Source organism: Balaenoptera physalus, assembly GCF_965194825.1.
Source record: "Balaenoptera physalus genome assembly, contig: SUPER_2_unloc_15, whole genome shotgun sequence".
Lineage (NCBI taxonomy): Eukaryota > Metazoa > Chordata > Mammalia > Artiodactyla > Balaenopteridae > Balaenoptera > Balaenoptera physalus.
In genome coordinates, this window is record NW_028126559.1 from 604,458 (window position 1) to 676,546 (window position 72,089).

Here is a 72,089-nt window from a genome sequence, read left to right on the forward strand (position 1 = left end):
CAAACCCTTGGGTTTTTTTAAATTCTTTTCCCGTATAGGACAGTACAGACCATTGAAAAGAGTTCCCTGTGCTATAAAGCAGGTCCTTATCAATACTTATCTATTTTATATATAGTAGTGTGTATATGTCAGTCCCAATCTCCCAATTTATCCCTTCCCCACTTATCCCATGGTAACCATAAGTTTTTGTTCTATATCCATGACTCTATTTCTGTTGTGTAAATAAGTTCATTTGTACCTTTTATTTTTTTTTAGATTCCGCATATAAGCACTATCATATGATATCTGTCTTTCTGTGTCTGACTTGCTTCACTCAGTATAACAATCTCTAGGTCCATCCATATTGCTACAAAACCCTTAATTATGAAGGATAACTCTCAACTTTTTTCCAGTATCATCAGCAATTCTTTCTGGCAGACAAGTGATAACACTTTTTAAACAGGGATATTGAGACCAAGGCTCCTGACCTGCAAACAAACAAAACATCATTCATATAGTGAAAACGTTGCACATCAAAGGATGAAAGCACTTGGTCTAAATCCCTTTACACCCACTGCTGACAGAGGGCAGAGGAGTTTGACTCACTAATCTTCCTTACGTGCACTTCTTCCTAATGGGGTATTCCACCTAAAACTTAAAAGAAGCAGGAATTCATCATGGAACACATCAATCTCTACCACAGATTCTGAAGCAGCAAAAAAACAAAACAAAACAAAAACATGATGAATCCATCCAAAGGGTTCTGTCCACATTGTTACAATAGTTTCCCTCGCTCTGTGAACCCTTTTCAAACCTTATCACTTGAACCTACTTTTATTTTTTCAACAAAAATAATGTTAATCTGCAGTCGCATGCTCCAGTAATATTACACTATCCCTTGTGCAAGTATGTAGGGATTTGAGGAGCTATGGCAGGCTATCATGAGTGGTTGCCTAGAGTAATTAGGACATTTCATTTAATGTTAGCTCTTCTCCCTAAGATGTCTGTTGCCTTCTTCTTTTTATAGCTACTAGCACTGAGAAAGTGACCAAGATAAGGTCCTTCTCATTTACTGTCCATGAATGCAGCTGTGATTAACCCCACAGACCTTGGTGTTTCCAGAATCCCCTGAAACTACTGACCTTCCATGCATGGCATCACATAGATAAGGACAGTGACGTGTATACTTGTATAAAGCATGCTATAAAATTTTCGACTCTTCCCTTCCTCATAATTCCAAAGAATAGATTTCTTTGGATTTCTGCTTAATGCTGCTGGTGTTGGTACATAAGTTGAGGGAGGTATCAAGGCACACCAAAAGAGAGGGTAACTGCTCAGAAAATACAAGCAGGTACATTTCTGTGTAGTTTCAAGCAGCTTATTTGCTATATCAACCATGGTGACATGTTGACCCTTCCTCTTTCTAGAAGTAGTACAACAAACAAACATAAAGGATATATAGGCTGCTTCTTTTATCCCCACCGCTCACAATTGATCTGCATTCACATATAAGACAATGACAGGCCCTTACTACCATCTTAACCAATACTGAAGAACTAGAGAATGTCCAGATTTTTCCAGGGATTATTTTCATATTCCCCAATCAGGCCTATGAAGGAATCTTACCTATTGTGTTTAATGAAGTCATATCTCTGACTGCATCCCATCATCACCAAAACTGGAAAGAAATTTGAATGGTCTTAGATTTTACCATATTTGAAATTCCAATATTTTAGCCTGACATATTTTTGGATTTTAGAAAAAAATATTTTAAATGAGACAAAAAATCAATTTTATGACACAAAAAGACAGCAATAGTTTTATATTTTTATTTGCTCTACTTGCACACAAAAGTCTCATGGGGTTATGTAAAGCAGTCCTGTTGGGTGCTGTGCATGGTGCAAGTATGGATTAAAGCTTAGGAATCTTAAGCTTCAGTCACCTGAAACTTTTAAATTGGGATGCAAGCAATCCTGTCCAACATTTGAACAGAACAAGACACTGTCTTTATTTTATTTGTCAGGTAATTAATCTGTCTTTTGCCCCAAGGAGAGAACCAACTGACATCTTCCATCAATGTGTTGTACAAAAATCTTTGAACAGAGAGTGCAAGCAGAGGCTGATACAAGATGTGAAAAAAAAAGAGAGACCCTTGTGGCATTTTCTCCTAACTTATTACATTCTCCTATTTAAAATGTGGGAATAATCAATCTTCTGAGAAAAAAGGCTCAAGGAAGGTTTTTGCTTCTGTGGAATAATGGGATTGCTAAAGATTTCAGGAGGCAAGACGAATTAGTGACAATGACCATGAGAAATCAGAGAAAAGTCAGATCCATGGATGAAGTGATGTTTACCTCTGTGAATCAATGAGAAGTAGGAGCAAATGAAAAGAAAGCTGAATACAACATTTTCTGAATAGATGTAACATTTCAGCTGTCATAGAAAAATTAATACTCACTATGATACAACATATTTAGTACAATTTAAAGCTTAATAATTAGATTTATTGAAGAAAGGAAAACATATTTGTGGTTTAGAATAAATAATGTGCTCTGCTACAGATAAGAAGACTACATAAATAAATAGAAATAAAACTAAATAAATAAATAAAGAGGAAAATAACTAATTAGATGTTATTAACATTAAAAACTGACACTCATCTAAAGAAAGAGAAGGAGAGACAGAAAGAGAGAAGAACTCATATCAAGCATATATAAAAAGCTCCTAAATAAGAAGTCTTCCGATGTTAAAAAAAAAGTCTTCAAAAAGAAGATAATATATTAGCAAAAATGGGGTAAATATAACAAAAGATATTTCAAAAAAGAGTGTACAGAACGTTAAGTAAACATATCAAAAGATGCTGGGCTTCTTAGTAGTCAGTTAAAGCAAAAAAGTGATATCTGGAATTATCACTCACCAACCGGAAAGTTCAAATGAAAATGACAGGCATTATCAAGTTTGACAAGAATGTGTATAATCCTTGAATCTCATTCACTGCTGCCGAGGATGAAAAGTCATACAAATGTTTTGAAAATATTTAGAAATATCTAAAAAGATAAACACATGAAAGCTATGACTCAAATATTTTACTACTACATGTATACTGAACAATAATTTATACACACACCACCAAAACTCAAGTTCTTGAATTTACATACCAGTGCTATTCTCAATAGACACAAACTGAAAATCACTCATATTGTAATACACATTGGAATAAATTAATTAATAGTTAAATATTTACACTATGGAATACTATGCAACAGTGGCAATGCCTGATCACAACAACAGGCAACCATATAGGCATATTCACAAACAACATAAAATAAAAAAGCCCAATCCAAAAGTGACTTTACTGTGTCATAACATTTATATAAAATACAAAATACAGGTAAAGTGATCTTTTTGTGAGATATCAGAACAATATTCATCCTTAAGGAGAGTCACTAGAATGGGACCAAGGGGCCTCTGAGTATCCGGCAATTTTCTGTGTCTTTATCTAGAAGCTATGTATACAGTGTATTCAGATTCTGAATTTTCTGAAATTTGTCATTTCCTTACAAACCATGCATGTTTTTAGTTGTTTTTTATACATAACCAAAAGTAAAAAAGATAGACTAGGGAAGGTAATTATATTAGCACTTTAATATCCATGCTTTTTAAGGTGGAAGTGAAAGGTATTAAATACTTGACATTGTGATTACTTCCTAAATGTAAAGTGAAAATTTGAGATTAATAAATAAGATATACTTCTTCACATATAATCCTTAAAGAGGAGAGGTAGAAAGGAGTATTATTTCTTTTTATTTAACACAGAATCATTAAGATAGAAAATAATGAAAAGAGACTAAGTTTAAAAAAGAGCACACTGAACTTCCCTGGTGGAAGAGTGGGTAAGAATTTGCCTGCCAATGCAGGGGACAGGGGTTCAATCCCTGGTCTGTGAAGATCCCACATGCCACAGAACAACTAAGCCCGTGTACCACAACTACTGAGCCTGCACTCTAGAGCCTGCAAGCAACAACAATTGAGCCTGCATGACACAACTACTGAAGCCCATGCACCTAGAGCCCATACTCCACAACAAGAGAAACCACAGCAAGGAGAAGCCTGTGCACTACAACAATAAGTACCCCTGCTTGACACAACTAGAGAAACACTGTGCAGCAACAAAGACCCAATGCAACCAAAAATAAATAAAATTAAATCTTTTGACTTCTGAGATGACTCACTCACGTGGCTGTAGGTAAGAGGTCTCAGTTTCTTGCCACATGGATCTCTCCTTAAGGCTGCTTGAGTGTCCTCATGACATGGTAGCAGGCTTACCCCAGGATGAGTGATCTAGCAGAAACCAAAGCAGAAGCTGCAATGTCTTTTATACCTTTGGAAGCTGCACTTTGTCATTTCTGCAATTTCTTATTAGTTAAACAGTCAGACCTTTTCAAGGGCGAGGAGCCACACAGGTGCATGAAGACTGGGAGATAATTAGGGGTTAATTAGGGCCATCTTGGAGGCTGGCTACCAAAGTGGCTGTCTCGCTGAAGACTGCATTTTGTTTTCTTCACTTCTGGAGAGAAAATGGTCAGTGAATCCCATTGGTGGTCGTTGAGATGTACCAAAGCTACCTCTTGCTCTCACCCCCAGCTGTGCAGCTGACAGGGTCTTGGTGCTCCAGCTGGGTGTCAAGACTGTGCCTCTGAGGTGGGAGAGCCAAGATCAGGACATTGGTCTACCAGAGACCTCTGGCACCTTGTAATATCAAATGGTGAAATCTCTGCCAGAGACATCCGTCTCAATGCTAAGACCCAGCTCCACTCAAAGACCAGTAAGATCCAGTGCTGGACACGCCATGCCAAACAACTAGCAAGAGAGGAATGCACGCCCACCCATTAGCAGAGAGGCTGCCTAAAATCATAATAAGGTCACAGACACCCCAAAACACACCACCAGATGCGAACCTGCCCACCAGAAAGACAAGATACAGACACACCCACCAGAACACAGGCACCAGTTCCCTACACCAGAAAGCCTACACAACCCACTGAACCAACCTTAGCCACTGGGGGCGGACACCAAAAACAACAGGAACTACGAATCTGCAGCCTGCGAAAAGGAGACCCCAAACACAGTCCCCAAAGCCAAATGAGAAGACAGAGAAACACACAGCAGATGAAGGAGCAAGGTAAAAACCCACCAGACCAAAAATATGTAGAGGAAATAGGAAGTCTACCTGAAAAAGAATTCAAAGTAATGATAGTAAAGATGATCCCAAATCTTGGAACTGGAATGGAGAATATAAAAGAAACGTTTAACAAGGACCTTGAAGAACTAAAGAGCAAACAAGCAATGATGAACAACACAATAAATGGAATTAAAAATTCTCTAGAAGGAAACAATAACAGAATAACTAAGGCAGAAGAATGGATGAATGACCTGGAAGATAAAATAGTGGAAATAACTACCACAGAGCAGAATAAAGAAAAAAGAATGAAAAGAATTGTGGACAATCTGAGACACCTCTGGGACAACATTAAAGGCACAACATTCGAATATAGGGGTCCCAGAAGTAGAAGAGAAAAAGAAAGAGACTGAGAAAATATTTGAAGAGATTATAGTTGAAAACTTCCCTAATATGGGAAAGGAAATGGTTAATCAAGTCCAAGAATCACAGAGAGTCCCATACAAGATAAACCCAAGGAGAAACATGCAAAAACATATATTAATCAAACTATCAAATATTAAATACAAAGAAAAAATATTAAAAACAGCAAGGGAAAAACAACAAATAACATACAATGGAATCCCCATAAGGTTAACAGCTGATCTTTCAACAGAAACTCTGCAAGCCATAAGGGACTGGCAGGACATATTTACAGTGATGAAAGGGAAAAAGCTAAAACCAAGATTACTCGACCCACCAAGGATCTCATTCAGATTCAACAGAGAAATTAAAAGCTTTACAGACAAGCAAAAGCTAAGAGAATTCAGCACCACCAAACCAGCTTTACAACAAATGCTAAAGGAACTTCTCTAGGCAGGAAACACAAGAGAAGGAAAAGACATACAATAACAAACTCAAAACAATTAAGAAAATGGTAATACGAACATATATATCAATATTACCTTAAATGTAAATGGATTAAATGCTCCAACCAAAAGTCATACACTGGCTGAATGGATCCGAAAACACGATTGGTATATATGCAGTCTACAAGAGACCCACTTCAGACCTAGGGACACATACAGACTGAAAGTGAGGGGATGGAATAAGATATTCCATGCAAATGGAAATCAAAAGAAAGCTAGAGTAGCAATACTCATATAACATAAAATGACTTTAAAATAAACAATGTTACAAGAGACAAGGAAGGACACTATATAATGATCAAGGGATCAATCCAAGAAGAAGATATAACAATTGCACATATTTATGCACCCAACATAGGCGCACCTCAATACATAAGGCAAATGCTAACAGCCATAGAAGGGGAAATCGACAGTGACACAATCATACTAGGGGACTATAGCACCCCTCTTTCACCAATGAACATACCATCCAAAATGAAAATAAAAAAGGAAACACAAGTTTTAAATGATACATTAAACAAGATGGACTTAACTGATATTTATAGGATATTCCATCCAAAAACAACAGAATACACTTTTTCTTAGTGCTCGTGGAACATCTTCCAGGATAGATCATATCTTGGGTCACAAATCAAGCCTTGGTAAATTTAAGAAAATTGAAATCGTATCAAGTATTTTTTCCAACCACAATGCTATCAGACTACATATCAATTACAGGAAAAAATCTGTAAAAAATACAAACACATGGACGCTAAACAATACACTACTTAATAACCAAGACATCACTGAAGAAATCAAAAAGGAAATTAAAAAATACCTAGAAACAAATGACAAAGAAAACATGACGACCCAAAACCTATGGGATGCAGCAAAAGCAGTTCTCAGAGGAAAGTTTATAGCAGTACAATCCTACCTCAAGAAACAAGAAACATCTCAAATAAACAAGCTAACCTTACACCTAAAGCAATTAGAGAAAAAAAAAGAAAAACAAAGTCAGCAGAGGAAAGAAATCATAAAGATCAGATCAGAAATAAATGAAAACGAAATGAAGGAAACAACAGCAAAGATCAAAAAAACTAAAAGCTGGTTCTTTGAGAGGATAAACAAAATTGATAAACCATTAGCCAGACTCTTCAAGAAAAAAAGGGAGATGACTCAAATCAATAGAATTACAAATGAAAAAGGAGAAGTAACAACTGACACTGCAGACATACAAAGGATCATGAGAGATTACTGCAAGCAACTATATGCCAATAAAATGGAAAACCTGTAAGAAATGGACAAATTCTTAGAAAAGCACAACCTTCCAAGACTGAACCAGGAAGAAATAGAAATTATAAACAAACCAATCCCAAGCACTGAAATTGAGACTGTGATTAAAAATCTTCCAACAAACAAAAGCCCAGGAACAGATGGCTTCACAGGCAAATTCTATCAAACATTTAGAGAAGAGTTAACCCCTATCCTTCTCAAACTCTTCCAAAATATAGCAGAGGGAGGAACTCTCCCAAACTTATTCGATGAGACCACCATCTCCCTGACACCAACACTAAACAAAGATGTCACATAGAAAGAAAACTACAGGCCAATATCACTGATGAACATAGATGCAATAATCCTCAACAAAACACTAGCAAACAGAATCCAATAGCGCATTAAAAGGATCATACACCATGATCAAGTGGGGTTTATCCCAGGGATGCAGGAATTCTTCAATACATGCAAATCAATGTGGTACACCATATTAAAACACTGAAGGATAAAAAACATATGATCATCTCAATAGATGCAGAAAATGCTTTTGACAATATTAAACACCCATTTATGATAAGGACCCTCCAGAAAGTAGGCATAGAGGGAACTTTCCTCAACATAATAAAGGCCATATATGACAAACCCACAGCCAACATCATTCTCAATGGTGAAAAAGTGTAACCATTTCCACCAAGATCAGGAACAAGACAAGGTGGCCCACTCTCACCACTATTATTCAACACAGTTTTGGAATTTTTAGCTACAGCAATCAGAGAAGAAAAAGAAATAAAAGGAATCCAAATCGGAAAAGAAGACGATAAGCTCTCACTGTTTGCAGACGACATGATACTATACATAGAGAATCCTAAAGATGTTACCAGAAACCTACTAGGGTTAATCAACGAATTTGTAAGGTTGCAGGATACAAAATTAATGTACAGTTTTCTCTTTCATTCCTATACACTAAAGATGAAAAATCTGAAAGAGAAATTAAGGAAACACTCTCATTTACCACTGCAACAAAAAGAATAAAATACCTAGGAATAAACCCACCTAAGGAGACAAAAGACGTTTACTCAGAAAACTATAAGTCACTGATGAAAGAAATCAAAGATGACACAAAGAGATAGAGACAGATGCCATGTTCTTGGACTGGAAGAATCAACATTGTGAAAATGACTATAGTACCCAAAGCAATCTATAGATTAAATGCAATCCCTATCAAACTACCAATGTCATTTTTCAGAAAACAAGAACAAAAATTTCACAATTTGTATGGAAACACAAAAGACTCCAAACAGCCAAAGCAATCTTGAGAAGAAAAACAGAGCTGGAGGAATCAGGCTCCCTGACTTCAGACTATACTACAAAGCTATGGTAATCAGGACAGTATGGTACTGGCACAAAACCAGAAATATAGATCAGTGGAACAGGAGAGAAAGCCCAGAGATAAACCCATACACATGTGGTCAACTTATTTCTGATAGAGGAGGCAAGAATATACAATAGAGAAATCACAGCCTCTTCAATAAGTGGTGCTGGGAAAACTGGACAGCTACAGGTAGAAGAATGAAATTAGAAGACTCCCTAACACCATACACAAAAATAAACTCAAAATGGATTAAAGACCTAAATGTAAGGCCAGACACTATCAAACTCTTAGAAGAAAACATAGAGAGAACACTCTATGACATCAATCACAGCAAGATCCTTTTTGACCCACCTCCTAGAGAAATGGAAATAAAAACAAAAATAAACAAATACGACCTAATGAGACTTAAAAGTGTTTGCACAGCAAAGGAAAACATAAACAAGAAGAAAAGACAACCCTCAGAATGGGAGAAAATATTTACCAACGAAGCAACTGACAAAGGATTAATCTCCAAACTTTACAAGCAGCCCATGCAGCTCAATATGAAAAAAACAAACAACCCAATCCATAGATGGGCAGAAGACCTAAATAGACATTTCTCCAAAGAAGATATACAGATTGCCAACAAACACATGAAAGAATTTCAACATCACTCATCATTAGAGAAATGCAAATCAAAATTACAATGAGGTATCAACTCACACAGGTAAGAATGGCCATCATCAAAAAAATCTACAAACAATAAATGCTGCAGAGGTGTGGAGAAAAGGGAACCCTCTTGCACGGTTGGTGGGAATGTAAATTGATACAGCCACTATGGAGAACAGTACGGAGGTTCCTTAAAAAATTAAAAATAGAACTACCATATGACACAGCAATCCTACTACTGGGCATATTCCTGGGGAAAACCACAATTCAAAAAGAGTCATGTTCCACAATGTTCATTGCACCTCTATTTGCAATAGCCAGGACATGGAAGCCACCTAAGTGTCCATCCACTGATGAATGGATAAAGAAGATGTTGCACATCTGCAATATAAAATGGAATATTACTCAGCCATAAAAAGAAATGAAATTGAGTTATTTGTAGTGAGATGGATGGACCTAGAGTCTGTCATATAGAATGAAGTAAGTCAGAAAGGGAAAAACAAATACTGTATGCTAACACATATATATGGAATCTAAAAAGAAAGAAAAAAATGGGTGGGAAGAACCTAGGGGCAGGACAAGAATAAAGACACAGACGTAGAGAATGGACTTGAGGACATGGGGAGGGAGAAGGGTAAGCTGGGACAAAGTAAGAGAGTGGCATGGACTTATATATACTACCAAATGTAAAACAGATAGCTAGTAGAAAACAGCTGCATAGCACAGGGAGATCAACTCAGTGCTTTGTGACCACTTACAGGGGTGGGATAGGGAGGGTGGGAGGGAGACGCAAGAGAAAGGAGATATAGGGATATATGTATATGTATAGCTGATTCACTTTTTTATAAAGCAGAAATTAACACACCATTGTAAAGCAATTATAGTCCAATAAAGATGTTAAAAATAAATAAATAAATAATTTATGCCCCCCCCAAAATAAATCTTTTTAAAAATAAATAAATAAAAAACATCACTCAATAACATGGTATCTCTAAACCTAAATATTTTCAGTACTACAGTAAATGTAAATGGATTAATATCTCCTATTAAAGTGTAATTTTTTATATTATGTGCAACCAATTTTTTTCCCAATATACAGGTAAAATAAAAGAATTATATTAGAAAGGAGAAAACATTCCATGTATTTAAAAACAATAAAAGGATAAGCATATAATATGCATCTTATATAAAGTAGTCTTTAAGTTCAGAACAATTTGTCATTATTGTAATTAGTAATATTACCCCAATTTCTTAAAAATATTTCAATACTTTTTCTATTTGAAAAAATATTTTAATATTTTTTTCTTCGCTCTTTTGTGGTCTAATATATGGTAAGTATTTAGGTGCTAACATAACCTAAAAATATATGTTGTTATTTTACAGCTAAACAAAACTGAATCAAGAAGAAATAGATAACTTGAACAGACTGTTCACTAAAAGCAAAATACAATCTGTAATTTAAAATAACTCTCTACCAACAAAATCCAGGATCAGATGGTTTCACAGGCAAATTCTATCAAATATACAAAGCAGAAATTACACTGAATCTTCTCAAGCTCTTCGAAAATATTGAAGAGTAAGGGATATTTCCAAAGTCATTGTATGAAGCCACCATCACCCTGATATCAAAACCAGATGGGGGGGACTTCCCTGGTGGCACAGTGGTTAGGAATCCATCTGCCAATGCAGGGGACGTAGGTTCGAGACCTGGTCCGGGAAGATCCCACATGCCACGGAGCAACTAATCCTGTGTTCCACAACTACTGAGCCTTCACTCTACAGCCCACGAGACACAACTTCTGAACCTGATAGCCACAACTACTGAAGCCCTCACACCTAGAGCCCATGCTCTGCAACAAAAGAAGCCACCACAATGAACAGCCCGCACACCACAACAAAGAGTAGTCCCCGCTCGCCGCAACTAGAGACAGCCTGTGCACAGCAACGAACAACTAATGCATCCAAAAATAAAGAAAGAAAGAAATTTACTAAAAAAAACCCAAAAAAAACAGATGGGGACTTTTCTGGTGGTCTAGCAGTTAAGATTTCACCTTCCAGTGCAGTGTGTGCGGGTTCGATCCCTGGTCAGGGAGCTGAGATCCCACATGCCTCACAAAGAAGAAACCAAAACATAAAACAGAAGTAATATAGTAACAAATGCAATAAAGACTTAAAGAAAAAAAAAACACAGAGAAAGACACTACCAAAAAGGAAAATTGCAGGCCAATATCTTTGGTAAATATAGATGCAAAAATTCTTAACTGAAGATTAGGAAACCGAATCCAACAACACATAAGAGGATCATACACCATGACCAAATTTGATTCACCCCAGTGTCACAAAGTCGTTTCAACATATGCAAATCAATCAACATGATACACCGCATTAACAAAGGAAAAACACAAAACAACTGATCATCCCAATAGATGCCAAAAGAGCATTTGAAAAACTTCAACATCCATTCATGATAAAAACGCTTACCATAGTGGGTATAGAGAAAACATATCTCAACACAATAAAAGCTACTTATGACAAACCCACAGCCAATATAATACTCAATGTTCATAAGCTGAAAGCCTTCCCACTAAAATCTGGAACAAGACAAGGATGCCCACTCTTACTTCTTCTCTTCAACATAGTATTGGAAGTCCTAGCCACAGCAATCAGACAAGAAAAAGAAATAAAATCTAACCAAATTGGAAGGGAAGAGGTAAAGTTGTCATTATATGTGATGACATGATAATATATATAAAGTAAACCCTAAAAATTCCACACAAACACTACTAGAACTGATAAACAAATTCAGCAAAGTAGCAGGATACAAGATTAACATACATAAATTGGTTGCATTTCTTGTTTTTTCTATTTTTTTAAATTTATTTTGGTTGCATTGGGTCTTCCTTGCTGTGCACGGGCTTTCTCTAGTTGTGGCCAATTGGGGCTAGTCTTCGTGGTGGTGTGCAAGCTTCTCATTGCAGTGGCTTCCCTTGTTGTGGAGCATGTGCTGTAGGCATGCGGGCTTAAGTAGTTCTGGCACATGGGCTCAGTAGTTGTGGCTCACTGGCCCTAGAGTGCAGGCTAAGTAGTTGTGGAACACAGGTTTAGTTGCTCCATGGCATGTGAGGTCTTCCTGCACCAAGGCTCAAACCCATATCCCCTGTATTGGCAGGCGGATTCTCAACCACAGAACCACCAGGGAAGTCCCTGGTTGCATTTCTTTACACTAACAATGAATATCAGAAAGGGAATGTAAACAAGCAATCCTTTTTAAAATGGCATCAAAAAAATAAAATACTTAGGAATAAACCTCACCAAGGAGGTGAAAGACTTTTATGCTGAGAACTACAAAACATTAGTAAAGGAAACTGAAGATGATTCAAAGAAATGGAAAGACATCCCACACTCTTGGATGGGAATAATTAATAGTGTTAAAATGGCCATAATACCCAAAGCAATGTACAGATTTAATGTGATCCCTATCAAATTACCCATGACATTTTTCCAAGAACTAAAACAAATACTCCTAAAATGTATCTGGAACCATAAAAAGTCAGAACTGTCAACACAATCCCCAGGAAAAAGAACAAAGCAGGAGGCATAACCCTCCTAAACTTCAGACAATACTACAAAGTTACAGCAATCAAAACCGCATGGTATTGGCACAGAAAGAGATACAGGGAACAATGGAATGGAATAGAGACCCCAGAAATAAACCCACACACCTATGGTCAATTCACCTTCAACAAAGGAGGCAAGAATATACAATGGGGAAAAGATAGTCTCTTCAGCAAGTGGTGTTTTTAAAGTTAGACAGCTGTATGCAAATCTGTGAAGTCAGAACATACCCTCACACCATACACAAAAATAAACTCAAAACGGCTTATATGCTTAAATATAAGATATGACACCTTAAAACTCCTAGAAGAGAACATAAGCAAAACACTCTCTGACATAAGTCATAGCAAAGTCTTCCTAGGTAGTTCTCCCTAGGCAGTACAAATACAGTAAGTCACCTACATACGAACCTTCAAGTTGCAAACTTTCAAAGATGCAAACGTCCATTCACAGGTCCAATCATGTAAGTTAGTTCACGTGTCTGGCATACATAGTCACGTGCGTGATTCCTCTATAAGTGGTTGTGCTTCTGTGTACTTTACAGTACTGTATAGAGTACAGTATTACAGTACCTTTATTTCAAGCCCAAGATGTCTGGAAGCAAGTGTAAAAGCAGCAGTGATGTAGCTGGTACTGTTAAGAAGCGCCAAACGATAATGATGGAAAAAAAAGTGAAAATAATTGAGAGAGTGGAGTGAGGCAAAAAGATGTTAGACATCCCTCATTCTTATAACATGAATCATTCAATCATTGGCACGAATCTAAAGAACAAGGACAAGATCATGGAACATGTGAAGTCTGCTGTGCTGACGATGTTGACAAAATATCCAAGAAGCATGGAAAAGTGATGGAGGAGATGGAGAAACTTCTCAGTGTGCGGATGCAGGATCAACATCAGTGCTGAGTCCTGCTCAGCTTAATGCTGGATCAAGAGAAAGTTAAAAGCCTTTATGAAGACTTGAAGAAGAAACACGGCAAAGAATCAGAGGGCACATCTTTTAATACCAGCCATGGCTGGTTTCATCAGTTCAAGGCTAGAGCCAAACTTCACAATGTAAAAGTAAGTGGAGAGGCAGCAGGTGCAGATAGGGTAGCTGTCCAGGAACTTCCGGAAACACTTTGAGAAATTATTGATGATGGTGTATTTACCCAACCAGGTTTTTAATGTGGATGAGACACAACTGTACTGGAAGAGGATGCCGGACGGAAGTTACATCAGTAAGGAGGAAAAGTTGATACCGGGCTGTAAAGCAGTAAAGGATAGGCTAACTGTTGTTTGGTGGCAATGCTTCCGGTGATATGAAGCTGAAGTCTCTCTTAGTTTATCATTCAGAGAACCCAAGAACCCTTAAAAATATAGCCAAGAGCTCTCTTCCTGTTGTGTGGAAGCATAACCCCAAATCCTGGATTACATAGGCCACGTTCCAGGACTGGTTTTGCCACCGCTTTATCCAAGATGTAGAGAAATATTGCTTGGAGAAGGACGTCCCAGCAAAACGTTCTTTTGCTGCTCGACAATGCTCTGGACCACTCCCCATTCATAGATGACTTTCATTCCAATGTCAAAGTAGTGCATCTCTCACCTAATACTACGTTGCTCATGCAACCTATGAAACAGGGAGTTATAGCGACTTTCAAGAAATATCATTTTTGTGACACATTTTGTCAGGCAGTAAAGGTAAGTGACAAATCAGGAACAACCTAGGGACAATTTTGGAAGGACTATAACAACTACAAGACCATAAAAACATTGACTTTGCATAGTATGAGGGCATGGCGGTCACCATGAATGGGGATTGGAAGAACATTTGCCCACAGTTTGTTCATGATTTTTGTGGATTTGAGAAGGTAGATCAGAAGTCCGAAGAGGTCTTCAGCAACGTAGTGACACTCAGCGAGAAACTGGAGCTAGATCTGCAAGACAACAAGTTCATTGCACTCCTTGCTGTGCAACATGAGGACCTTACTGATGGAATTGGAGGCCCAGAGAAAGGATGAAGAGGTACAGGAGGAAAAACAAGTAACTGAAGAACTGAAGAGAGTCACGACACAGAAAATGGAAAGGGAATCTTCTTTATTTGAGGAAGCACTGTCAGTTTTTGAGGCACAGGTCCCGAACCTACAATGGGACCCAAAGGTGGCAGCAGCCATTCAGAATGCAATCCAGTGCTACCTTGTCATCTATGATGAGAAAAAAAGAGCTATGACCCAGACATCAATGGATCATTTTTTCAAGAGGGTAGATAGAATTAAATCCAGCAAGGAACCAGAACCTGTGCCATCAACGTCAGGTATGAGTGAAATTGAAGCTTGCCCTCTGTCTCCTACTGCTGATAATCTTTCGCCTCTACCATCTCCCACCTCCTCTCCCTCCTCCAATCAGTAACTCTTCTCGCCTGTTCCTTTGATGCCAGCCCGAGTATCCCAGCTGTTGTACTGTATTACTGTACTTGTCAAGTTACTGTACTGTAAGATTAAAAATGTTTTCTTTGTTTTTGTGTTTGTTTTTTATGTACTGTTTGTGTGAAAAGTATTATAAACCTATTATGGTACAATACCATATAGCCAACTGTGTAAGTTGGGTACCTAAGCTAACTTTGTTGGACTTACAAACAAATTGGACTTACAAACGCACTCTTGGAACAGAACTTGTTCATATGTAGGGGACTTACTGTAAAAGCAAAAAAGAAACAGGAACTAATCAAACTTATAAGCTTTTGCACAGCAAAGGAAACCATAATCAAAACGAAAATACAACCTATAGACTGGGAGAAAATATTAGTAAATGATGAGACTGACAAGGGCTTAATTTCCAAACTATATAAACAGCTCATACAACTCAATAAAAAAATAACAAATAACTCAATGAAAAAATGGGTAGAAGACCTAAATAAACATTTCTCCAAAGAAGACATACAGATAGCCAATAGGCACATGAAAAGATGCTCATCATCACTAATTATTAGAGAAATGTAAATCCAAATTACAATGAGGTATCACTTCACACTGATCAGAATGGCCATCATTTACAATATCTACAATTAACAAATGCTGGAGGGGGTATGGAGAAAAGGGAACCCTTCTACACTGTTGGTGGCCATATAAGTTGGTGCAGCCACTATGGAAAACAGTATGCAGGTTCCTCAAAAAAACTATAAAGAGAGTTACCATATGATCTAGCAATCCCACTTGTGGACATATATCTAGACAAAACTATAATTCAAAAAGGTACATGAAACCCTATCTTCATAGCAGCACTATTTATAATAGCCAAGACATGGAAACAACCTAAATGTTCATTGAAAAATGAATGTATAAAGAAGGTGTGTTATACGTATATAATAGATATTACTCAGACATAAAAAAGAATGAAATAATGCCATTTGCAGCAACATGGATGGACCTAGAGATAATGATACTAAGTGAAGTAAGTCAGAAAGAGAAAGACAAATACCATATAATATCACTTATATGTGGAATCAAAAACAGAACACAAATGAACATGTCAGTGACACAGAAACAAACACACAGATATAGAAAACAGAGTTGTGCTTGCCAAGGAGAGAGTGAAGGAAAGATTGGGAGTTTTGGAATAGCAGAAGCAAACTATTCTACATAGGATGGACAAACCACAAAGACCTACTGTATAGCAGAGGAAACTATATTCATTATCCTGTGATAAACCATAATGGAAAAGAATATATATATATATATATATATATATATATACACACACACATATATATAACTGAATCACTTTGCTGCACAGCAGAAATTAGTACAACAATGTATAAAGGCTGCAGAAGGTGTGGAGAAAAGGGAACCCTCCTGCACTGTTGGTGGGAATGTAAACTGATACAGCCACTATCGAGAACAGTATGGAAATTCCTTAAGAGCTAAAAATTAAACTACCATATGACCCAGCAATCCCACTACTGGGCATATACCTGGAGAAAACCATAATTTAAACAGAGACATGTACCACAATGTTCACTGTAGCACTATTTACAATAGCCAGGACATAGAAGCAACCTAAATGTCCATCGACAGATGAATATATAAAGAAGAAGTTGCACATATATACAGTGGAGTATTACTCAGCCATAAAAAGGAACAAAATTGAGTTATTTGCAGTGAGGTGGTTGGACCTAGAGTCTGTCATACAGAGTGAAGTAAGTCAGAAAGAGAAAAACAAATACCATATGCTAACACATATATATGGAATCTAGAAAAATGGTACTGACAAACCTAGTGGCAGGGCAGGAATAAAGACACAGATGCAGAGAACGGACATAAGGACACGGGGGAAGGGGAGACAGGGACGCGGTGAGAGAGTAGCACTGACATATATACACTACCAAATGTAAAATAGCTAGGGGTAAGCTGCCTCATAGCACAGGGAGATCATCTCGGTGCTTTATATCTCCCAGAGGGGTGGGATAGGGAGTGTGGGAGGGAGGCTCAAGAGGGGAGGATATGGGGAATATATGTATACATGTACCTGAGTCACTTTGTTGTAAAGCAGAAACTAATACAATGTTATAAAGCAATTATACTCCAATAAACGTGTATTTAAAAAATCCACAACATTGTAAATCGACTACACTTGAAAATATTTCTTAAGTGCAAAAAATTTTTTGAATGTAAGTTTTATCGCGTGTGTGTACCAGAGGTTCAATATATATGAATTATGTCAAATTGATTACATTGTTTTTCAAAATAAAGAATTTTTGATATTTTACATCAGCTTCATAATATAACTGCAGAAAACCTATAATATTTTTTTCTAAAGTTCAGAAATAGCCATTTTGCTCATTCGGTATACTATAAACCACTAACTTTATTAAAAAGGGATTCGTGACCTCTTCCTTCCAAAGAAATATTTCTCCACTCACACAAGTTTAATAGAATGTTCCACCATGAACTGACTTTCCACCGTATAGACACGAGATTTGCATCCTGACATCTCTTTCTTGCAAAAATGTCCAATTAGCATCGTAGCATTAAAGAAAAGAAATGCTTTTTTCCAGATCTCAAATTCCATACAACTTTACTCAAGACATCATGTATGTTTTTCTTTCACACACACACACACTGTATTTTATTTTTACAAGAGATAAATCAACTGACACCAAGCACTGTAAATGGATGACCACAACAAAAGCAACAATGATTGCAATTAGCAAACATGAAACACACTCATACTATGTGATAATATTTACATTCAGTCCAGTAATCCTCCGCTGTAACAGCTCCTTTACTTTGCAGTGAAAGACATTATGTATTTTTAAATTATCAGCACACACCTGAGGTCTTTAAAAATCAACATAAACATAATTTTGTGTTCTCTTTCATTTATTCTGGTTCTAAGTGGTCATTTCTAAACGAAAGTATTTAAGTATGTTAACGTCATCTTATAACATCATATTTCAAATGACTACTGTCTCTCCAAAGATGAAATATGAGGAACTCATAAATAGGCTCTCCAAAGTTTTACTCTCAGAATCTGTGTTACCCTTCTGCTGAACTCCACACTGTTCATTATTCTCTGAGAATATTCTTTTCCTTGTATGGCCATCTCACATGCTCTTTCATTTCATGAAGTTTTTTCCTACAATTTTATGCCTAGTTTATTTCTGAGAATATGCATTATTTCAGGTTGATATTTATAGACACAAAGACTTATCTATAATTCCCTGAGAGTTTCAAGAACTCCTTCTTCTTTTTTTTTAATACCTAGATTCTGAAGCTATCCACAAAGCATTACTAAAATTGCATTTACATAAGTATCTACACATTAATCACACATTAATGCATTTACAATTGTATTATGATTTATTGCTAATTTTGGAGCATAAATGTAGCTGTCTTATTTACCAGTGCTCTTGTAAATCACTTTAATATTTACACTTAGGACTTGAAAGAGAACGGATAAATGAAAACCTGAAGAATATGCAAATACAATTTTTATATTTCTCATAAAATTAGGTGATTAACCTTTATCCAGAAAAAAGAAGAGCCCAGATACTCTGCAAGCATGATACTCGAGAATGTATGGTCTTTTCGCAGGAAAACATGCAGTAATCCATGTGGCAGAGTTTACCTGTGACCAGCTGGGGTTAGTGACCTAGGCATTCCTTACATGCAACATATCAGGAGTGGAAAAAGGGAATTTGTCCGTTGTGGCAATAAGTATAATGAAGATTTGTAGCAGATCATGCTCATATATTCAACACAGGTACAATCAAAATTTTGCTCAATTCTGGTAGATCTAAGTCTGTATCTGTTACCATGTCTTTAACGAGGAAATGTCAGAACTGACTTATTTTAAAAAAAGTGTTTTGTTTGTTTGTTTGTTTTAATTACAGTTACGGTGAGCAAGACATAGCTCAGAACAGCTAATGTGACTTAGTGATTCTCTCACCAGGAAATCCACATCCTGTAGTAAGTAAAGTTTCAATGAAAGATAAATCTACAGGGCGAAAAGAAAACTTACATGTGTTGATAAGGTCATTTTGACAGGTTTTACCACGTATGTCAGTGTTTCTGGGGATGGACACAAGCCAGAGCTCCCTACGCTGACATTTTCACTGATGTCATTCCCCTTGATCCTCAATTTGAAAGTGGATAAAAATGTTTTCTATGTTCTCTTCTTTAAGAAATTAAAAAAAGGAATGCTTTCTAGACATGATCCTCTAATGATTTTCAGTCAGTGGTCATCAACAGAGGAAAAGCACAGAATCTCATCCCCACAGAAGGGTGACATTCAGTCAGGTAAGAAAATTCTCTCTGAAAAGAGAGCTTCATCTTTAACATGCAATCAAAGGCTTTCACAGGTTCTTCATCACTCTGCACTCAGCCCTACCATATGGGATTGGCTCTGAGAATCTCACATCAGATGACTGACAAACATGTCATAGTACACTCATCTGGTACCACATACTGCCTCTCTTAATGATCTCCTGCAGGGACATTGGAATATTCTAGGATATTTCCTAGAGCCCTCTACTCTAAAAAGGTACACTTCCACATAGAAACAGAAGCTTTGATTCTCACTGGGACCACTGCTCTGTCCAATCAACCTCTCTAGAAATATGATGTTCTAATCTCTCTTGATTAGAACATTTCAAGGTCTCTCCCTGTGCTAATTTAGTAAAGGTAAAAGAGAAACAAGAAAGAGCAAACTATGCAGGGAACAATATATAAGATTCCTTTACTTAATGTATTTACCTGATATACCCAAATACTGAGAAACATAGATTTATTTCATAATGGTCAAGAGAAGGAGGAACTTCCATGTCAAAAGTATATATAAAATGGAATCAATATTGCATAAGCTCCAGCTTAAACTTAGCTACGAGGTACTAACTCTTCTCATAAAGAAGCAATAGTTCTCCATCATTTGAAGCACACTGAAGACTCAGACAGCTGGACACTGAGGGTGTAGTCTCCTCACTCGAATTCTGTACCTGCATCACAGAGCAATGAAATATTCCCAAATAATTATTAAGGATGAGGTTGGGAGCCGAAATAAAAAAGATGAATCCATAGTCTGCCCTACCATCTGTTCTGCTGGATATTACCACCATCTTGGCCCAATATCACCTTCCCACTTTTCTCTGGGCCTCCCTACTTTCCACCTCCATCCTCTCATTATATCTTACCTACACTTGGAAACGACTCTAGTTTTTCCACTTATCTTTATCAACAAGTAATCCAAATAGCAACTGTATATATAACTCCTCAGAAAACTCAGGTCTGACTCAGTAATACATGACCTTCAAAGTCCAAAGTTTTCTTAATTCCCTTTATTATTTTTTTTCTAATTTCCCTGTACTTACACTCTCAGGACCTCCTCTGTTCTCAGGTTCATCTTCCCTGCAAAATCTGTCAACCTAGACATAGACTTAAGTACCACCCTCTAATTATCTCCTAGGGAATCCAGTTTTTTAAAAAAACCTCAGCAAGCCTTATGCACTTTATTAAAGACTCTTTAAGATAACCCATGGGAGATAGCAGCACACCCACAGATATCTATTTAATACACCCTCAGAGTAATTTTTTTTCTTTTTTATAAAGTCTCTTCTGGCCAATGAAGACTCTCAGCTCTTCTTCTTCAACATATGCAGCGTCTCACCCTTCTGATTACTCTCTGCTCTATCCAAGGTCCACTCCTTTTCCTGATATTACATTCTTTCCCAATTGTGTATGTTGGTAAAATCAAATAACATAAAATATAACATGTTAACTATTATAAAGTGCACCGTTCAGTGATATTAAATACATTCATATTATTGGGTGGTCAACATCACCATTTATCTAATTCTTTTCTAAGTTTTAAAACTGTAACTCTATATCCTTTAAACATAACTTACCTTTTTGTTCCATAACCACCTGAAAAGCATAATTACCCTCCCAATTTCTATGGTTTTGACTACACTAAGTACCCCATATAATTGAAATAAGTAGTTGTATTGTTAGGACTCACTAAAAGTCACAAAAATGGCATTTTTGGTAGCTAAATTTGCTCAAGATTCATCCATGTTGTAGCATATTCCTAGATCTTTTCCTTCTTAACAGTGAATAATATTGTATTATATGGGTATACCACACTTTCCTATCCAGGAACTAGTGGATGAACACTTAGGTTGCTTTCATATTTCAGCTACTCTGACTATTACTGCTCTAAACACTGGAGTACAAATATTTCTTTAAGACCCTGATTTCAATTCCTTTGGGTATACCTCATAGTAAAATTCCTGGATCATGTAGTAATTCTATTTTTCAATATCTGAAAAATTGCCATACTCTTTTGCAAAGCAGCTGTATCATTCTACATTCCCACTGACATAGCACAATGGTTCCATCTCCCTCACACACTCACCAATACTTGCTTTCTGCTTGTGTATGTGTGTGTGTGCTTGTGTGTGTATGCATGCACACAAATATATAAACATGCATTTAGTGATATGGAGCATCTATTCAAGTTCTTAGTCATTTGTACATCTTTGTGAAGAACCATCTATTCAAGTCTTTTATCCATTTTTGAATCAGGGTGTTTGCTTTTTGTTGAGTTGTAGGAGTTCTCTGTATATTCTGAACAGAAATCTCTTGTTAGATAGATAGCTTTCAAATATTTTCTCTCATCTTGTGGGTTGCCATTTTATTCTGTTTACATTTCTTTGATACACATTTTTTAAAATTATGTACTGCAAATTGTTTTTTTTTTCGTTAGCTGTACCTTTTTTGTTCCTTCATTTCATATTGAGGAAAACACTGCCAAATTCAATGTCATGAAGGAAGCTCTTGTCCTGTGTTTCTTCTAAGACTTTTTATTTTATTAGGTCTTATATTTAGTTTCTTGATACATTTTCATTAATTTTTGCATATGATGTTAGGTAAGGGACCATATTCCTTCTTTTGCATGTTGACAACAAGACTTCTCAGCACCATTTGTTGAAAATACTATCCTTTCTACTTTGAAAAGTCTTGGCAACTTCTCAAAAATCATTTGGCCATATATCAGGGTTTATTTCTGCGTGTTCTATTCTATTCTTTTGGTCTTGAATAAGGGAGAAAATAGTATAACCTAAACAGGTTGATGCAAAACATAAAGAAAGACCAGGACTGAGAATTAGAAGTGCAATATGAAACAGAAGGGAGTAAAAGACTGTGAGAGAAGATCTTGTATTTACGAGTTCATTGAAATATGATCATGCTAAAACCACTAAACGCCTGACTTGGAACAATACCGTAAATGTGCTAGCAAGAAACATAACACTTACCCATCTCTGGGAAATACAGTATGGGCATAAAGATAAACTACACACAAATATATTAAAAAGGGAAGGGTTTTCTTGGTGTGAGAATATTGTGGGATTTGAAATACAATTTACTTCTGTTCTACCATTGTCTCTAAAATTTATCAAAGTGTATATACAAGCAATTCCAATTCTGGTAATGTGTTTGACAGGTTTATATATGAACTTCAGCAGAGCAGTAAATGTACATTCATAGTAGGACTGTTCCATAAACCAAAAAACAAAACACAAAAACTGGAAAGATTAGAGTTCACTTTGTCAACACACATACAGATGCAATGATGGTTAACGGTCCAAAAACAGAAGGTGAGCATGGGTACAAGAGGTTAATCTCCAGGCTGGGGTGGGGTTCAGAGTTTGAGGGTAACACAGGTAGAAAAGGCTTTTGTCCTATCCTTGATTTTTGAGGTATGGAAATTCACAGGTCACTACCTTCATTTCAAAATGAATGAATGCATTATACAATTTTTTAAAACAGGTGAAGTAAACATGAGTGATAATAAATTTCAAACTGTCACTAATCAAATAAGACTCTAAGAAAAATTAAATAATATGATTTAAGAATGAAGTGGAGAGATTGTCCAACATGGTAGCATTCAAAGACCCAGAGCTTGAAGCCTCTCATGGGCACACCAAAGTCACAACTCTTTACAGAACAGCAATAGATGAAAAAGGCCGGGACCTACCATAAAAGACGTTTTACAGCTAAAGACCTAAGGAAGGCACCACGACAAGACAGGAAGGAAGGGCAAAATTTCAATAGAGTCAAGACCCATACCACCAGGTGGGTGGCCCACAAATGGGAGAATAATTACAATTTCAGAGGTGCTCCCAGGTTGCAAGGGGTATGAACCCAACATCAGGCTCCCAAGCCCAGGGATCCTGTGCTGGAAAGAAGAGTTCCTAGAAAGTTGGACTTTGAAGACCAGTAGTGCTTATTTTCCAGAGAGCCAGAGGGTTGTGGGAAATAGAGATTCCACTCTTAAAAGATGCTCACAAAATCCCACATGATCCGAGAATCAGAACAGAAGCAGTCATTTGAAAGGATCCTGGGTTACACCTACCTCCTGATCTTGGAGAGTCTCCCAGAGAGGCAAGAGGCAACTACAGCACAGCCTCAGGGACATAGACACTGGCAGCAGCCATTTGGGGGATCTCCTTCTACCTCGTGGACACTGGTACCAGCAAGCATAATTTCAGAATCCTCTCTCTATCTTTTTAGCCTCAGGACCGAGCCCCACCCATTTCCACCAGACTAGAGACACAAGTACTAGGATGCTGCAGGCCAAGCAACTAACTGAGCAGGGGCATAGCCCCACCCACCAGCAAACAGGCTGCCTTCAGACCCTCTCAATGCACAGCTGCCCCTGGACACGGGCCCAGCTACCAAAAGCCCCAGGTCCAGCCTCCACAACTCAGTGGACAGGCACCAGCCCCAGAGTCCCTGGCCCCTCTGACAAGTGAGCTTACTCTGGCCTTGGAGTCAGCCTCACCATCGGCAGATGATAACTGCACAGGGACTGGATGGAGCTCAGACCTACCCAACAGCAAACCTTCTCTAGCATTGGGATCAGCCTCATACACCAACAGGCACGCACCAGCTCCAGGAATACCACAGCGCAGCAGCCTGTGTGACCAGAACGCCCACTTACAGGCCAGAAGCAGCCATGGACTCAGCTGGGTCCTGACCCTGCCCATCAGAATGCCAACACAAGATTAGGGATACCCCAGACCCTGCAGATAGCTGTGTCAGGAACAGTGATCCAACACCAACTCTGTGACTCCTGGGCCCTGCAGTCAGAACTCAGGACCTGTCTCTTTCTCCCAGTAGCCAGCATAGCCCCAGGACCAGTGACTGGGCACTAGTTCTGATATCACCTGGACTGCAATTCTACCCATAAGTCAACCAGCACTGGATTTGGTGTCCCCCAGAGTTGTGCAGCCAGCTTCCTTATGAATTAGGCTCACCAAGCAGCAGAGACAGCCTCCATACAAGGCAGAGCCTGACAAACAAGCAGTCTGGGGGCAGCCAAGCCTACCAGACCACCCACAGTAGTCGGTCCACCACAACAGAAGAGCCCAAGCAGCCCACATAGGGGGTACACCTAGAACATATAGTTCTAGTGACCAGGGGACAGTGGGCTGCTGGGACACATAGGACCTCTCCTACAAAATGTCAGTTCTCCAAGGTCAGGAAATGTAACGAACCTACTACACACATAGCAATAAAAACAGCAAGTTAAGAAAAATGAGGTGACACAGAAACATGATCTAAATGAAGGAACAAGATAAGAACTCAGAAGATCTAAGTGAAGTGGAGATAGCCAATCTCCTCAACAAAGAGTTTAAGGTAATGACTGTAAAGATGATGAAAGAACTCAGGAGAAGAATGGACGACCAGAGCAAGGAGTTAGAAGTTTTTTAAAAAGAGTTAGACCATTAAAGAACAACAAAACAGAGATGAGGAATGCAAAAACTGAAATGAAAAATACATTAAAGGAAACTACTGTAGACTAAATGATACAGAGGAATGAATCAGAAAACTGAAGGACAGAGTACTGGAAATCACTGAAGATAACAGTAAAACAATAGATTAAAATGAAATGAGGAAAGTTGAACAGACTTGTGAAACAACAACAAGTGTACTAATATTTGCATTATACTGGTCCCAGAAGCAAAAAGGAAAGACAAAGCAGTGTAGAACATACCTGAAGACATAAGAGCTGACAACTTCCATAACCTGGGAAAGAAAACAGACATCTAAGTCCAGTAAACACAGTAAAGCCAAAACAGGATCAAACCAAAGAGGCCCACACCAAGACTCATTGTAATTAAAATGGCAAAAACATAAAGATAAAAAGACACTATTAAAAGGAGCAAAGGAAAAGCAAAAAGTTACAAACATGGGAACTTGCATAAAGTTATCAGCTGACTTTTCAGGATAAACTCTGCATGCCAGAAGGGAGTGGCATGGTATATTTAAAGACATGAAAGGGAAAAGCCCATAACCAAAAATACTGTACCCAGCAAGGCTCTCCTCCAGATTTGATGGTGAGATCTAAAGTTTTACAGAGAAGCAAAACTAAAAGAGCTCAGCATCGCCAAACCAGCTTTATGAGAAATCTTAAAGGGGCTTTTCTAAGTGAAAAAGAAAAGGCCATGACTGAAACATAAAAATTAGGAAAGGAAACTTACTAAAGGAAAAAGCTCATTGGTTAAGGCAAATATTCAACAAAGCTAGTAAATCAACCATGGACTCAGCTAATAGGAAGGATGAAAGAAAACAGTAATAAAATCATCTAAATTTACATTAAGAAGTTAAGGGACACACAAAACAAGTAAATGTAAAATATAAGGTCAAATTCAGTAACTGTGGGGGAGGAGAGTAACAATGCAGGGTTGGTAGTGTCCATGTGAAATTAAGAGCTCAGCAACTTAAATAATCACACACACACACACACACACACACACACAAAACTGAAAGAAATCCAAACATAATATTAAAGATAGTCCTCACATCACAGATGAAGGGAATTAAAGGGGAAGAAAGGAACACTGAAGAAATTAAAGAGGGATTCTAAAAATACCCAAGACAAATGAAAATGAACACACAACAATCCAAAATCTATGGGACATAGCCAACACAGTTCACAGGGGGAAGTTATAGTAATACAAGCTTATTCTTAGGAAACAAGAAAAATATCAAATAAACAACCTAACATTACACCTGAAGGAATTAGAAAAAGAAGAAAAAACAAAACTCAAAGCCATCAGAAAGAAAAATTAAGAAAACTATACCAGATGCAGTCACATCAAAAAAAATTAAGATACCTAGGAATAAACACACCTAAGCAGGTAAAAGACATGTGCTCAGAAATCTATCAGCTATTGGTGAAAGAAGTTGAAGGCAACAAAAAAAGACGGAAAAATATAGCATGTGCATGGACTAGGAAGAATTAACACTGTTAAAATAACCATACTACCAAAGACAATCTACAGATTTAATGCAATCCCTATCAGAATACCAAAGCATTTGCACAGAACTTGAAAAAGTAATTTTAAAATTTGTAGAGAAACACAAAGACCCCAAATAGCCAAACAATCTTGAGAAAGAACAGAGCTGGAGGCATCACGCACCTTGACTTCAGACTATACTGCAAAGCGACAGTAATCAAAGAGAATCGTACCGGAGCAAACACAGACACAAAGATCACTGGAAGAGAATAGAGATCCCAGAAATGAGCCCAAACACTTATATTTAACTGATTTATGACAAAGCAGGCAATATGGAGAAAAAACTGTCTCTTCAATAAGTGGTACTGGGAAAACTGGTCAGCTACATGGAAAAGAATAAAATTTGCTTATTTCAGCACACCATATATAAAATAAACACAAAACTGAATAAAAACCTAAATGTAGGACCAGAAACCATAAAACCCCTAGAGGAAAATATCGAACATTCTTCAACATAAATGATAGCAACAGTTTTAGTTTCAGTCTACTAAGGCAAATGAAACAAAAGCAAAAATAAACAAATGGGACTTCACTAAACTTAAAAGATTTTGTACAGCAAAAGAAACCAAAGACAACCTGCTGAAGGAGAGAAAATATTTGCACATGATAAGAGGTTAACACCAAAAAAATGACCAAGCAAGTGTTCATATCTAAACTACAGGAACAGCACATACAATTCAATATCAAAAAAACAGCCAAAATCTTTTTTTAAAAAATGAGAAGACCTAAATAGACATTTTTCCAAGGAAAAAATACAGATAGACAGCCAGAACTCACAAAGATGCTAAACATAGCTAATCGGCAGTAAAATGCAAATCAAAACTATGAGATATATCACCTCAGTCTTGTCAGAATGGCTGTCATCAAAAAGATCACAAATAACAAAGGTTAGTGAGAATGTGGAGAAAGGGAAACTCTTGTACACTCTTGATGTGAATATGAATTAGTGCAGCTACTGTGGAAAGCAGAATGGAGGTTCCACAAAAAACTAAAAATAGAACTCCCATAATATCCAGCAATTTCACTCTTGGGTATATCAGAAGTAAAAAAACCAGTATTTCAAAAAAATAACTGCATGCCAATGTTCATAACAGTGTTATTTGCCATAGCCAAGATATAGAGTCAAACTAAGTGTTCATCAATAGGTTAGTGGATAAAAAAGATTTTTTTATGATGACTTCAGCAAAAAATGAAATTTTGCCATTTGCAAGAACATGGATGGACTTGGAGGGTATTATGCTTAGTAAAATAAGCCACAGAGAAAACAAGCATGGTATGTTATCACTTACACGTGGCATCTGAAAAATTGAATACAACAACAACAACAAAAAAAAAACAGACTCACAGATTAAAGAACAGACTAGTGGTTACCAGCAGGGAGAGATAGGTTGGAGAAACAAAAGAGTGGTAGGAGATTTTGAGGTATAATCCACTATGTATAAAATCAATAATTTACAGTGATGTACTGTATAGCATGGGGAATATAGCCACTCTTTTATAATAACTATAAATGGAGAAGAACCTAAACATTTATGAATCACTATGTTGTACCTCTGAAACTGATATAATAATGTAAATTAACTATAGATCAATAAAATATAAAGTAAGAAACAATAAAGGGGAGACAGATTATTAGATAGAAATCAATTAAATAACACACAAGTTTTGGAAATCAAGGAATTAAAAAACAACATGTAAGAGATAACATTGCTGTTTAAAGTGTACAATCTATTCATTTAAAAGAAGTCATTAAAGTGGTAAAAAATGGTACCCATTCTCACAATTTTGTATATCTAGGATAAATTATTATCTACAAAAATACGTTACAAATATTCACTCAAAAAGAAAGAGAAAATTTGGATTAACCCATTTTAGTATACAAATTTAATATCAAAGTCTCTAGGTAAAATTGATTTGAATAAGTTCTGTTAGCCACTTCTAGTTTCTTTGTGATGTAAAATCTTTTAAAGCATAAAAATCAGCCTTCCTACATTATTCCATTAGACATACATAGAAGTTAAAAGAAATGAGAAGACAGAACAATCAACCAGGAAGGTGAATTTACTGAGAAACAGTCATTCGTTCTCCCTCCTCCTTTTCTTTTCCTCCTTTTCCAGGTCTCTTTCGGTTCCGATCAAGAGAAGTCTTGAGAGTTCTGAGAATATTTCTTTGAGGGCTTCAAATCACCATACCTACATTCTCTGCCACAACTACACACACAGGAACAAAAATAAACCTCTGCTATCTACTCATGTAGGAGGGATTCATGCAAAATAAACTCTTACATGGAGACCAACAGGTGAGTTTTCTACCTGTTCTTTTTAATTTCCTTCCATTATAGTAAATCCCACACATTATGAGGCAGAAGCAGTTATGTGAGCTTTTCCTTGAATTCAAAAAACTTGCATTCATTTCAAGCACCTAGTGATCATAGGGTACAGCCAGGGAAGGTGTCATCCCACTTGGGGGAGGGTGGCGGTGAATGGGCTCCCACAACCATGCACCTCCTGATGTACAGATTATGGAGAAAAAAAGGGCGGTCACACCGCAGTCAGCCTGTCAAGCTGTCAGGCCACTGGGCTACCCGACCAGCCTGGAAGTGCCCCATCAGCTGCTGAAAGCAAAACTCTGTCCCCCCTGTGAAGCCAGGCAATTTGGGCCAGAGAGTCAGAGGAGACCGGTAACCGACTCCTCCTCTCTGCTCACCTCCTTGGGGTTACAGCAACCCCATTTCCAAACCCAAATCTGAACCTGGAGTGCCAAACTGGGAGTGGCAGGTGGGCTCTGCCGGTGCTTCAGCGCCCTCTGGAGGTTGTCTGCTCTAATGGCAACTCTAAGCCCTTCCTCCTCCTCCTTCCCTAGTCCTCGGGGCTGCCTTGGCCTCCTGCAGCTCCTGGCCTGATTCCATTCTTCTTTTTCCTCCAATTACAATGAAGTGTCTTACAGAGGTTTGGAATCTCTTGAAGAAGGAAGTTCTTTTTTTTTTTTTAAAGGAAACTTGATGGCAATGTTGGCATTTTTTTTTTAATTTTATTTATTTATTTATTTATTTTTGGCTGTGTTGGGTCTTCGTTTCTGTGTGAGGGCTTTCTCCAGTTGCAGCAAGCAGGGGCCACTCTTCATCGTGGTGCACGGGCCTCTCACTGTCGTGGCCTCTCTTGTTGCGGAGCACAGGCTCCAGATGCTCAGGCTCAGTAGTTGTGGCTCACGGGCCTAGTCGCTCTGCGGCATGCGGGATCCTCCCAGACCAGGGCTCGAACCCATGTCCCCTGCATTGGCAGGCAGACTCTCAACCACTGAGCCACCAGGGAAGCCCAGAAGGAAGTTCTTTTAGTCAATACACCTTAACCATGAGAAGTCGGTTTCAAGAATGAACCTGAAATACTGTATTTTTCTCCTGATGATTTCAAGGAGAGACAGCTCAAGTTTTCTAAATAATAAGAAAAACCAAGTTATAAATATGATATTCTGAGCCAAGGTGAAAAAGCAGTTTTTAGCACTCCCTCTTCATGACATATGATCGGGATTTAAATCAATCAGCTGCCATTGGTTTTTAAATAACATGACCCAACTTTAAATCAATCAGCTGCTTCCCTTTAACTCACGTGACTTGGCTTTGAATAGTAAGAAATGCAGAGGTATAAAAATGATGTTCTGAACAATAAATGGAAAAACAACATTTTAGAATGTTTTTTTTCTTTTCGAATTGACAGCCATTCATTGCATACACAATAAAGGATTCTCTTGTGGATTTCTTGAAAGGTAAACACATACAATATCTCCATTGGCTTGATTGACTTAGTTTTTCTGGGTTTTTTTTTGTTGTTGTTAACATCTTTATTGGAGTGTAATTGCTTTACCATGTTGTGTTAGGTTCTGCTGTATAACAAAGTGAATCAGCTATTCGTATACATATATCCCCATATCCCCTCTCTTGCGTCTCCCTCCCACCCTCCTTATCCCACCCCTCTAGGTGGTCACAAAGCACTTAGCTGATCTCCCTGTGCTATATGCACCTGCTTCCCAATAGCTATGTATATCACCTTTGGTAGTGTATATATGTCCATGCCACTCTCTCACTTCATCCCAGCTTACCCTTCCCCTCCCTGTGTCCTCAATTCCATTCTCTACATCTGCATCTTTATTCCTCTTCAGCGACTCCTGCTAGGGATGGATACTTCCTTTTATGCTCAGGGGAAATACCCTCGTTTGAATATGATTTGAGTTTGATCCTGTGAAACCATCAGAACTTCCCACCAGAGATAAATGAGGAGATTCTGGCCCTTATTAGTATGCACGATGAACACGGGTGTCCTGGCTGTACTTGCCAACCCTCCTATTTTACCCACCTATTTTTATCCACCTTCCTCCCTGTGAGTACCTTTGACCAACCCTGAGCTCAGACTCCTGACCTATTCCAGTGACTTTGTCAGTCTTTCTTTAAAAATGGACAGGTAATAAAATGAATTTAACCTAGAAGCAGCAGCTCAGTAAGGGAAATAAAATCATCAGAAGTTATCTAATCACAGCCACAGCCATCCAGGGCTCTGTCTTATCTGCTGGGTCCTAAGAATGGGACCTTCTTAAACTTGAAGGACATCCAGTCAAATAAGTAATGGTGTTGCTCACCTCTGGCTCTTGGAGGTATTGCTAGGTAGTCTACCCAGGGTATACTAACTGCAAATCACTGTCATGGTTTTGAAACATCTATGTTCCGGGAAAGCTTTCTGGGGTGCATGGGGAAGGTTTCTTTTTGACATCAAGCAAAAAATAAATCACCAAGCTCTTTGAGCACAGGGGTTCTTAAGAGGGCAGTAGACGGAAGGAATGGGCAGAAAAGATGATCTCCTCTGACGTGAAGGTCTTTTTCCAAAAGAGTAGGATTTAGTATCAGTTTAAGGAGAACACTTTTAAATAGCTGGGGCAGGTCCAAACTCCAGTTTAGGGAACGAGTGCTTCAAAAGAACAGTGCCTTAAAAGTCCTGGCAAGGCAGCAAGAGGATGAAGAGTTGGTTTTGCATAGTTTTGAACACAGGAGTAAAGAAGCAGAGGCATCTCTGACTAAAAGGCCCTGAGATCCTATGGCATCAATGGGTCGGTTGCAGGGGGCAGGGGATGTGGGGGGCGATATTTCTCTCTCAACGTCTCCCAGGGCAGCCACCCCTCCCTACCCCACCCCCCAACTCCCTTCACCCTTCCTCCCTCCACTGTTGGGTCCCCGGGGACAGCACTTCTTAAGCTGGAGCCCTCAGGCACCATCTCTGCTGTCTGTATTCTTCCTGGAGCCTGGCAAGTTCTGGGACAGGAAGGCAGATCTGCAAGCCCACTGCGGTGCAGTCGGACCTGGAGGCCTGGTGAGGAACTGGAGCCCTGAAGCCCACCCACGTCCTTGAAGCCGAGGGAGGAACACATCCTCCTAACAGTACTTCTCAGAGGTCAGCGTGCTCCCCACGCAACGGTGATCCATACTCACTTGAGGCAGCAAGGACTGCCTCTAACTGGCCCCCTCGATTCCGCCTTAAGGGTCCTCGCACATGTGTGATAGTGCAGGCCTCGGATATCTTCAGTCAGCTGAGGCCAGTGCTGCCAGGATCCCTCCAGTCCCATCCCCCAGCCCCTCCCTCTCAGACTGTATGTAATAGAAGAAAGAGCACAGAGGAATTGGCTGAATCAAGGGACCTGGGAGCCTGGGGATGAGTTTGAAGACCGAGAACCTAAAGCTCAATTACATATTATTGGAAACTCTTGTGGGGTGTGTGGGGGGAGGTTAGGAGGCTGAGAGGCTGAGTCGACCTGGTGAGTCCAGCCCCAGGACACCACGCAGCCCCGGACCCCTTCCCTGCCATCAGACAAGGGGTGCCGCAACTCCAGCCGGGACTCTGCACTTCCCCCTCCCTGATTCTCCTCCAGAAGAGCAGGTGGCCCGCCTCTGAGGGCAGCGGCAAGGCCACGGACCCAGTACCCCTGTGTTAAGGCGCTGCTGGAAGCTCTTCCTGAACAGCACTGCTGGCTTGGAGTGAACCCATACACCTCCAAAGTAGGTCTCGTCCTGCAGCTGAGGGACATAGACTTTAAGTCAGCTGCCTTGGCTTTAAATCAATCAGCCCCCACTTTAAGTCAGGTGACCCGACTTTAAATCACTGTGTATCCCCCAAGCCTGCAACTTCAAAAGTTGGGAACTTCACTTTGATCCCAGAACCTAACATAGCTGAATGCACACTGTAGTCACCCCCAAGCCTGGCTTAGAGGCAGGATATAAGGTAAGGGGATGGGCTACACACATGGTGAGGAGGGTGCACTTCATGTACCAGAAGGGTCCAGGTACTCTGGGCACAGCAAGCAGTGCACGATACAGCAGCTCCCTGGCAAAGCTGGTGACGCACAGGGGGAGCAGGCACACCCAGGCACGCAGAGGTTCCAGGCCGGGAGCTGGGGCACAGCCAGCTGGGAGGGTGTGAAAGCCGAGGATCTGAGCCTTCTTGAGAAAGGCAGACACAGAGGATGGATGAGAAACAAACACCAGATGAAATATGGATTTGAAAAACACACCCTGCTCTTGAAATTGGGGTGGAGGGTCACCGCAGATTTGAGTCTTCTTACTCCCTAGTACCTAGTGCTTTGGCATTTGCCCAATTACTTATAAAATGTGACTGATAATATCTAACCCATAGGATACAGCATTTGTAGTGGTTTTGCTTGTTTCTGTTTCTATAGTGGAATAATCTTTTCTACAAAAAAAATGTACACTGTCTGAAGTAAATTAAAACCCCTCTTTAAAAAGTACTGTATCGGATTTCCCTGGTGGCCCAGTGGTTAAGAATGTTCCTGCCAAATCAGGCGATATGGGTTCGAGCCCTGGTCCGGGAAGATTCCATGTGCCGCAGAGCAGCTAAGCCCATACGCCACAACTACTGAGCCTGCAGGCCACAACTACTGAAGCCCGCATGCCTAGAGCCAGTGCTCCACAACAAGGGCAGCAAGAGAAGCCACCGCAATGAGAAGCCCGCGCACCGCAACAAAGAGTAGCCCTGGCTTGCCGCAACTAGAGAAAGCCCACGCGTAGCAACAAAGACCCAACGCAGCCAAAAATAAATAAATAAATTAATTAATTATTTTTTAAAAAAAAATACTATATCCCTCTGTACAACTTCTCTGGGAAGAACAGAGAGATGGCATGGGAGAGTGAGAAAGACCAATATTTAGTGCACATCTCTCATTCAGGTCCTCTGCTGGCTCAGATAGTTTTATCCCCACTTTACAAAGGAGGAAGTAAGCTCAGAGAGGTTTAGTAATTTTCCTAAAGCCAAACAGCTATTGAGTGGCAGAACCAAGATCTGAACCAAGTCTGTTACCTTCAAAGCCTAAGTCCTCATCACAACAAAACTCAATTAATATTTACATTTATCGAAATACATTGCAACCTGGGGAATTCTTGGCACAATCCTGAATAAGAGTGAGAAAGAAAGAAATAGCATTGTTCCTACAGTCAACCAAAATTTTGGAGCAGCTGCTAGATGCCTGGCCCATTTTGGGGTTCAGCAGTGATCAAGACAGGAAGAGTCCTGCTTTCATGAACCATGTAGTGGGGAGGAGAGATAGGTGCAACTTGGGTGAGGGATTTCACCTTGTTGGGCCTCTGTTTTCTCATCTGGAAAAAGGGATGGGTGTTCCTCATTTTCTGGGATTGTCCAGCCCTCACATTCTCTGATTCCATAAGAAGCATTTGTTTTCCTGATTCTTTAAAACTCATTCAGGCCGTGAGCTGTGATGAATGTTGTTAGCTGCTCCCCAAATCACTCTATTCCCACCCTTTTCCTGTGATCAGGTCTTTCCCGAAACATGACTCACAATCAATCAAGTCACAGAACCTAAGGGGCACCCAGCAGAAGAATTCCAACCCTGGCTTCTCAGGAGCTCTGCGGTCTACCTGGCCAGGTAAACTTCACTCACCTGGCACAAGGTGGCCATCCCTGGTTTCACATCAACATGATCTCAGGCACAAACATCCTTGTTTTTCCATTTTGTCTTTAAGTTACTTGTTGAAACAATGGCATAAATATGACAAAGATATAAAATCAGGCATCTTCTGCCCCCAGTGCCTACTAATAAATTATTTTCTGCCACTTTAATGATAAAGATACAACATTTCAACATTCTGCTGCCTTATTATTTGTCATTTTTGTTGATGTTTCTATTGAATACATCTTTCAATATTTTAACAATGGAACATTTATTTAGGTTGTTCCAGACCCAGCCTTTAGTGGTAAAGGTTTAGTTGTTATATTTCTATTATGTTTCCTTTAAAAATCATTATCCTATTTAAATGGATTAAATCAATTCTATAGGCATTTATCTTATGATATTGATGAAATTAATACATAGAGGGCAAAAGTACAAGCTGATTGGACTTGAGAACCTCTATTACCACTGTTAAGTATAAATATTATCTATATGTAAACCAAAGCACATGCCTAGTGAGATTCTCCTACTCTTTTTCACTCTCTGCCCCTCAAGCCTGTGAGAAATAGAATATTTCTTGCCATATCAGTAAAAAAAGGATGTCACAGTCATCAGCACTTGCAACCCTCCAATGTGAGCCGGCGGGCCCTGAGGCACTCAGGATATGCAAATACAGAATGCAGGCCCCAGAGAGCTGAGGTGCATATCAAAGGAAGGATTCCAGTGAGCCCAGACTCTTGCATCTTCCCAGACAAAGAAAAGCATTCCATTCCTCACCTTGGGAGAGCTGGTTTTCCTTAGTTAACAATCATCTTTTGATGTTCCCCATTACCTGCGCCAGTCCCCTGCCCTGTCCCCTCACCCCGGTACTTTAGCTCAGGGAGGAAGGAGCGCAGAGGAACTCTGTGAATAAGGGGCCTGCGCGCCTCGGAAGGAGTTTTCAGCCGCTTTCCCCGCAGTCGGGAGGAGGGGCGCTGACGCTGCAGCCGGACCCTGCGCCTCCCTTGCCCCGTTTCCCCTCAGGACACTCAGGCCGACCCCCTCCCCACGCCCCCCAGGCCCCGCGAGCTAGGCCGAGGGCCGTGGCGAAAGAAGGCACCGAAGTTCCCTGGGGCCAGACGCAGGGAGCCGCTTTTGCTACACAGCAGCGGCGGGTGGCAGCGAAACCCTGCCCCTCAGAAGCTGGTCTTGCGCTGACGCCCAGTCACTGGACCAGGAGGAGGGCCGGCGCCCACTTACCCGGCCCGCCGTCCCCACGACTGTCGCGGCTTTGGCTGCCTGGGCCCCTCCAGAGCCGGGAGCCTCAGTGAGGCCGCCCTCCCCTCGGGCTCCGGGGCAGTTCCGTGATGGCGGAGGGAAGAGATCCCGAGCCAGGAGTCCCAGCTCTAAGGAAACGCGGGCTCCGTTCTGGGCTCAGGGGGACCGCTCAGCCACGAGGCCTTCCGGGAGAGAGGGCGGCGCCAGGGTAGGGAGCCGCCAGGAGCGCGGGGCCCCGCCGGGGGTCCTGGAGGGGCGGCCCGGCCTGGGTGCCCCACCCACTGTAACAGCAGCCCAGGCCTTTTTCCTGGAATCCTACACAAAAGAGTTAGAAAGATACACGGTCTATAGTAAATATTCACAAATGATTGTTGCTGCTGTGCTCACTATTCTATTAAAGGTGTACAATCCATAAAACAGTTTAAGTTCAAAATTAAATATGAATTTTTACCTTTCTAATAATGTCTCTGCTATTCACAATTGAGGTTAATGAATCAGAGACTGTGGCATCACTAGTTAAAATGAGCTTGTTAAAAAAATAGAACTCAGGCCCACCGGACCTACTGAATCACAATCTGCACTTTTACAATCTCCCCAGTGTACTTGTGTACCCATGAATAGTTGAAAGGTACATTTCTACCTGGACATCTCATTTCTGTCTGAGAAATACACACATTTTATCCAGTTTGATATAAATAAAACATTCAAAAATGCATATGCCTGTGCTGAAACGATCATTTTATCATTTCTTTTCCAGACAAGTATAGTCTCTAAACTGGTTTTGTGGATCACATGCCATACTCTTTTCTTGTAGTTAGAAATAAGGTAGAGAAAGTTAAATTGTAAATATATATATATATATGTATATATATATATATATATATATATGTATACATATATATATTAGTGGATAATTGAAGACACTCTTCTAAATTAAAACCAGCTCTCTTAACTTGCTGTTTTCTGCTTGGGTCACATTATGAACTCTTCCCGTGGCCACATGGCATGTGTACTTTTAATTTCAGGGACTGCTGACATTCCAGGATGTGGCCATAGATTTCTCTCAAGAGGAGTGAGAATGCCTGGACCAAGATCAATGGGAATTGTACAGGGATGTGATTTTAGAGAAGTATAAGAACCTGCTCTCCTTGGGTGAGGATACCTTCCTTCCAGAATTCCTTATCCAACCACAGGGTTTAGAGTCCTTCATTTGTAGAATGTCTCCTGGAATCTTCTGCTTCCTACAATAGGATTTCAGACTGCAACTTTTCCGGAAAGATTGGGAGTTTGTGGGTATATTTTATTTTATTCTTTTAAAATTGCAACCTCCCTTTTAATATACTTTGTAACTGCTTGGGATGTGTCTATATGAACTGTGTATTATATGCTTCTGTTATAGTACTTACAATAATTTTTTGTCCTATTTTCTGTAAAAATTTTCCATGGATTATTTGCGCTTAAGGTATATTAAAAGGGAGACTGCAATTCTGGGACTTCCCTGGTCATGCAGTGGTTAAGAATTCGCCTGCCAATGCAGGGGACACGGGTTCGATCCCCAGTCCAGGAAGATCCCACGTGCCAAGGAGCAACTAAGAGAGTGGGCCACAACTACTGAGCCTGCGTACCACAACTACTGAAGCCGGTGTGCCTTGAGCCCGTGTGCCATTTACTTTTTGGAGAATAAAACTACCTCTGAATGATTAATGTTTAGACCAGCTAGTCAAAATGCTTTATCACCTGTTCTTCTAAAACACTGATCAACGGAACAAGTTTTACTAGGGATAATAGTGTAATTGTATTCTGGAGTTCATATCGGCAATATGGTTTATGACCTTGATGCTGGATCACGACATTTCAATGGTATAACTGCTATTAATTTTCTGTTTCTTCAACGATTAAAGTCTCACGTGATCTGAGTTCAGACTGGAGTCATCCTGGTTGGTTTCTGTCTATTGCAGATTTCTTCCAGTATGAAAGGACAAGAGCAATATGGCTTACTTTACAAAATATCTTCAAAGTAAATGATGACATAATCTACATTCAATTAATTTATACATACCCTACTGTAGAACAGGGTTTGTTACGGTGGCAGAGCCCGGCAATTACGTAAAACTAAAACCTTTATCTGCACTGGTTCAAGTCCTCTTCCTAAGAATATGTTTATAATCAACATTCTTTCACAAATTACCCAATTTAATTCACTATAGCATTCCTCATATTAACTAAATGGAAAATCCTCGGCTATATACAAATCCAGAAAGGGCCAAAAATCATCAGCCCCCATGGATTATTACAACCTGCTGCTGAAGCATTCAAATTACTTATTAAAGAACCACTATGTCCATAAACATCATCAATTTATATATTATTGTCCCAGTGCTAGCCTTAACCCTGGCTCTCACAACATGAATTCCTCTTTCCATATATTATCCACTAATTAATATAAATGTAGGCATATTATTTATATTAGCCATATCACACCTAGCCATTTATTCCATCCTCAGATCTGGATGAGCTTCACATTCAAAATACTCACTCACTGGAGCTCTAGGGACAGTAGCACACACAATCTCATATGAAGTAATTTAGCAGTTATTCTATTCTCAGTCTTACTGATAAATGGATCATTTACACTTTCAACAGTATTTATTACACAAGAACACCTATGACTAATTTTCTCCCGACCCCTACCCAGAATGTATCTCCGCAGTAGCAGAAATCCAATGAAGCCCCACTTGATTTAACAGAAGTAGAATCAAAACCAGTATATGTCTTCAATGTAGAAAATGTAGCAGGCCCATTCACCCCGTCCTTCCTAGAGAATATGTCAATTTCCTTATAATAAACATTTCCACAACAATCTATTTTTAGGAGCATTTGACAATCCCTAGGTTCCAGAATTATATACAGACGAAGTCATCATTAAAACACATCTAACAATCTCCTTTCTATGAATTTGAGCATCTTACCGAAAATTTTGATATGATCAAAGTATACATCTCTTATAAAAAGTTTTGTTAATACTACCATTAGCCCTATGTATATGAGAGTTTTTACTACCTGTCATCATACCAGGCAACCCAGCACAAACTTAAGAAATATGTCTGACAAAAGAGTTACTTTGATAGAGTAAATGATAGAAGTTTCAATGCTCTTATTCCTGGAACTGAACTCTTCCTAAGAATTTTACATTCTCCATGCTACCACATTACACCACATACTATAGAGTAAGTTTCTCTAAGTAAGGCTCAGGCCCATACCCCCAAAATGTTTTTGTATATCCTTCCTGTACTAATAAACTCTCATTGTTTTTACTATCATTCTACTGACCATTATCTCAGAAAATATAATTGTATAACAAGTTCACACAGGTTAATGGTATCCCCATTCTAATAAAAAACACGTACCCATAAGCTACAGAAGCATCCAACAAATATTTCCGAAAACAATCCACCACATCAATACTACTTATAACGGCTTTATCATTAATCTAATATACTCTGGTCAAAGAACACAAGGAATAACAAAAATCTTTAATCCCGTAGCATCCACCCTCATGACAATCGCCCTTAATAGTCACAAAAGTAGGACTTTCCCCATTTCACTTCTGAGTGCCTGAAGTCACACAAGGCATCCCATGAACAACAGACCTGATGCTATCAACATGACAAAATTGCACCCCTATCAGTTTTATACCACATGTCACCATCCATCAACCTAAATATACTATTAATCATAGTGATATTATAAATCATAGCTGGAGGCTGAGGCAGACTTAGTCATAGTCACCTGGAAAAAATTACAGCCTCCTCATCAATTGCCCATATAGGATGAATAACAGCTATTATAATGTGTATTCCAATTATAACAATCCTAAACATACTAATTTATATCATAACAACACTATCTTCTTCTTATTTATGCCCAGATCATGTACTACAAGAGTATCATTATCACACACATGAGATAAAACACCTCCCATCACAATCCTTTTCCTCACCATTATAGCATCATTAGGACATCACCCATCACTATCAGGGTTTTTACCCAAATGAATAATTATCCAAGAGATAACAAAAATGACAACATCATTCTACCAACACTAATAGCCATCATAGCAGTCCTCAGCATATATTTCTACTTGCAGCTAATATACTCCACATCACTAACTGTATTCCCTTCATTAAACAACACAAACACAAAACAATTTGAACATACAAAGAAATAACCTTCCTATCATTACTAATCGTAATACCCACACGATTCCTACACATAACACCCATTCTATCGATGCTGGACTAGGAATTTAGGTTAGTTCAGACCAAGAGCTTACAAAACCCTAAACAAGTAAAATTTACTTAATTCCTAAAAATAAGGATTGCAAGACTTGATCCTACATCAATTGAATGCAAAGCAAACATTGTAATTAAGCCAAAACTTTACGAGATTGATGAGATTTAACCCCAGGAAACCTTAGTTAACCGGCAAATCCTCTAGTCAACTGGCTTCAGTCTACTTCTCCTTCATTTGAGAAAGAAAAAAAGAAAAAAAAGGCAGAAAAATCACTGGCAGAAATGAAGTTGCTTCTCTCAAGTTACAATTCAATTAGTTAATTCACCACAGGGTTTGCCAGAAAGAGGGCTCAATCTGTGTCTTTAGATTTACAGTCTAATGCTAACTCAGTCATTTTACCTCTGTTCATACACTGCTGATTATTTTCAACAATTCACAAAGATATCGGCATTTTATCTTTACTATTTGGTGCTTGAGCTGGAGTAGCAGGCAGCACCTTAAGTATATTAATCCAGGCTGAGCTATGCTGACCTAGAGCGCTACTTGGAGATGCCCAAACCTGTAAGGTAGTCATAACAGTCCCTGCACTTGTAATAATTTTCTTTATAGTTGTACCTGTTATGATTGCAAGGTTTGAAAACTGACTTGGGCCACTAATAACTCTGAGGTAGCAGAGTTGGGCCAGTGACACCTGAGGTAGCATTTCCCCAAATAAATCATATAAACTTGTGACTACTTCCCCCAACATTCTTACTCCTACTCATATCACCAATAGTAGAATCTGGTTCTGGTACCAGTGGAACCGTATATTCAGCTCTAGCCTGCAATCTGGCCCACGCAGGAGCCTCTGTCGACCTAACAGTTTTCTCCTTACATTTAGCAGGTGTCTCTTCAATTCTTGGTATTATTACTTTTATTAAAATAGTCTTTTATACAAAACCAGCAGTCATATCCCAATACCAAACACCAGTATTTGGTTAATCTTCCCCAACTATAGCCATATTATTAAAATTATCACTCTCAGTCCGAGCAGCCAGAATTGCCATACTGTTAAGAGATAGAAATCTAAACACTACTTTCTTTGACCCTACAGGAGGAGACCAAATCCTATACCAACACCTATTTTGATTCTTTGGTGACCCTGAAGTCTGTATTCATGGCCTCCCAGGGTTTGTTATAAACTCACATATCATTACATACTATTTAGGACAAAAATTGCCTTTCAGCTATCTGGGAATAGTATGAGTCATGTCCACTGGCTTTTTAGGATTTCTCTTGTGGGCCCATCATATGTTTACCATAGGGATAGCTGTGGACTCAGGAGCATACTTTGCATCCGCTACCGTAGTTACTTCTATCCCTACAGGAGTAAAAGTATCTAGCTGATTAGCAACTCTTTCTTTAATTTTTCCTTCTTTTTTTTTTGGCTGCGTTGGGTCTTGGTTGCTGCACGTGGGGTTTCCCTGGTTGCGGTGAGCGGCAGCTACTCTTTGTTGCGGTGCGCGGACTTTTCATTGCAGTGGCTTCTCTTGTTGCAGAGCACAGCCTCTAGGCACGTGGGCTTCAGTAGTTGTGGCTCGCGGGCTCTAGAGGGCAGGCTCAGTAGTTGTGGTGCACGGGCCTTTTGCTCTGGGGCATGTGGAATATTCCCAGATGAGGGCTCGAACCCGTGTCCCCTGCATTGGCAGGCAAATTCTTAACCACTGCATCACCAGGGAAGTCCCTGATTAGCAACTCTTCACGGAGGTAATATTATATGACCTCCCACTATATTATGAGTTTTAGGCTTTAGTTTTTCTTTTTACAGTAGATGGTTTGACAAGAATAATCTTAGCCAACTCATCCCCGGACATTCTCCTCCAGGATACATACTATGTAGTAGCACACTTCCATGATATAATGTCCATTTGAGCAGTCTTCACTATAATACGAGGCTTCCTACACTGATTCCCACTATTCTCAGGTTATACAGTTAACTCAGCATGAGCAAAAATTCACTTCACAAGTATATTTGTAGTAGTAAATATGACTTCCTGCCGCACTTTCTTGGCCTCTCAGGGATGTCACTACGTTTAGTCTGAGTACCCTGAGGCACACACAACATGAAATATTTTGTCTTTAGGCTCATTCATCTCAGTAGCAGCCGTAATACTAATAATCTTCATACTTTGAAAAGCATTTGCATCTAAACAAGAAGTCTTAGCAGTGGAAACTGCTAATCCTAACCTAGAATGGTTACACGAATGCCCTCCACCATATCCTATGTTTCAAGATCCTACCTATGTAAATGTAAAATAAGGAAGGACTCAAGTCCTTCTCAACCAGTTTCAAGACAACACCATAACAATTATGTCTTTCTCAATAAATGAGATAAAAGTAAAGAGTGATGTAGCTTTGTCAAAGTTAAATCATAGGCTAAAATCCTGTATATCACTAAGGTTTATCAATTTCATCTAGGTTCTCAAGATACAACATCACCGATTATGGAAGAACTTTTACATTTTCATCATCACACATTAATAGTGATTTTTAAAATAAGTTCTCTAGTCCTCTATATCATTTCACTAATATTGACATCTAAACTAACTCATATACATACAATAGATGCACAGGTAGAGAAAATGTGAACAATTTACTAGCCATTATTGTAATCTTAATTGCCCTATCATCATTGTGAATCCTTTACATGATACATGAAATCAATAACTCTTCCCAAACCATAAAAAACTATGGGTCAGTAATGATACTGAAGCTACAAATACACAGATTATGAAGATTTAAATGTTGACTCCTCTGTAATTCCCACATCAGAGCTAAAACCAGGAGAATAATGACTAATAGAAGTCAACAACCGAGTAGTTAGGGATAGTCATTGAATATTAGTTTCATCTGAAATTGTTGTACACTCCTGAGCTGTTCCTTCTCAGGCCTAAAAAGAGCTGCTATCCCAGGACGCCTAAATTAAAGAACCCTAATACCAACAGGACCAGGCCTATGTTGTGGACAATGATCAGTAGAGGTCGTTTTCCTGAGTTCAAAGACAGGACAGAGGGATATGGCTGAGATATGGGGTGAATCTGGAGCCCATGGGGGATGAACTCTCCAAGCTCCAGGATAGGAATGGGGCCTCTGGGGTCCCAGGCCACCCACCACGCCCTCTCGAGCAGGATCTGGGCAACATTCCCTGTCAGTGATGAGGCAGCCCTAGCACTTGTCACGCCCCGGTGTCGTGTCCTATGTGGGCCCCATGCTCTTGGGACTACACCCCACACTCTGCAGGTCCATGCTACAGGGTCCTTCATGCCTCAGGAGTAGAGACCACACAGCAAGCAGTTCCCTCCGCAACCAGCAGGAGGAGGGGAGGAGAGCAGGGGCACCAGGGGACTCTCACTCAGACAACAACACCCCAGCAGTGTCAGCGGGGACAGTGATGATGCAGATGAGGCACAGACCAAGAGATGGGACCAGAGGACCCAAAAGGCAGCTGGTCAGGTCCTGGCTCACCTGCACCCCGGACACCTTTGTCCCTCATACACTCCCTTCCTCATACACCCTCTCCTTAAATGCAGATTCTTCAGCTGCAAACAGGCAGAGCTTCAGAATGAAAGTCAGCTCTTCCAAAATGACCCGTCAGCAAACACTGCAGGATTTCACTCGAATGGGGGCCCTGGAGTCGGCAACTCAGTGGCTGAAGTGGATATCGGTGCCAGAGGCAGTGGGAGGGAATGGGGAGTGAGACTTTCATGGTTGTGGAATTTTGGTTTTGCAAGATGAAAAGCTCTAGGGATGGTGGTGATGGCTCCATGAGAAAGTGAACATATTTGATGCCTCAGAAACGTGCACTTAAAATGATGATGATGTTAAAGGGTATGTGACGTGTGTTTTATTTCACTTAAAATAAATTCTTAAAATAATGTCTTGTTAATTGAGATTCCATTTCGACTCCCCTTCATCACAAATGTCAGAGCCCCAGACACAGTCCCCTACCTTAGGGGCCATCACGGTACCCTCACAGAGCACGTGGGAGACCATTCATAGGGGGGGCTAGTCTGTGCTCACCTGACCTCTGTCCAGGGGGACCCAGGCAGTGGTGACCCCCATAGATTAAACATATGATATGCTAGGAAATTAATATGATACCACCAAGTGTTGTCACTCACCAGAACACAGAGCAGCAACCCAAACATGCCTGACCTCATATGACTATGACAAGATTAAGAGAAGAAAAGGAGCCACCAGTTAATCAGTGCAACACCCTTAATGCAGAGGTTGGAAATCTCAAAGGGGACAGGACACACTGCAGTCAAAGAGTGCATATGCGGTCGCCCTGTACATGTGATCCTGACCCATGCAGGTGTGGTGAGACCCACACAGTCCCCGCACCCTATACCTGGGGTCACACATCCACACTCACCAGGGTGACCCCACCTCCCAAGATCCTGCATCTAAAGTCACACGTTCTCTCTCAACAGGTGACCCCTCCTACCCAGACACCTCCACCTGGGTCACATGTCCACAGTCCAAGGGTGACCTCACCTCCCCAGACCCTGCACCTGGGGTCACACCTCCCCTTGGTCAGGACACCATGGCTCTGCTGGTGGCTCCCCTAATGTGGAAACAAGCTGGGTTCCTGGGACGTCCGGGGATGGGAAAATGTGTAAGGTGGGTCTCCTCTCCCCACACTTGTCCCAGAGAAGTCCTCCTCTTCTCACTTTGGTTCTGTGTGATTTTAACTGTTTTTACAGATTTCATGCTAGAGTTGAACACACTACCTTGGTTCTGGCAGGCTCAGTCCTTTCTTGGCTCACTTACATGTTGAGAAAACTCACAGGACAGCAGGACTGAAAGCAGAGGGGCAGCTCTGGACTCTGCTGAGTAGGGACAGTAGACTGGAAGGAGAGCTCAGCAGCAGCCTCAGCTGTTACCCATCGGCCTTTTGCCCAATCTGCGTGCCCTGCAATCAATTCACCAGCTAAACCTGCCTCCCTATGCACCATGCACATGCTGGTAAATTGGAATTATTGCCAGGTAGTCCTCCTGAGGATTCTCCATGAGCCCCAGGGAAGGTGAACCTTGCAGGGATTAAGACTAATACCCCGACCATAGCACTGACCCTTTGGAGGACCACGTAACCACACTCAGAAGAAAGGCTGTTACGTAGACAAGCCCACCTCAGCTCCAGACCCCAGACATCTAAGCACTGACATTCAGATGCAGAAATGGAGTTTCCCAGTTCTGAGGCCAGGCCGGGTCTCTACCCAGGTCCCCATAGTCCTAGCGTACACACAACATGGTCAGGTGTAAATGTTCTTATTATAGACAACACATGGTCAGCTCTAAACATAATCAGTAGACAGGACATGCAGAGGTCTAAATCTACCATGTAGACACAACTTGATCATGTTTAAACTACCTTAGGGCTGATCTCATAGGAGGTAGAGATCACACACATGAGTCCCTCATCTTTGGACACCAACATCAGGAAACTGAACAAAATCTTTGTCATTAAACATTTCAACAGGCAAAACAGAAATATTCCCAATTTCTCTGGCCACCTGATGGTCAGGATCCACGGGTGAGCCACGAACTTCTTAGAGTGCAACCCAGTCTGCTGCCAGGACAGACAAGAAGTGGCCTGATTCCAGCCTCCCAGGCTTCCAGAAGGAGGCGACCACACTGGAAGCCCAGGCAGGAGAGTCCTGCATGGTCCAGGCTGGGAGATCTCGTCTGTCCATCAGGCTGGCCGATTCCGGGTGGGGCAGTCAGTGCCGCTGAGAGCCCAGCACTCAGGTCCTGCTTCCCTGCAGCATGTGCGTGTGCTTGTGCGTGTACGTGTGTGTGTGTGTGTAGAGGGGGCGGTGGCTGATGGCCCCCATGGCTCCCGTCCCGGGCACCACACTGTCTTTGAGGGGAGGCACGGGGAGATGTAGGGGCGCAGAAGCCATTGGAGAAGAGAACCCACTGCGGAACTCTTTGCACACTGGCTCGCCCCACCAGGGGACCCGCCTGCCCATCGTGGGCCCCATGTCACCCTCCATCCCCCCACCCCCGAGGGCAGGGTGCCCGCTCTTTCAAAAGCACAGGGTTTCACATGAAGGAGGCCCAGTGGGGACTGTCACCTCCCCCCACTCCTGATGCTGAGTTTGGGGAGAATGAACCCCCTTGACTGGGTGATGTGACCCTGTGAGGAAAGAGGTGGCTGGCCTATCTAAATCGGGGCCTGGCTGAGAGATGGGAACACAGGAGCCACGTTCAGGGCCTGGAGGCCAGGCCAATAGGAGGGGCACGCCCAGCCTTGGCCGGGCTCTCCAACGGTGACATTGTAGCTTTAGGGGACCCAGGACTGGTGACTGAATGTAATGGGGGTCTAAACTGCAGCCTGAATGGGGCTTAAGGAAGGTGTGAAGAATGTTACTGAGACAGTGACAGTCATTGGAAGACAGACTGTGCCAGGACATCCTGCTCCATCCATTTAAATCCCTGAGATCTGTGACCTTTACGTGGCTATGCAGGATTGTTAGAGCAGGTGCTTGCGGACATATCTGGGGCACAATTCAGTCTGCAGCCAACTTGCAAGTGGTTCCAGCAAACACAGTGTGCGCACAGGCAGGCACAGCACACACACAACACATGCACGTGCACAGCACAAATATATTCACACACTAGCATGTGAACACACATGCACGCATATACCCATGGACACACTCACGTGTGCAAGTGCACATACCTATGCACTTGCACAGCACATGTATGCAAGCAGGCACATGCATATGCATAGCATGCACACAGGGAATAAAGTGAATCCGTAAAGCATTAATTCCTGAACACAAGTGAAGCTGACATGTATTCTTCCCTTTTTCTTAGCTTTGATGTTTTTCACAATAAAAAGTTTAAGAAAAAAGTTAATGGTAAATGACTTTTGATTCATAGGACTTTCTGACGTTATTCCACAAATATTATGACATGAGAAGTGAATGTAGATATTACATGTGTCCATTAACAGATGAATGGAGAAGCAAAACATGGTCCATCAATAAAAGGGAATGTTATTCAGCCTGAATAAGCAATTCTGACACAGGCTGCAGCAGGGATGCACCTTGAGGGCATTATGCTCAGTGATGTAAACTAGACACAAAAAAACAAACAGTGCTTGATCCACTCATACAAGGCCCCTAGAGCAGTCGGAAACATAGAGACATAGAGTAGGATGTTGAGTACCAGGGGCTGAGGGAGGGACAATGGGGAGTGAGTGTTTAATGGGGACTGTTTCGATTTTGCAAGATGAAAATATTCTGGAGGACGATGGCGTTCAGTTTTGCACAACAGTGAGAATTACTTCTTGACCCTGAAATGTACACTTAAAAATGGTTAAGATAGTAAATTTTAAGTTATGTGTATTTGACCACAATTTTAAAAACTTTTTGAAAAACAACAGGGAAGAGTCCATGAATACAACAAGATGCACAACTTCACTAACAACCGAGGGATTAAAACCATAAGAAAAACACTGTGCATACACCTACCAGAATGGCAGACATGAAAGATAGAATCAAATACCAGCAGGATGTGGAGCAATGGAAAGCCTGGTACGCAGCGGGGGTGTGCAACCACTTCTGAAACAATCGGGCCTCAGAAAGCGAAGTCCATGCACGCAGACCCACAGTGCTCCTCCCAGTTGAACACAAACCCACCAGCCCTGCACCAGGACACACGGACATGGACTCCGCAGCCACAGGAGCCAAACCTGAAAGAACCTGAAGGCCATCACAAGCGGATGCAGAAATGAACCATGCACGCACCTATGAAGGAATATTCCACAGCAATGGAGTATATTTTGTTTAAAGGTAGTAAAACTATAAAAATTATTTTAAAAAATACTATATTCACAAGATGAAAGAATCTCATGGACACAGTGCTGAGCCATTGAGAACAATAAAGCAGCCTGCATGGTACACACACTTACCGACTTTGGAACTAGGCAAAGCTGGGCTGCGTTATTTAGGGATGCGTGCCTGGGCGTAAACTATGAGGACAAGTCACTGACACAAAATCAGGAGAACAGCTACCTCACAGTTGGGAGGACGTTGTGAAAAGGGAAGGGCACTCCCGGGTGTCTACTCATCATGTTCTGTTTCTTGATGTTTATGATTATTCTTTACATGTATATAACCTAATCCTTAATATGTACTTACAGCTTATCATTTTTGTTTATTAAAAAGGGGGTCTCCCCAACAAAGTAGAAGGAGACCTGCTTCTCCCAGGGAAGAAGAGGAATAGTTTCTACCAGTGAAATCTCAATACCGTGGCTGCTTCAACCATCAAGCCTGACAACAACTTCCATGAGAGGGGCACTGGGGCCACTACACTCAGAAGGAGACTCTGGGACCTCAGTCCTGGGTCACTGGCTCTGAGGAGCCCACGGCACCTGGTCAAATTTCTCAGTCATTCTGTGCATGACCCTTTTGCCTTGGTTGCTCTGGCACAGCTCGACCAGCACCATCACTGGGAGAGAAAGAAGAAACTTGCAGAAGAGGGAACTGGGCTTCAAGCTGACCCACCTCCTTCTACGGAAATGATGCCACAGTCCCTAAGAAAGGACAGCAAGGCCACGGAATGCAGCCCCTATGCCTGAGGCCTAGTCACACTAGCGCCCCACGTTTCTGATGCCACAGGGAGAATTTCGCAAGGTGCCCTCAGACCACCTGGTTGGACACATGGGGCTTTCAGACACGCAGGTCCTGTCAGACCCCACACCTCTGGTGTCACATTCTGGAGGTGGGCCTTGAAGCCTCCAGGTTTTCACTTTTGAAAACATCTTTATTGAGACTGAATTTCTTTACCACACAGTTAGTTAACCCATTTTAAGTATTAAGCTCAGTGATGTTTTGCATATTCACAGGGTTGTGCAGCCACCAGCACAATGCATTTGACAACATTTCCATCATCTCCCCAGAAACCCACCCTTTGGAGGTAACCCCTAATTTCCCACAGCCCCAGCATCACCAATCCACTTTCTCTCTCTGTGGGCTTGCCTATTCTGGATGTCTCATGTAAGTGGAATCCACTAATTGTCTTTTTGTGCCTGGCTTGTCTCACTGAGCATCATGTTTCCGAGGTTCATCTACATCATAGCCTGAGTCAGTGCTTCACTCCTTTTCCATGGGTGAGGAACCCTTACCCTGTCTGCTTTGAACTCTATAATTAATTGTGTCTCCCTGCCTGAACCGCACAGGGCTGATGAGAATTTCACCTACCATCATTTTTGGGGTGTAAGCTGAACTTTTAACCAACACCAAAGGGACCTGTGCAGAGGGTGAAAGTCCAGCGCCACACGGTGCACAGTTGCCCTGTGTGACCAGAGTCCAGGAGGAAGGGTGAGATGTGCCTGCCTGTTAACAGGACCAGCGTCCTACGGTCTCATGTAAAAACAACTTGCTTGTCAGCATCTCGTATCTCGTGAGAGCTGGTCCCCACCGTGCCAAGCGGGCAAGACAGACTTGTCAGGGACCACGGTGCTGCCTTCAGTTCAGGCCCACTCATATTAACTGTCTATTTGGAAAGCGCTGAGGCTCCAGGGGAGGGTCCTTCCTGCTTCTTCCAGCTTCTTGGGGCTCCAGGCAACCCTGGGCTTATGGCTGCATCCCTCCCATCTCTGTCTTCATCTTCATTTGGCTTCCCCTCTGTGTCTGTGTCTCCGCTCATCTTATAAAGAAGCAGTTACACTGGATTGGGACCACCCTAAGGCCCCTGTCTTACCTACTTACACGACCAGGCCCTACTTCCAAATGAGGTCATGTCCAATGGCCCTGGGGTCAGGACATGGTTGTCTCTTCACACACACCGGACATTCTGGTTCAACTTCCCCCAACACGGTGGGTGAAAGGAGAGCCACATGGAACCTCAGACCGCATAGGACAAGGCACATCTCGAGGACCAGTGAGTGTCCGTTGTTGCAGCATGTCCATCCTCTGGGCCAGTCTGGCGGTCCCAGAGAAGACATTGTTCTCTCCAGGGAAATGAGGTGGACACTCAGTCACTCGTCTATGGATAGTGTAGTCCTCTGGGTGTCATGTCTCCTCTTGGGGGTCACTGGGGCTTTATCCTTACCCCATAGTGTACAGCAGGGGAGGGATGGACATGTCCTGGGCTCACTGTGCCTGGGCTCGTGGGGAGGACCTCTCTGGCCCACATGTTCACAGGCCTCAGTCACCCCTGCTCGACAGCCCCCTCCAGAGACTCGGCAAGAGGACCTGCCCTGTGAAACGGGGTGCCTGGGTCGGGGGGCTGGTGGGTCCCTGCTCAGATGGCTACACTCAGGTCTGGGGATGGGTGCAGTGGCCTGTGGCCACTCGCCGAGGTCACCACACCGCTGCAGCTCCTTTCTGGGGCCTGAGATGCCCCAGGGGTGGCTGGGTGAGGGGGGGAGGTCGCCGTGACAGGGACGTGTGGGACAGGGGTCCTGGGCCCTGGGTCCCTCCCCGAGGAGGAGTGGGCGTCATGCCCAGAGGGGAGGTGGCCAGTGACGGTCCTGGGTGTCAACAAGCACAGCGCCGCCCCCCGCAGGCCAGGTGTGGGATTCCTGTGGTTCCGGCACAGGACACCAGACGCGGGCAGGGTTGGGACAGGGGATGCTTCCTCTCAGGCTTGGAGCCCGAGGTCAAGATGCTGGGGGCCCGCTCCTCCATGGGTTCTGGAGTCAGTCAGTCCCAAGCCACTCCCAGCCCCGTCTATGTCTCTGCTGTCACATCGCGTTCTCCCCCATGTGTCTGAGTCCAAATGTCCCCCATGAGGACCCCCACACACAGGTCAGTGACCTCGTCTCACCCCGGGCAGCTCTTCGGTGGCCCATCTGCACACAAAGTCCCATTCTGAGGTCCCGGGGAGTCTGTCTTCCGGGGCCTCTTGAGGTGACAGTCCTCGTGGTCGACACGGCTCATGGAGGCGTGTGGGTCCCCCAGGCTGGAATCCAGGAACCGCATGGAGGTAGTGGTGTCCTGACTCAGGGAGGATGGACGGACAGGCAGAGGTGAGAGGGAGGCTGAGGGGGTGGTCAGCCGTGCCCTCCGGGGAGTAAGGGGTCTCTAGAGGGCCGGGCCGGAGCTGGCGGGGGGATGCTGTGGTCAGAGGCGGGCGGCCTGGTCTGCGACGTGCGGGGTCACTTAGGGGCAGAGGCACGGGGGCCTCAGAGATTCCCTCTGACTGCTCCTATGAAGGCGGTCAGCCGCGGGTTCCCTGCCAGGTTGGGCCAAACGTGGAGCGGTTTGAAGACATATCCCAGGGCCGCCTTCGAGAAGTGCCTGTGCCTGGGGACACAGAGCCTCCAGCCTGCCGGGGATTGTGTGGGGCTGGTGGCATGTGGGACTGCATCCAGGGCCCTGAGGAGTTCGAGGTGCCTGCTCCAGGCCTCACCTGGTCAGGGATGGAGGGCGGCTGCCCAGGGCCTCCTGCTTCGGGCACTGCCCCTGGGCTGGAAGGGGCCAGCGTGTCCCATGACCTGTCACTGCAGCCAAGCTGAGGCTGCTGAGCGGCTAGGGCCGGAGCACGGCCTGTGGGTGGGATGTGTGTGGGGAGGTTGCAGGACAGCGGTGGGATGCCTGCATCAACAGAGGCTGGTCATCCACTGGAGATATGACAAGAGTGAGCTGGACAGCAAGGCCAGCCCGAGGCACAGCTCAGGTGGGGAGGCAGCTGCGTGTCCTCCATCTTCAGCACCCAGACGTGTGTGTAGAGATGTTCTTCCAGATACCGAGGAGCCCTTTCCTCCGATGCCTCATGTCTCATCATCTGGCAGGTGTGGGGATACTGGGGCGACCGTGACAACATGCCACAAGCCGGGGGGATCACAACAACAGAGATTTCTCTCTCGCAGCTCTGGACGCTGGAAATACAAAATGAAGGTGTGGTTGGTTCCTACTGGAACTTCAGGGAATCTGCCCTGGCCTCTCCCGGCATCTCTGGTTTCCAGAAATCCTTGGCGTCCCTGGACTTGGGGCTGCATCACCCCCACCTCTGCCTCTTTCATCATGTGGCTTCTCCTCTGCGTCTCTGTCCACATTTCCCTCTTCTTATAAGGACACCAGCTGTTGGAATTAGGGCTCTCCTTAATCCAGCATGACCTCATCTTAACCACATCTGCAGACACCTTGTTTCAGAAATAAGGCCTGATTCTGGGGTCAGAATGGATATAAATTTGGGGGGGGGACACTATTGAAACCACAGTAGTAGGTGAGGTGTTAGAGGATGGAGGGAACGAGAAGTGCCCACCGAACTGACAGGGCATTGTGAGACCAAAAACCGAGGCAGGCAGCTCCAGGTAACTAATGGATCAGTTTATTATTGGGTAATTTACTCACAGAGTGGGATTGGGATGTGGTAGACAACGATCGGAAGCATGTGCAGCCGCGCTCTGCATGGCCAAGGGGTCACCGGGACAATTTATGGTTAACATGGGGTGGGGGTGCTTGGAAACAGGACGTACATTCCTAAGTCAAAGTTCATGAATGGGTAACTGGCCTCATGGGCACCGGGGACACATCAGCAAAGGTCTTCCTTGTTGGGGGACTAATAAAGCATAGAGGCCACCTGGTCCTGATAATTATTAAACAGCCTCTATTAACTAGAAACGCCTTGAGAACAGAGAAGTGATTGACCACACAGTACAGTCCTGGGTAGGGTCAGCGGAAGGACGAGCCCAGGATGGCATCAGTTATGCTGACAGCCTTACAAGGTGGGGAGGCAGGGCTGGGGAAGGTGCGGGCTTGAGTCCCGCAGGTGCCCCAGAGAAAGGGACGTGGGCCGGGCAGTGGGGTGGGCCTTGCACCTCGAGCCGGACAGGGGCATGGCCCTAAGAAGTGACCTGACACTTGTTCATAGGGACCCAATCTGTGCAAGGTGGACATGTCTGTGTCCAGGGTCCCGTCCTGCTGCTTTGGGGCCCGACCTATGCATGACCTCTGCAGGCCAGCCTGAGTGGGAGTATATTGTGTCAGGAACCTCAGGCAGGACACAACCTCAGGGTTTGGGGAGGACCCCCAGGAGGCCTTGGAGGTCAATTCTGGTGGGGAAGGGGTAAGTGTTCAACTCTGCGGCCATAAGCACGGCGTCCACACATGGAGGGGGGGTGTTATCAGTTTACCTGAGAAAACACACTTTCAGGTCCCCCCGTGTGTTACGGAAAAATTATGTTTCTAATATGCGGGTTTTCAGGTAGCTGGAAGTTCTCTGGCCTTACTCTGTGGCTGTGCCCGTGCTCCAGCAGCTCCTGAGGACTGACTGCAGCGCCGTTCGCTTCACCTGGAAGGTTCCAACCTTGGGGCAAGGGAGATCGGGCCACGGCCCTGGTGTCCAGGGCTGCAGTCAGGCAGTACACGGCCACTGGCCCCATGGGGCTGTTCACAGTGCTACGATAAATCCAAATGGATTCTGTCCTGTGCTATTGGGGACGAGCCCTGGGTCTGCCTCTGGATCGTCCCTGTGAGGGGTTGTTCATGCCCTCATTTACACTCCACGGCCCCCACAAGGTCACCCGGGGTCCCAGGCATCACCTGGGCAAGCAGACAGGGTCTCGTGGCAGAAATGGAAATTCCCTGAGGTGTCAAGTTGTTGATGTGATGAATAAGTTTTTTTTAGTTGTGATTAAAATATATGCGACATAAAATTCACCATTTACCATTAAATTGAACAACTCAATGATATTTATCATATTCACAATGTTGTGCCAGCACCACCTCCATCTGGTTCTAAAACATTCTCATCCCCCAAAAAGGAGACCCCCTCCCCCTCCCCTAGCCCACTAACCCACTTCCTGTCTCTGTGGATTTGCCTGTTCTGAACATTTGATATAAATGGAATCAGTTTGTGGTTGCTCTTGGCTGAATGTTTTTGTCCCTCCAAAATTCACATGTTGAAATCCTTACCCCCAAGGTGATGCTATTAGGAGGTGGTGCCTTTGGGAAGTGATTAGTTCATGAGGGTGGAGCCCCTATTAGGGGATTAGTGTCCTTATAAAAGAGACCTTAGAGAGCTCCCTCACATCTTCTCCATGTGAGGACACAGGGAGAAGTTGCCACATACAACCAAGAAGAGAGCCTCACCAGAACCTGACCATAGTGGCACAATGATCTCAGACTTCTGTCCTCCAGAACTGTAGGAAATACATTTCTGTTGTTGAAGCCCCCAGCCTGGTAGTTTTCTATGACAGCCCAAGCAGACTAAGACAGTGTCCTTCTGTGTCTGGTTTCTCTCACTGAGCATTGTGTTCTCGAGGATTGTCAACACTGTAGTGAGTGTCAGTGCTTCACTCCTTTTCATGGCTGAGTAATATTCTATTGTGTGGATGGAGCACATTGTGTGTATCTGTTCTCTGCTTACCTGTTGATGGTCATTTGGGTGGTTTCCACATTTTGGCTGCTGTGAATCATGCTGCTATGAACATGCATGTACAAGTGTTTGTGTGGACGTGTGTTTTCCTTTCTCTTGGGTTTATACGTAGGAGTGGAATTGCTGGGTCTTGTAGTGACTCCATGTTTGACATTTTGAGGAAAGCCAGACTGCCTTCCAAAATAGTGGCACCATTTCACATTCCCACTAGCCCTGCTTGAAGGTTCCAATTTCTCCCCTTTTTATTGTCTGTCTTTTGGATTCTAGTACCTTGGAGGGAATGAAATGTTATGTCATGGGTGTTCTGTCAGCCCGTCAGACCCTCACCCCTTTTATACCAAGTACTTTGTAATGCTCCCCTCACTTTCTGAAATCAGAGGCAGAGATGAGATAATCTCTCTACACATACAATTTAAGTATAATTATGTATATGTGTGTATGCAGGTATAGTTACAATAGAGAGGAGAATTAAAGATAAATACATTTTAATGAAATAATACATAATTTAATAGGTGAATGCTTGGCTTCAACTACACTAAGTAATCAGATGTTTGCTTAAATGTTTCTTCAATTTAGATTTAAGAAAAGGCAGGTAACATTCAACTCACTTCAAACTTTATATTCAATGTTTTTAAATGAGGACAAATAGGCATTGTTGTGTATAATTCGAATTACTGTGGTGACAGCAATCCTGGTGCATTAACTGGCAATTCAGAAACTCTGAGCCACTTTACCAGGAGATTTGATTTTCCAAAATCTCAGAGAATTCTTGGTAAAGTTCTGAATAACTGTGAGAACAAACTTTCCTAGAATCACATCGTTGTTCTATTCCTGCAAAATTCAGCCTATCTTAAAGCCATATAGAAATAACTTGTGTGTAAAGTAGAACAGAGTCAGATTCTCAGCTCAGAAAATCACGAGCAGGTCCTTCCCAGGAAGGGCAGGCAGGCACAGGACAGTGTCTAAAACAATTGTCAAATACATAGTTCTCTAAGATCAGTGATTTTAGTAGTATAACTCTAGATATGGGAAGACGCTACAAGAGGGAACCATTTCCTGGACCATAACAGACTAGTAGGACAAGCGACCCAGAGGTTTTGGGTTACTGTTAACAGAGCCTAGTCCAGTAACAGCACATTGAGTGGCCTATCAAGGAAATCCTCGCCTGAACTGGGAATGAGTATTCCAGGCACCATGGGATAAATTGGTCATGAAACGCCTCCTAAACCTTGGTCAAAATTAAGACCAAAAGACGGGGGATTGTAACATAAAGAATGTTGCCCACCATTCAGTTGTACAAGAATTAAGTCATCAACCACCACAATCACGGACTTGCAGGACACACTGAAAGGAATTCAGGGTGAAGATCAGGATGAGGCACTTTGTACTCTGGGAAAACTGGCAGAACTGACCCTCAGAGAGTTCGATATTTTCAGGAGAAAATTTTTATGAACCTGGATTCTTGCCTCTTCCCACATTTAGAAAAGCACTAAAACCATTAAGGTATCTGTCCCTCCTGAATAGCAGTAACCTCCTCCCAAGCTGTGTGCTTGGTTGCACGTACCCCTTCATCAAATTCACACAAATGTGTCACATTTTAAATACAAGCAGTTCTTTTCAGCTTTCACGTAGAGAAAAGCCGGTCATGAAGAGCATTTCACAGGAGTGCAAACTGAATGGGCCAATCGACAGTGGTGAGATGGTCCTTGACACGTGCCTTGTCCTACGTGGTCTGAGGTCCCACATGGCTCTCTTTTCACCCACCGTGTTGGGGAAGATGAAGCAGAATGTCCGGCCCTGTGTGTCTGACATGGCCGCGCTGGCACCCCCTGGAATCGGGGCTCCTGGTGGGAGAAAGCGTGGCCCCTCCAGTCCTTCTCTTTGGTCTCAGGTGCAGGGACCAGCCGTCTGCGGCCCGGATGCCTTGGTGCAAGCAGCCACTGGCGGGGGCGGCGCCCGCTGAAGCAGCAGAAGAGGAAGGTTGCCGTCACCACGGAGGTGACCCTCTTCAAGAAGTATTTGCCCAGGGGAAGTACTCTGTGCAGGTGCAGCCACTGCGCAGTTGCGGATGTGGGAGCTGCTGGGGCACGTGGTGGGGGAGGGATGCTCCACACCAGGCAGGGTCGGTGGCTCGAGCCCGTGGCAGTACTGCAGCCCTGTTGTACCCTGCCCGCTAAGATGCCACGTGAACCTGATCACGTGAGTGTGTACCACACCTGATCTCTCAGACATGTGTGCTCACTGCTGACCCATCAGGTGTGCCTGATGTCACACACACAGATGTGCTCACCTGCTCACTGCAGGCCCGTCACATACACTTCATCATACACCCACTCACTGCTGCCTGTCGCCCCCAGACCACGTGAGTCGAGTCCTCTAAGGAGGTCGGAGTTGCCCTGCTGGACCTCATCAGCTGGTCCAGTGCTGCAGCTGCGAAGGGAAGCCTCACACGGGTGCTTCCTGGTGTCCTTCACACTCGGGTCATGAGCCGCAATCTCCTGCCCAGTCAGTTTCCAAGAAACCAGGCAGGCTCAGACCTCTTCAAGGGGCTGGCTTAGGTAAGGGGCTTGCTTGTTTTCTGGGCAACATTATCTGTTATCTCAGAGTGAAGGGGGATTGTGTACCCCCAGGGAAAAAGACATCCATATCCTGACCCCCGGGCCTCAGGACATGACCTCATTTGGAAGTAGGTCCTGGTCATGTAAGTAGGTAAGACAGGGGCCTTAGGGTGGTCACAATCTAGTATAACTGTGTCCTTACAAGATGAGCGGAGACACAGACACAGAGGGGAAGCCACATGAAGTTGAAGGCAAAGATGGGAGGGATGAAGCCAGAAGCCCAGGGATGGCTGGAGCCCCAAGAAGCTGGAAGAAGCAGGAAGGACCGTCCCCTGGAGTTTCAGCACTTTCCAACTAGACAGTTACCATGAGTGGGCCTGAACTGAAGGCAGCATTGTGGTCCCTGGCCATTCTGTCTTGCCCGCTTGGCACCGTGGGGAGCAGCTCCCACGGAACGCTCTCCAGCGAGTTGTTTTTACATGAGACCGTAGGACGCTGGTCCTGTAAACATGCAGGCGCATCTCACCCTTCTTCCTAGGCTCTGGTCACACACGGCGACTGTGCACCCTGTGGGGCTGGGCTTTCAGCCTCTGCACAGGACCCCTTGGTGTTGGTTAAAAGTTCAGCTTACACCCCAAGAATGATGGAAAGTGAAATTCTCAGCAGCCCTGTGTGGTGTAGGCAGGGAGTCACAATTACTTATAGAGTTCAAAGCAGACAGGGTAAGGGTTACTCAGCCATGGAAAAGGAGTGAAGCACTGACACAGGCTATGATGTAGATGAACCTCGAAAACATGATGCTCAGTGAGACAAGCTAGGCACAAAAAGACAATTAGTGGATTCCACTTACATGAGACATCCAGAATAGGCAAGCCCACAGAGAGAGAAAGTGGATTGGTGATGCTGGGGCTGTGGGAAATTAGGGGTGACCTCCAAAGGGTGGGTTTCTGGGGAGATGATGGAAATGTTGTCAAATGCATTGTGCTGGTGGCTGCACAACCCTGTGAATATGTAAAACATCACTGAGCTTAATACTTAAAATGGGTTAACTAACTGTGTGGTAAAGAAATTCAGTCTCAATAAAGATGTTTTCAAAAGTGAAAACCTGGAGGCTTCAAGGCCCACCTTCAGAATGTGACACCAGAGGTGTGGGGTCTGACAGGACCTGCGTGTCTGAAAGCCCCATGTGTCCAACCACGTGGTCTGATGGTACCTTGCGAAATTCTCCCTGTGGCATCAGAAGCGTGGGGCGCTAGTGTGGCTAGGCCTCAGGCAGAAAGGCTGGATTCTGTGGCCTTGCTCTCCTCTCTTAGGGACTGTGGCATCGTCTCCGTAAAAACAGGTGGGTCAGCTTGAAGCCCGGTTCCCTCTTCTGCAAGTTTCTTCTTTCTCTCCCAGTGATGGTGCTGGCCGAGCTGTGCCAGAGCAACCAAGGCAAAAGGGTCATGCACAGAATGACTGAGAAATTTGACCAGGTGCCGTGGGCTCCTCAGAGCCAGTGACCCAGGACTGAGGTCCCAGAGTCTCCTTCTGAGTGTAGTGGCCCCAGTGCCCCTCTCATGGAAGTTGTTGTCAGGCTTGATGGTTGAAGCAGCCACGGTATTGAGATTTCACTGGTAGAAACTATTCCTCTTCTTCCCTGGGAGAAGCAGGTCTCCTTCTACTTTGTTGGGGAGACCCCCTTTTTAATAAACAAAAATGATAAGCTGTAAGTACATATTAAGGATTAGGTTATATACATGTAAAGAATAATCATAAACATCAAGAAACAGAACATGATGAGTAGACACCCGGGAGTGCCCTTCCCTTTTCACAACGTCCTCCCAACTGTGAGGTAGCTGTTCTCCTGATTTTGTGTCAGTGACTTGTCCTCATAGTTTACGCCCAGGCACGCATCCCTAAATAACGCAGCCCAGCTTTGCCTAGTTCCAAAGTCGGTAAGTGTGTGTACCATGCAGGCTGCTTTATTGTTCTCAATGGCTCAGCACTGTGTCCATGAGATTCTTTCATCTTGTGAATATAGTATTTTTTAAAATAATTTTTATAGTTTTACTACCTTTAAACAAAATATACTCCATTGCTGTGGAATATTCCTTCATAGGTGCGTGCATGGTTCATTTCTGCATCCGCTTGTGATGGCCTTCAGGTTCTTTCAGGTTTGGCTCCTGTGGCTGCGGAGTCCATGTCCGTGTGTCCTGGTGCAGGGCTGGTGGGTTTGTGTTCAACTGGGAGGAGCACTGTGGGTCTGCGTGCATGGACTTCGCTTTCTGAGGCCCGATTGTTTCAGAAGTGGTTGCACACCCCCGCTGCGTACCAGGCTTTCCATTGCTCCACATCCTGCTGGTATTTGATTCTATCTTTCATGTCTGCCATTCTGGTAGGTGTATGCACAGTGTTTTTCTTATGGTTTTAATCCCTCGGTTGTTAGTGAAGTTGTGCATCTTGTTGTATTCATGGACTCTTCCCTGTTGTTTTTCAAAAAGTTTTTAAAATTGTGGTCAAATACACATAACTTAAAATTTACTATCTTAACCATTTTTAAGTGTACATTTCAGGGTCAAGAAGTAATTCTCACTGTTGTGCAAAACTGAACGCCATCGTCCTCCAGAATATTTTCATCTTGCAAAATCGAAACAGTCCCCATTAAACACTCACTCCCCATTGTCCCTCCCTCAGCCCCTGGTACTCAACATCCTACTCTATGTCTCTATGTTTCCGACTGCTCTAGGGGCCTTGTATGAGTGGATCAAGCACTGTTTGTTTTTTTGTGTCTAGTTTACATCACTGAGCATAATGCCCTCAAGGTGCATCCCTGCTGCAGCCTGTGTCAGAATTGCTTATTCAGGCTGAATAACATTCCCTTTTATTGATGGACCATGTTTTGCTTCTCCATTCATCTGTTAATGGACACATGTAATATCTACATTCACTTCTCATGTCATAATATTTGTGGAATAACGTCAGAAAGTCCTATGAATCAAAAGTCATTTACCATTAACTTTTTTCTTAAACTTTTTATTGTGAAAAACATCAAAGCTAAGAAAAAGGGAAGAATACATGTCAGCTTCACTTGTGTTCAGGAATTAATGCTTTACGGATTCACTTTATTCCCTGTGTGCATGCTATGCATATGCATGTGCCTGCTTGCATACATGTGCTGTGCAAGTGCATAGGTATGTGCACTTGCACACGTGAGTGTGTCCATGGGTATATGCGTGCATGTGTGTTCACATGCTAGTGTGTGAATATATTTGTGCTGTGCACGTGCATGTGTTGTGTGTGTGCTGTGCCTGCCTGTGCGCACACTGTGTTTGCTGGAACCACTTGCAAGTTGGCTGCAGACTGAATTGTGCCCCAGATATGTCCGCAAGCACCTGCTCTAACAATCCTGCATAGCCACGTAAAGGTCACAGATCTCAGGGATTTAAATGGATGGAGCAGGATGTCCTGGCACAGTCTGTCTTCCAATGACTGTCACTGTCTCAGTAACATTCTTCACACCTTCCTTAAGCCCCATTCAGGCTGCAGTTTAGACCCCCATTACATTCAGTCACCAGTCCTGGGTCCCCTAAAGCTACAATGTCACCGTTGGAGAGCCCGGCCAAGGCTGGGCGTGCCCCTCCTATTGGCCTGGCCTCCAGGCCCTGAACGTGGCTCCTGTGTTCCCATCTCTCAGCCAGGCCCCGATTTAGATAGGCCAGCCACCTCTTTCCTCACAGGGTCACATCACCCAGTCAAGGGGGTTCATTCTCCCCAAACTCAGCATCAGGAGTGGGGGGAGGTGACAGTCCCCACTGGGCCTCCTTCATGTGAAACCCTGTGCTTTTGAAAGAGCGGGCACCCTGCCCTCGGGGGTGGGGGGATGGAGGGTGACATGGGGCCCACGATGGGCAGGCGGGTCCCCTGGTGGGGCGAGCCAGTGTGCAAAGAGTTCCGCAGTGGGTTCTCTTCTCCAATGGCTTCTGCGCCCCTACATCTCCCCGTGCCTCCCCTCAAAGACAGTGTGGTGCCCGGGACGGGAGCCATGGGGGCCATCAGCCACCGCCCCCTCTACACACACACACACACGTACACGCACAAGCACACGCACATGCTGCAGGGAAGCAGGACCTGAGTGCTGGGCTCTCAGCGGCACTGACTGCCCCACCCGGAATCGGCCAGCCTGATGGACAGACGAGATCTCCCAGCCTGGACCATGCAGGACTCTCCTGCCTGGGCTTCCAGTGTGGTCGCCTCCTTCTGGAAGCCTGGGAGGCTGGAATCAGGCCACTTCTTGTCTGTCCTGGCAGCAGACTGGGTTGCACTCTAAGAAGTTCGTGGCTCACCCGTGGATCCTGACCATCAGGTGGCCAGAGAAATTGGGAATATTTCTGTTTTGCCTGTTGAAATGTTTAATGACAAAGATTTTGTTCAGTTTCCTGATGTTGGTGTCCAAAGATGAGGGACTCATGTGTGTGATCTCTACCTCCTATGAGATCAGCCCTAAGGTAGTTTAAACATGATCAAGTTGTGTCTACATGGTAGATTTAGACCTCTGCATGTCCTGTCTACTGATTATGTTTAGAGCTGACCATGTGTTGTCTATAATAAGAACATTTACACCTGACCATGTTGTGTGTACGCTAGGACTATGGGGACCTGGGTAGAGACCCGGCCTGGCCTCAGAACTGGGAAACTCCATTTCTGCATCTGAATGTCAGTGCTTAGATGTCTGGGGTCTGGAGCTGAGGTGGGCTTGTCTACGTAACAGCCTTTCTTCTGAGTGTGGTTACGTGGTCCTCCAAAGGGTCAGTGCTATGGTCGGGGTATTAGTCTTAATCCCTGCAAGGTTCACCTTCCCTGGGGCTCATGGAGAATCCTCAGGAGGACTACCTGGCAATAATTCCAATTTACCAGCATGTGCATGGTGCATAGGGAGGCAGGTTTAGCTGGTGAATTGATTGCAGGGCACGCAGATTGGGCAAAAGGCCGATGGGTAACAGCTGAGGCTGCTGCTGAGCTCTCCTTCCAGTCTTGCATGCTTTATACAAATATACACGTCACCGTCCTTATCTATGTGATGCCATGCATGGAAGGTCAGTAGTTTCAGGGGATTCTGGAAACACCAAGGTCTGTGGGGTTAATCACAGCTGCATTCATGGGCAGTAAAAGAGAAAGACCTTATCTTGGTCACTTTCTCAATGCTAGTAGCTACAAAAAGAAGCGGGCAAAAGACATCTTAGGGAGAAGAGCCAACATTAAATGAAATGTCCTAATTACTCTAGGCAACCTCTCATGATAGCCTGCCATAGCTCCTCAAATCCCTACATACTTGCACAAGGGATAGTGTAATATTACTGGAGCATGCGACTGCAGATTAACATTATTTTTGTTGAAAAAATAAAAATAGGTTCAAGTTATAGGGTTTGAAAAGGGTTTACAGTGTGAGGGAAACTACTGTAACAATGTGGACAGAACCCTTTGGATGGATTCATCATGGGTTTTTTTGTTTTTTTGTTTTTTGCTGCTTCAGAATCTGTAGTAGCGATTGGTGTGTTCCATGATGCATTCCAGCTTCTTAAAAGTTTTAGATGGAATACCCCATTAGGAAGAAGTGCACATAAGGAAGATTAGTGAGTCAAACTCCTCTGCTCTCTGTCAGCAGTGGGTGCAAAGGGGTTTAGACCAAGTGCTTTCATCCTTTGATGTGCAAAATTTTCCCTATATGAATGATGATTTGTTTGTTTGCAGGTCAGGAGCCTTGGTCTCAATATCCCTGTTTAAAAAGGGTTATCACATGTCTACCAGAAAGAATTGCTGATGATATTGGAAAAAATTGAGAGTTATCCTTAACAATTAAGGGTTTTGCCGCAACATGGATGGACCTAGGGATTGTTATACTGAATGAAGCCAGTCAGACACAGAAAGACAGATATCATATGTTATTGCTTATATGAGGAATCTAAAAAAAAAGTACAAATGAACTTGTTTACACAACAGAAATAGAATCATGGATATAGAACAAAAACTTATGGTTACCAGGGGATAAGTGGGGAAGGGATAAATTGGGAGATTGGGACTGACATATATACACTACTATATATAAAATAGGTAAGTATTGATAAGAACCTGCTTTATAGCACAGGGAACTCTACTCAGTGGTCTGTACTGGCCTATACAGGAAAAGAATCTTTACAAAAAAACAAGGGTTTGGGGATTATATAATAAATATGAATGTGCAAACCTTTAACATGAAAGGAAAAATCAATTAACTCTGTGGTCCCTGTTAAGGTGAAAACATATTGTACCTCTAATTTTAAAATTTTGAAACCCAGCTCCTATGTTGATGGTATTAGGAGGTGGGGCTTTTGGGAGGTGATTAGGTCATGAGGCCAGAGACTTCAAACATGAGATTAGAGACCTAATAAATGTAGCACACAGAAGATCTTATGCCCATTACATGATTTCATTGCTGAGCCAGAAGACCCACATTATGAACCAGAAATTGGTCCCTCACGAGACACTAATTCAGCTGGCAACTTGTTCGTATTTTTTAAAATTAATTAATAATTAATTAATTAATTTTTTGTCTGTGTTGGGTCTTTGTTGTGGTGCGTGGTCTTCTCATTGGGTGGCTTCTCTTGTTGCGGAGCACGGGCTCTAGGCATGCGGGTTTCAGTAGTTGTGGCACACAGGCTTAGTAGATGTGGCCTGCAGGCTCTAGAGCACAGGCTCAGTATTTGTGGTGCACGGGCTTAGTTGTTCCAAGGCATGTGGGATCTTCCTGGACCAGGGCTTGAACCTGTGTCCCCTGCATTGGTAGGCGGATTCTTAACCACTGCATCACCACGGAAGCCCCTGGTAACTTGTTGTTGAACTTTTCATCCTCAGCAATTACGAAAAAAAAAATTCTGTTGTTTATAAAATACCAAGTCTCCTGTATTTTGTTTTAGCAGTCAAAGAGCTGACTGAGGAGAAATATCTGTGAGCTTGAAGACATATCACGAGAATCCTTTAAATCTCAAAAGAAAAGAGAAAATGGGCAGGGAAGAAATCAACAGAACAGAGTAATCAATAATTGTGAAACAATGAAAAATGCTGTGACCTATACATAATGGGTAAAGCTGGAGGAGAATAAAGATAAAAAAGAACAGAAAGTATTTTTTAATAAAGACTGAGAATCTCCCCAAATGAATGTCTGACACTAAAACCACAACATCCAAAGTTAGAGGAACATAAGAATAGTAAAGAAAACTGACCAATATCTCTCAGGAACATCAATGCAAAAATCCTCAACAAAATATTAACAAATCGAATCCAACAATATTTTGAGAGAATTTTATATCATGAATAAGAGGGAATAATCCCAGGTATGCAAGGCTGGTGCAACATTCTAAACTCAAATAATTATATCTATCATATCAACACCCTAAAGACAATCATTAGAATATCAGTAGATTCAGAAGAACTTTGAAAAAAATCTAACCCCCATTCTTCATAAAAACTCTCAGTTAAAGAAATAGAGTGGAGCTTTCTCAAGTTGACAAGAAAGATCTACAGGAAACTTTTATCTTACATCAAGATTAATGGTCAAAAACATGAAGCTTTTCCACTAAGTTCAGGTAAAAACAAGGATGTCCCCTTTCATGACTCCTTTTCCATATTTTACTCCAAGTCCTTTGTAATGCAATAAGGTACGAAAATAAATAAAATATATACAGATTGGGTAGAAAAAAATGAAAGCAGCCTAAATTAAATGTGGACCAATGTACTTTATGGACACGTCACCAAAGAAAATAGACACTATGCATATAAGTAAACAGAAGAATAATCCAGATGACATGCTGCCGTGAAAAAGCAAATTACAAATACAATTACATACCACTATGTAACACTTAGAATGTCTAAAATGTGAACAATGACAAGAACAAATTCTGTAGGGTATGTGGAACAATAGGAAATGTCATTTGTTATTGGTGGAAATGAAAAATAATACAGTTATTTTGGTGGTCTGCTTGACACTTGCTATAATATTGAACACTCCCTTACTGTAAAATCCAGCAAGTGTTCTCATGAATATTTACTGAAAGTAGTTTAAAACACACGTCCAGACCAAAACCTGCATATGGATATTTATAGCACCTAATTCAATATTGCCAAAATGTGAATGAAACTAAGGTGTCCTCCAATAGGTGAATGAAATGTTACAGTATTAATATATTCTGGGAATGGGATAATATTGACTAAAAATGTAAGATGTCAAGCCATAAAAATATATGGCAGTTCTTTTTTACTTTTGAAATATAGGTGATTTTCTTTATTTTTTAATTTAAATTTCATTGGAGTATAGTTGATTTACAATGTTGTGTTCATTTCAGATGCACAGCAAGTGATTCAGTTACACATATGCATATATTCATTCTTTTTCAGATTCTTTTCTGATAAAGGTATTCCCAGAATATTGAGTAGAGTTCCCTGTGCTATACAGTAGGTCCTTGTTGCTTATCTATGTTATATAGAGTAGTATTCATATGTTTACCTCAAGTTCCTGATTTATCCCTACCACCCACCTTTCCCCTTTGGTAACCATAAGTTTGTTTTCCAAGTCTGTGAATCTGCCTCTGTTTTGTAATTTATTTCATTTGTATCAATTTTTAGGTTCCACCTAGAAGTGATAGCATACAATATTTGTCTTACTCTGTCTGACTTACTTCACTTAGTACAATCATCTCTAGGTCCATCCATGTTACTGCAATTGGCATTATTTTCTTCTATTTAATGGCTGAGTCATATTCCATTATATATATGTACCACATATTCTTTACCTATATTCATATGTTGATGGACATTTTGTTTGCTTCCATGTCTTCACTATTGTAAAGAGTGTTGCAGGGAACTTTGGGGAAGATGTGTCTTTTCGATTTTTGCTTTCCTCCAGATATGCGCACAGGAGTGAACTTACTGGATCATCTGGTAGCTCTATTTTATTTTATTTTATTTCATTTCATTTCAATTTCAATTTTTTTGGAGTATAGTTGATTTACAATGTTGTGTTACTTTCTGCTGCACAGCACAGTGAATCAGTTATACATATACTCAATCCTTTTGGGATTCCTTTCCCATACAGGTCATTACAGAGTATTGAGTAGAGTTCCCTGTGCTATACAGTAGGACCTTATTTGTTATCTCTTTTATATATAGTGGTGTGTATATGTCAATCCCAATTTCCAATGTATCCCTCCCGCCTCCCCTTACTCTGGTAACCTCCATTCTGTGCTCCATAGTGGCTGTTACTAAGTGGCATTGCCGCCAATAGCATAGAATTGGTGGCACAGTGGTTAAGAATCCACCTGCCAGTGCAGAGAACACAGGTTCGAGCCCTGGCCCAGGAAGATCCCATGCGCCACAGAGCAACTAAGCCCGTGTGCCACAACTACTGAGTCTGCGCTCTAGAGCCCACGAGCCACAACTACTGAGCTCACATGCCACAACTACTGAAGCCTGTGTGCGTAGAGCCTGTGCTCCACAACAAGAGAAGCCACCACAAAGAGAAGGCTGTGTACCACAACGATGAGTAGCCCCCGCTTGCTGCAACTATAGAAAAGCCGTGTGCAGCAAGGAAGACCCAAAGCAGATATGTTAAGACCAGGTGATTTTCCAAATGTCATCCAGCCAAGAGAGTCCACCATCCTTTGGGTGTCAGAGGGTTGGTTTAGTAGTATGAGGGCACACTTAGATCTGGAGATTGTGATCCCATGCAGAGGGGACCAGGTACTACATGTTCAAGGGGGGCAAATTAGCTGGCACATACTCCCGAGGTCCTCAGGACCACAACAGTCCAGCCTTGGGACCAAATTGGGTCTGTGTCCACGGATGTGACACTAGCACATTCACGGCGACTAAACGAATTTAGTGATCATTTTTCTTTTCTGTAATTTAATTTTAAATTTATAATGGAGTATAGTTGATTTACCATGTTGTGTTCGTTTTTGATATACACCGACATGATTCATTTATACAGAGATGACTATATATTCTTTTTAGAATTATTTTCCCATTGAGGTTACTACAGGGTGTTGAGAAGAGTTGCAAGTGCTCTACAGCAGGTCCATGTTGATTACAAGTGTTCTCTCTGTAAATATGTATATACTAACTCCAACCTCATGATTTATGCCTCCAACACACCTTTCCAGTTTGGTAACCATAAGTTTGTGTTCTAAGTCTGGGACTCTGTTTCTGTGTTGTAAGATAGTACCTTTGTATCAATTTTTAGATTCCACTGATAAGTAATATCATATGTTATTTATCATTGTATGATTTATGACACTTAGTCAATGTATCTAGGTCCTTCCGAGTGGCTGCAAATGGCCTTACTTCATTCATTTCATGGCTGAATAATATTCCATTGTACATATCTACCATAATTTCTTTATCCATTCTTCCTTCCAAGGACTTTTAGGTAGCTTCCAAGTAGAAGCTCTTGTAAACAGGGCTGCATAAATTTTGGAGTGCTGGGTACTGTCAATTTACGTTTTTTCCAAGATACAGGCCCAGGAGTGGAAGCAGCATATGCTCTGAAGCTCTGTTTTTTAGATTTTGAAGGACTCACCACCCACTTCTCCAGAGTGGCTGTTAGCAATTTACGTTCCCACCATTAGCTTGTCAGGGTTCCCTTTTCTCCATGCCCTGTCCTGCATTTCAGGTTTTACACTTCGTGAGGCTGGCCATTCTGACTGGTGTGAAGTGATACCTCTTTGTAGTATTAATTTACATTGCCCGCCTGTTTTGTTGGCCAAAAATGGAGTAAGGGTTTTTACTGAATATATTAAAGAATAACACATATGCCTTTTTTGGCCAACTGCATCATTGTCGAAGTTTTGCTGCCTTTCATGTTCTTTAAAGGTGAGTCGAGTTTACCTCCTGAAATCTGTTTCCTGCAATTCTGCCTTGCTTTCAAACCCTCTTCATTGCCTTCCCTCAATATATTCTTGGACGATAGTTATCATTCATAACTCTGCAGGTTTGTGAATTGCAGTGCCCCTGAGCTCCATTTTTCAACTCGCTTTTTTGGGAGCTGGCCGCAAAACCGCAGGATTGCTTCAGGCCCTATTCTGGTTCTGGGGGGCAGGCTGAGCCTGTGGTTAATTCTTCTTCCTGATGGGAAAATAGAGTGACCTGTGCCTGTCCCAACACCTAGAGGTAGTCTCTCATTGGTTCCCCTTCTTCCCGTTCATCCTCCGGACAAATTGCAAGCTGTACAAAACAGGAGGTTAAAGGTGCTGGTTCTCCAAGTTGTGAGATTGTTAATAAAGCGGGTGGAATGGTGAACCCAAGCACCAGGAGATGAATAGATGAGTTGTGTTTCAAAAACCTTTCTGATCACACGGTGTACTATCCTCTCGGTTTCCCATGCATGTTTTAGCTGTAGGAATATTTCCCTGAAACTGGAGATTTGGGAACCATGGAATGGATACCACGCAGTATTACTTTAAAGGGTCTGAATTTGCTCACCCAATGTCACCAATCCTCTCAGCCCCAAGAGTGTCCAGCCTTATGTCTCATTCAGCTGTGGGTCTAGATATGGTCAATCCAGGTTACATCACAGTCCCTGAACGAATTTTCTAAGAATTTCTCTCTTTCACTGTCTTTGTTTGTTTTTTTCCTTTTTTGTAATTTTTTTAGTAATGGGGTTTAGCTGATTTTCCATGCTGTTTTTATGACACTTTACACCCACTTGATTCACTTACAGAGAGATATCAATAAATACCTTTTAAGATTCTTACTAGTTAGATATATTATTCTGTGGTGAATGGGGTCTGTTGAGTCCAGTTCATTGAGCAATGAGTAGGTCTTGTTTATTACATATTTTGTTTATAGAACGGTATCTCTGCTAGTTTGAAACTCCTGTTTTATGCATCACCCCACCTCACCTTTCCCCTTAAGCAGCCATAAGTGATTTTTCTAAATGTGTGACTCTATTCTGTTTTGTAATTCACTTCATGTGTAGCGATTTTTAGATTCCCTCTCTAAGTGATATCTTATGATAAGTTTCTTTTTCTCTCTGATTTATTTCACTTAGAATCATCGTACCTAAATCCATTCATTATGCTGCTACTAGCCCTATGACATTGATTTCGTGGCTGAGTGATATTCCATTGTACATAAGTACCACAACTTCTTTATCCATTTTTTACTCTTCTGGGATATTTAAGGTGTACCTAAGTCGAGCTTCTTGTAAACAGAGCAGCCCTAAACTTTGGGCTGCCTGTGTCCTGTCGATTTTTGGTTTTCACAAGATATACGCCCATGAGTAGAAGTGCCCTATGCTCTGTAGCTCTGTTTTTTAGACATTTTAGGAAACACCGTACACTTCTCCAGAGTGGCCGTTGGCAATTTACATCTCCTCCATTAGCGTAAAAAGGCTCCCTTTTCTCCATGGCCTGCCCTGAAACTCTGGTTTTTACACTTTTCCACAATGGCCCTTTTGACGGATGCGAAGTGAGATTTCTTTGTAGTGCTGATTTGCATTGCCCGCTTGTTTGGTTGCCCAGAAAGGGCATATGCGTTTTTCCTGAATATATTTCCTGAATATATATTTTTGGCCAACTGCATCATTGGAGAAGTTCTGCCTCTTTTCATGTGCTTTAAAGGCAAGTCCACTCTACCCTTTGAAAAGTGTTTCCTGCAATTCTGCCTTGCTTTCAAATCCTTTTTGTTGCCTTATCTCAATATATTTTTGGACGAGAGTTACCATTTATAGCCTTGCAAGTTTGTGAATTGCAGTGCCCCTTAGCTCCATTTTTCAACTCGGTTTTTTGGGAGCTGCCTGCAGAAGCGCAGGATTTCCTCAGGCCCTATTTTGGTTCCAGGGAGCAAGCTGAGCCTTTGGTTAATTCTTCTTCCTGATTGGAAATTACAGTGACATGTTCCTGTCCAAACACCTAGAGCTAGTCTCTCTTTCGTTCCCTGTCTTCCCTTTCGTCCTCCAGACAAATTGCAAACTGTACGAAACAGGAGATGAAAGCTGCTGATTCTCCAAGTGGGGAGATTGTTAGTAAAGCAATTGCAGTGGTGAACTTGAGCACCAGGAGATGAATAAATAAGGTGCCTTTTAGAAACCTTTCCCGATCACACAGTGTACCATATTCTGGGTTTCCCATGCATGTTTTAGCTGTAGGAAGATTCCCCTGAATATGGAGATTTGGGACCTATGGAATGGGTCCCACGCAGTATTACTTTAAAGGCTCTGCATTTGCTCACCCAACCTCACCAATCTTCTCAGCCTGAACAGTGTCCAGCCTTATGTCTCATCCAGCTGTGGGTCTAGATATGTTCAATCCAGGTTGCATCACAGCCCCTGAGCAAAAGTTGTAAGAATTTCTCTCTCTGTTACTGTCTTTGTTTTTTTTTTAGTTTATTATTATATTGGTTACAGCGGATTTTCAATGCTCTGTTTCTTTCTGCTGTACATCCACTTGATTCACTTACAGAGAGACATCAATAAATTCTTTTTCTGATTCTTATCAGTCGTTTATATTCTTTTCCGGTGACTAGAGTGTGCTGAGTGCAGTTCTTTGAGGTATAGCGTAGGCCTTGCTGATTACCTATTTGTTGTTTGGAAAGGTATCTTTGCTAATTTCAACCTCCTGGATAATGCCTCACCCCTCCCCACCTTTCCCCTTTAGCAGCTTTCAGTGTGTTTTCTACATATTTGACTATGTTTCTGTTTTGTAATTTAGTTCCTGTGTAGCCATTTTTGATTCCACCTGTAAGTGATATCTTATGATATGTGTCTTTTTCTTTCTGACTTATATCACTTAGAATGATTGTACGTAACTCCTCCCTAGTTGTTGCAACTGGCCTTATTTCATTGATTTCCTGGCTGAGTAATATCCCATTGTACATAAGTACCACATCTTCTTTATCCTTTTTTTCCTTCCAAGGACATTTAGGTTGTATCCAAGTCGAGGCTCTTTTAAAAAGAGAGGCGGTAAACATTGGGGTGCCTGTGTCCTGTTGATTTTTTTTTTCTCAAGATATATGCCCATGAGTGGAAGTGCCCTATGCTCTGTAGCTCATTTTTTTAGATGTTTTAGCAAACACAATACACTTCTCCAGAGTGGCCATTGGCAATTTACATTTCCACTGTCAGCCTCACAGTGTTCCCTTTTTTCCTTGCCCTGTCCTGCATTTCTGGTTTTTAGACTTTATGACAACGGCCCTTCTGACTGATGCAAAGTGGTAACTCTTTGTAGTGTTGTTTTGCAATGCCCACCTTTTTGGTTGGCTAAAAAGGGTGTATGCCCTTTTCTTGAATATATTCAGAAAAACGCATACGCCCTTTTTGGCCAACTGCATCGTTGGCGATGTTCAGCCCCTTTTCATGTGCTTTAATGGTGAGTCCTTTCTTCCTCTTCAAATCCGTTTCCTGCAATTCTCCCTTGCTTACAAGTCCTTTTCGGTGAGTTACCCAAAGTCATTTTTCAATGATAGATATCATTTTCAACTCTGCAGTTTCGTGAATTTTGGTTCCCCTTAGTTCCATTTTTCAGCTTGTGTTTTTGGAAACTGGCCACAAAACGGTGGGATTTCCTCAAGCCCTATTCTGTTTCCGTGGGCCATCTTAGCCTTTGGTCAATTCGTCTGCCTGATTGGAAATTCGAGTGGCATGTGCCTGTCCGAACACCTAGGGCTTGTCTCTCATTGTTTCTCCTCCTTCCACTTCATCCTCTGGACAAATTCCAAACTGTGCGCAACAGGATGTTGAAGGTGCTGACATCCCCAAGTCGGGAGATTGTTAAGAAAGAGGCTGGACGGGTGAACCCGACTACCAGGAGATGAGGAGATGAGGTGCCTTTTCCAAACTCTTCCCGA